The sequence below is a fragment of the Tasmannia lanceolata genome, unplaced genomic scaffold (assembly GCF_043159265.1).
Source record: "Tasmannia lanceolata isolate RefF3 unplaced genomic scaffold, GAP_Taslan_0.1 ptg000003l, whole genome shotgun sequence".
Taxonomy (NCBI): domain Eukaryota; kingdom Viridiplantae; phylum Streptophyta; class Magnoliopsida; order Canellales; family Winteraceae; genus Tasmannia; species Tasmannia lanceolata.
Genome location: NW_027518680.1, coordinates 7,973,858 through 8,026,096, shown reverse-complemented (window position 1 = coordinate 8,026,096; position 52,239 = coordinate 7,973,858). Strand labels below are relative to the sequence as shown.

Here is a 52,239-nt window from a genome sequence, read left to right as displayed (position 1 = left end):
AGGATCAACCCTCTAATATTCAGTCTTTTTCCCACCCGTTTTTGAAAAATCACCCGTGTTTGATGATTGTTTTAAAAATACCCAAAATCCGTAATTCCTCTAAACTACTACCTCCATTATGTACTTTTCTCCATTTTTTGAAGAATCACCCATGTTTGATGATTGTTTTAAAAAGTACACAAAATCCATAATTTCTCGAAACTAGAACACAATTCCGTACTTTTCTCTTTCTCGTTCTTTTGCTCATTTCCCTCTTTATATGTTGTAGGTTGAACTCTATGTTAATGAGGGAGGCAACTTGGCCATGGTTTGTACGAGCTTACTCTCCCTGTACTCTCCCTGTTCTATCTTTGGGCTTTGAGTTGTCTGCCCTCGTTTCCTCCAGAAGAGACGAGACAGGCCACTATATTGTTTTTAGGAAATTTGGTCAAAGGGCCCCACAAAATATCTGAAATAGTGAGATGGACCCCTTCAATTTCAAACTTGTGAAAGGGTACCATTTTGCTTTTTCTGACAAGATTTTTTACTGAAATACCCTCCACCCTCAAAATATACACGTTAAGCTATAAAAACAGGGAGAAAAAGTGTTGCCTTCTTTTTCTACCTACCCTATACCTTCGCCAATCCCATTAACGCCTGCAACAAAAAGGAGAAAAAGTTGATTTTTATTTTTGTCCTCTTAGGGTTTGTGGTTTTAACCCATAACATCTCATTTAATGTGTTTGATTACTCTCTTATTATGATGGTGTATAAGGGTGTATTAAGGGTTTATAAGGATTTATAAGGGTTCATAAGTGTCATAAGTGTAATACCCCCATTTCATATCTTGGTCACCCCATTTTCATATGTGGTACTCCCATTTTCCTTGTGCTGATAACCCCTTCCAGGCCCAACAGACATCAACCAAAATTTTTCCAGGTGTGATACCCCCATTTCATATCTTGGTCACCCCATTTTCATATGTGGTACCCCTATTTTCCTTGTGCTGGTAACCCCTTTCAGGCCCAACAGACATCAACCAAAATTTTTCAAGGTGTGATACCCCCATTTCATATTTTGGTCATCCCATTTCATATGTGGTACCCCCATTTTCCTTGTGCTGGTAACCTTCCAGGCCCAACAGACATCAACCCAAAATTTTCCAGGTGTGATACCCCCATTTCATCTCTTGGTCACCCCATTTTCATATGCGGTACCCCCATTTTTCTTGTGCTGGTAACCCCTTCAAGGCCCAACAGACATCAACCCAAAAATTTTCAGGTGTGATACCCCCATTTCATCTCTTGGTCACCCAATTTTCATATGTGGTACCCCCATTTTCCTTGTGCTGGTAACCCCTTCCAGGCCCAACAGACATCAACCCAAAATTTTTCAGGTGTGATACCCCCATTTCATCTTTTGGTCACCCCATTTTCATATGTGGTACTCTCATTTTCCTTGTGCTGGTAACCCTTTCCAGGCCCAACAGACATCAACCGGAAAATTTTCAGGTGTGATACCCCCATTTCATCTTTTGGTCACCCCATTTTCATATATGATACCCCCATTTTCCTTGTGCTGGTAACCCCTTCCAGGCCCAACAGACATCAATCCAAAATTTTCTAGGTATGATACCGCCATTTCATCTCTTGGTCACCCCATTTTCATATGTGCTCACCCCCATTTTCATATGTGATACCCCCATTTTCCTTGAGCTGGGGGTATTACACCTGGAAGGGGTTCCCAGCACAAGGAAGATGAGAGTACCATATATGAAAATGGGGTGACCAAGAGATGAAATTGGGGTATCACACTTGAAAAAATTTTGGTTGATGTCTGTTGGGTCTGGAAGGGGTTACCAGCACAAGGAAAATGGGGGTATCACACCTAGAAAATTTTGGGTTGATATCTGTTGGACCTTGAAGGGGTTACCAGCACAAGGAAAATGGGGTGACCAAAGATGAAATGGGGCTATCACACCTGGAAAATTTTGGGTTGATGTCTGTTGGGCCTTGAAGCAGCACAAGGAAAATGGGGGTACCACATACGAAAATGGGGTGACCGAGAGATGAAATTGGGGTATCACACCTGGAAAATTTTCGTATTTTGTATCCAAAACTCAAATCCAAATCCAAATGAGGTATCCAAACGTGGCCTAAAGGTACATGAAGATCTTATTGTTGTTTCCATACTCTTGGAATTCACTTTCTGACATCCAATCCAAAAACCTTTTCCACATGAATTATGTTTTTCATGTTTTTGACTTCCTAGATTTGTTTCTCTACCCCCATTATGGATTGCAATGGCCCAAAAATCTTTATGAGCAGTCCTAACCATTAGATCCATTGCTTGCAACTGAAGAGTTAAAACAAATAAATATTATTTTTTCCTAACCATTGGATCCATTGAGATTTCACATGGTGCAAGTCCCTACAGTTCAATATTTTGCCAAAAGGAATGCATGGCCTAGACCATAGATAGTCAAAGCCGTCCATTTGATGGGCGACAATGTAAATCGGTTGTGCCCATAAAATCACTTCCATAGGATGATCCCAACCCTCCAATCTATATAGGTTTCCATAATATACAGTTCCTCTATAGATTGGAGGAATCAGATCATCCTATGGAAATGATATCTCGTGAGTGTGCGCGCGTGTGGGGGGTGTTCTTGGTTCTGATTTATTATTATAACAACCATTGTTTGTGTGACATCCCCGATGTCATTACAAGTACATTAACCAACTTTGCAAATTTAAAGTAATCAAATACACTTTAAGATAACATAAAATGAGCAAACTTAAAAACATTTCACATGTTATATAAGAACTTGTCTAGGATAATATAAGAACTATACGAGTCAAGCTTTTACATCCCACATAAGTATCGTTCTTTTACTTTATACAATAGTCCTTCAACATAAGGACTTTACAAACCAAAAGAAAACTACAAATACTAAGAAAATACAAACAACCTGACTCGTCCCTGCAATCCCCAAAAATGGCTCTCACGTGCAATGCCCCTCAGTATCACTGATCTGTAAAATAGTCATAAGACATGGGATGAGCAACATAGCTCAATAGATAATCAACTTACTCAAAGAGTGAAGCACACCTTTGAGGTTGAGTGAAAAATCAGTATTGCACGGTCAAAAGCATGAATTCAATGAATCAATAGCAATTTAAAGGTTCAATAATAAGATACTAAGAAGTAAGATCATAAGACAATAGTACCACTCAAGAGTTTAAACACTTTCATATTTAACCTGACAATAATTCAGTATTGTATCCTCCTACACACCCTCCAGCCAACAATCCAAGCAATTGAGCAAAGCCCTTTTTCATACATAACCCTGCAACACTTCATAATAAGCACTTCAATATTTCTATCCTCCACACACCCGCCAGCCAACACTCCAGTAAACACTTCAATAATATTATCCTCCTACACACCCGCCAGCCAACACTCCAAGCAATCAAAATTCCACAACTAGGATCCCCACTATCAAGTTCAAATAACCCCGGGATCAAGGAAGGGAAAAACTCATCTATGACCCTCACTATCAAGTTCAAATGAACCCTGGGATCAAGAAGAGGCCAACACTTCAATAAATACTTCAATATATAACTATTAGACCAATACACATGTCAATATTTATACAATAAAATTCCAACACTTCAACTCCAGTCACTTTAATTTGATACATGCAAATTTCAAGAGAGAATAACGAAACATAAATATAGCAAATGACATTCAAAATCTATGAAACCAGGTCCATCTTAAGGATAATTGAGTGCACATTAAAATATATGAAGACATCATTCTCGGATAATAACTACATAAGTAGAAATGTTTCAGAAACATATAGAAGTCAAAATGACCTCAAATATTAACCACAAGTATATTACATATTGATAATACATACATAAAAATTTGGGATTCAAATTCACTGTACAAAGATACCAGAAATTCAATGAATACGGACCAAATTTTAGCAATGTACAATAAAACAGATTCTGTCTTTAAACTTGAGTTGAGTCAAAACTATAGCAAATAGTGTCCAAAAGTTATACAATTGGTGCAATTTCAAAGATATTTTTGTGTACTAAAAATGTTGTGAAGACATTATTTTCATTTAACAATCATAGAATTTACTATAATAGAAATACTACATAGATATCAGATTTCAACGAATTCTGAGGATCAATCATAACAAAATTTCTACAGAAAAATCCTATTATCCAAATACTCTGAAATTTTTACCACATGTCTAAATCTCATGTATTAAATTCTGTTAAAAGTTTCAGAGTAAAATTCATACGAAAACTATTTTTCCAATATTTAAGAAAAATGGGTAAAAATAGGAATCTTTGTAAAGTAGATTTGGAGTAAGGGAAACCATAGGACTTTAAGATTAAAATCATACCAAATTTTTATTTCTATTAAAAAATATACTCAAATCTAAGAGGAAGTTAAGAACCTACCTTAATCCCAGAGATTCCCTCTCCCTTTTCTTATCATTTATTTATTTTCTTCTCTTTTTCTCTTGTTTTTTTTTTTTTCTTTCATTCACTTGATGGCATGTGCCAAAGAACCCTTTTAAGTGGAATTTGACCCCAAATTTCCTCACTTCCAAATGAAAAAATGGTCACAATCTGCCCATTGGTCTAGACTTTCACTACTCCAGAGCAAGGATCTCCAAAAATGATCGCCTAAAACCCTAAAGAGAAAGAAGGATAAAGAGAGAATGGACATGAATAGAAACTAAGTTCTAATTATGAAAGTATCCAGACCTCAACCAAAATATTCAATCATGTCTCTATGCTACCGAAATGCACAACATGAAGATTTGAAAAATGATCATGTATGGTTTTCTCTTAGTGACATTTGGGACTTAGAAAAATTAGGCTTACTAAAGTCTTACCATGGGTTTGGTATCCGAAGGAACAAGGAATCAGAATCAATAACTATCAATTCTTACCTTTTTTTTAATGAAAGAACTAAAGAAATATTAAACCTGAATAAGAGTCACTTCGTCCAGCTGATGAATATGAAACATTATACACATGCCAATTTGCCTTTTCTCATTCAAATACTCATACCTTGTTCACACACTTATGCTAAGAGCTGGATTCTCAAAATCATCTCAAAATAAAGAACATGTCACTTGCATAAGATGGAAAAATTATTTGATTCACATATCTTTTACACAGTAGACGTATAGCATTCAAGAAGAGCGGAATGTATACAAAGGAGGAATTATGAACTCATAAATGATGTAGAATCTGACAATCAAAATGTTTCCTCAAAATGAGGGCATCTGTTCAAATGAATAAGAATGCATTAATTTGACCCAACCATTCAGACACAATGAAGCATTTATCTCTACTTACGTATACAAAATCAGTTAGGTTAGCACCAAGATCAATCTATGCAATTCTCAGAATTTACCGATACAAACATCATTGCTAATTGCGTAAACACAAATTACCCTGTTTTGATAAACCAGTTCTCTCAAAGAACATTACCTGACATCATTTGGAAATTAACATTTGAGCCTATTCGCAGAATTGAATGAAGTTAATCACTATCAATTTAATATCTTACGCATAGAGACAACATGCTATGAATAAGATGAATTGAGTAAATGACATCTCAAATATCCTTATCAGAATATGCCCACCAAATTTAAAGGAAATCGTTCAAAGCTTTAATCTACAGAGCATAATTCTGTTCCAACATGAATATTATTTGCAACATGAGAATCAATCAAAGCTTATTAAAGCTTATCAAAGCTTTGCAACATGAATATTATTCACAACATGTATGTACTCCTTTGAATCCCTTTGATTACTACGAATAAGATGAATTCTCTCAACAACAGTGATCTACACCTTTGAAAATTCAGCCCAGAAATCAGAAATTACTACAAGTCCCACAAAAGAACTAAAAGAAACTATACTAGGCAAAAGTGCAAGCTATGCTCATGCAATGAAGAAAAGAGTAATAAAATGAAGGCATCTAACATGGAAATTGAGAAAGACAGAAGAGATTACCTAGTCGAGATGGTTGCGAACTTCCTTGGCTGAAATTCCGAGGTGAAGACAAATATATGAAGCGAGAATATGGTTGATGGCCAGTGGCGACGAGGTGCTTCAGATCTTGAAGGTGAGTATTACAATTTGCATAGGGATGGTTTGCGATGACGAGGCCAGCAAAATGATTAAGTTCTCCTTTTCTCTTCTTCTTCATCAACTAATTATCAAAATCACATCAGCGACATCCCTTTGTAAACCCCAAATAAATCCAATTCAAAGGATGTAGATCGAATCGGAGAAAAAGAAAACCCGAAAAACGGCGAGGTTGCCCGAATTTGATGAATATCTATTAGATCTGGGAACAAGGAGGGTGAAAATAGTGGTGATGGGGTTTCAGAGAGTGGTGGTGCTGATTTGGGTTTTCAGATCTTGAAAGAGGATTTGCAGAAATGGGGCCAAAGATGGGGCGACGGATGGGCAGAGGAAGACGACCGTCTCTCTCTCTCTCTCTCTCTCTCTCTCTCTCTCTCTCTCTCTCTCTCCTGCTGTAAAAAGAGCAAGTAAAAAAGGCTTGTAAAAACCTGTAAAAAAGAACTAAATACCCCTGAGCCTCGGATTTTTGTTTCTCTAAAAATCTTACAGTATAAACCTGTAAAGGGGTTTTTTTTCCATAGAGACTTTCCTACAAAAATCCGAGCAAAGGATATGAGTGAAACCCATACCAGTTTCTTCGCAGACGATGGGAGGGAAAATGCCCTGATTTCTCGCGATGGAGGCGAGGAAGACGACCTCTCTCTCTCTCTCTCTCTCTCTCTCTCTCTCTCTCTCTCTCTCTCTCTCTCTCTCTCTTCTCGCTGTAAACGGTGAAAAAGGGCTGTAATTTTTAAATTTTGAAGATAACAACCTGAGGGGTATTTCTGTCAAAAACAGTATCAGGAAAAGCAAAATGGCCCCCTTTTACAAGTTTCAAATTCGGTGGTACCGTCTCACTATTTCAGATATTTTTTGGGACCGTTTCACCAAATACCCTTGTTTTTAGGGTTCCCTGTGTTCGAATATACGAATCTCCTTTTTTTGTTCTTAAATTAATACAGTGTTATCAATGCAGTGTTATCTTTTAAACCAATAGAATTGTTATCAATGCAGTGTTATCAACTGTTAGCCTGTTAAGCAATTTCTTAGAAATTTTAATACACTTTTTGACTTTTTTCTCCCTTGAATCTTTGGTTGGGTGCAAGCATGGTTTTAAATTTCGACCGAAATCCGAAATGTGGAGACTGACACCGAAATCAATAAAAACCGATACGGTATTTTATTTCGGCCGAAATTTCGGTTTTTCCGAAATTTGACCCAAAAAATCTGTTTTTTTTTTTTAATTAATTTAATATTTCGCCGAAATTTCGGTAATTTCAGCCGAAATTTCGGTAATTTCAGCCGAAATTTAATATTGAATAAAATTTTGGTTTCTGTTTTTGTAGCAGATTTCAACCGAAATTTCAAAATTTCAGGGTCCGAAACCGAAATTTTAAACCTTGGGTGCAAGGTTTTAAATTTCGGTTTGGGGGTGATTTCGGTCCTCATCGGCACCGAAATTTCGTGCCAAATCCATGAAATCAAATAAAACAATATTTTATTACATAGAAAATTTCAACCAAACTTGCTGAAATTTTTCGGCTGAAATTTCTGAAAAGTATTATTTAAGGGAAACAAACCTACTTTTTGGGTGAAATGGCCAAAATTTTATACTGATTCGTGTGTACCCAAATTCGGTTTCATTCTCAACCAAAACCCGAAATTTCAGATTTGGGTCGAAATTTAAAACCTTTGGTTGGGTCTTTTGTTTTTGTGTAGTTTTTCTTCTACCTTTCCCCTACAAAAGAAACGAATAATTCTTGAAAATGGGTAATACATGAATGAACAAGACCTAATTAGTTTCTTGCAGGTACTGTTTGGAAGAGTAATTAATTTTCTACTATCAGAACATTAGAAATACAATGATTTTTGTGCAAAGGAATGCAGTGATATGCCAGAGACACAACATGTATCATTGAACTTTCCTTTATTTTTTATAAAATTCTAAAAAACTCTAAAAATGTTCAATATCGAAATATTGGTAATGCATTTTGGTGGCTTTTGAATTTGCAACATCATATGCTGTCTCCAATCCCTTTTTTACTACTGGGTTCCAGAGTTTTGGTCATGAGAATATTATAAGATCAGGCAACTTATATTTTGTTGATGATTGTTTCTTAATCGTGAAAAAGAGAACCTAGGTACTAATATTCTACATCGAGCCCTCCCCAGAGTCCCAGACCCCGCAATGGCTGGAGCCTCGTGCATTGGGCCGCCCTTTTTTTTTATGTGCATCTACACACTCAACTATAGTATATAAATATATGTTTATTGTTCAGGAACAATTGTGGGAGACGAACTAATAGCTCTCAAGGTTTTAATCACCATTAGCTTGAGGACTTTGTGTGAGAAGACACAGATAAAAGGAGCTAGTATCTCATGTGATTAAGGATACATTTTGATGTACATCCAGATTGCATTTATAGTACAATGCCCATACTTATACACAAATTAAACAATTATGCCACATGCAAATATATTTATATTGTTCATCATATTTATATTGTCCATATTCAACAATATTACTTCACATCTCAAGAGTTTAACACATACCTAAATGCTAAATGACTTCATGAAACTCGTGAATGCAATTGAACCAGAGATAAGATCCTGCTACTAAGAGGCATCAGCTTTAAGGGAGTCAATCAACTGATCTCCAACATGTTTCTGATAATAGAATCTGTGGAAATAATCCGCATGGCTGACCGTTTTGTAGAGAACTGGATTTTCTTGAGTGATTAGGCCTCGGGCTGGCCCGATTTCGCCATTTTCATTAGGATAACAAAAAGTAACAATTGATAACCTCTCCTTTAGTTTGTTTACAATTGCTCTATGCTCTGCACTGTGGTATTCCCCATTACTTATAATCTGTGTAACCAAAAAAATTAGGAGGTAATCAAGCAACTCTGAGAAAATTAAAGTACATGCGTAATAATGTATAATTCAAGTTTTTTTTTTTTTTTTTTGGAATGGTAACTATGTATGTGTTCGACGATATATGATTCAAGTTCTTGTTCGCTATGATACCTATTAGCAATCACGCTCTGCATAACTATCATCTGTCCGAAATAACCAAATAGACTATAATCTCAAGGAACATATATTTCCAAAATGCTTCCAACCATTAGTTTGCAATTTTTGCATCGTTACCTTAGGTACTTACATCATGGGAAATGATATCCACTCTCCCTTTTTTGGATGATGTAACTCCTCTCTATTTTATGCAGCTAAAGTGAAATTAAAGAATCACTTGGAGGATAGCACCTAAGAAATGGTAATTGAGGTAGAGAAGACAGAAGAAGAAAAGGAAGAGAAGAAGATTAGATGGAAGATGTAGTTGGCAGCTTGTAACTAACCCACTGACACAGGTCTTTCTCATGAATAACATAAAAAACATAAAATGGCAAAACAATAGATACTTATACTACGCTATCGCTTACCACTTCTCTGCAAGTTAGAGCATAGATATCATGCATGGCTAGCTTCATGCAATTAATTCCGATATGCCTTCCAATTGATCTTTAGACCCCGCAAACAGGGCATATTTTGTTTTTAGTAAACTTTTTTCATGAAAAAATGACAATCTACTTTAATGTGCTTACTTCTCTCATAGAATACTAGATTACTAGTAATATAAGTAGTTGCATAGTTGTCACAGAACATCTTTATCGGATTGCCAACCTCAAATCATTAAGAGTCTTCAACCAGATCAACTCAAATGCACCTTGCACGAAACTATAACTCGCACTTTAGTGCGCAACTACATTATGCTTCCTGCTTTTTCAAGTAACTAGATTTGATCCAACAAAGGTACAATACCCAATAATCGAACGTTTTTCAGAAAACGGTATTGCCAATTGCCAATCTACGTAAGAAAGAATTTTTTTTATGAGATATGCTTAATTGGGCCCGGATGAGAATCTTGTAAGTGATCAGATATGTTGATCTAAACAGCTAACTTAAGTCCGGCCCTTTGATCAGATGATTTTAGGCCCTTGATGAATATGTAAGGTTCCTCCGAGAAAACCTAAACCGTTGATTTTTATGGTTTCATTGTCTTCGACCGACATTTATGATTTCCCATACGTGTGCCCTGTGGGACCCCAAAAATTGTTTTTTACCATGGATCATGAAAGTGACTTTCCACTTTAGTCTTTCTCAAGGAGGCACAAAAACGTAGGGCGTGAATGTCTCCGTACAACCGTTGAATGCTACCGTATGTATAACTCCTGAGTCCTGAGGTACCTAAGGTACCTAACGGTCCTAACCCCAAACCGGGGGCGTTCTTAGCAAAAAGAGGGGATGAGTTTATCATTTCCAAAACAAATGTGGCATTGTGGCCAACCCAGTCAACGACCCGCACTCAACACCGTCGCCCGTCCTTTGGACATTTATATATTACGAAATATTCGCCCCCTTGTTTTTACTTGGGACAGTCCTCTCGTGTGACTACTCTTTTTCACAATATGGGCTGTCCCAAGTAAACAAAGTGGTGAATATATAACTTCTCTCATATATTTTGTATGCGAAGTGATATTTTGGCCCCCTTTTCTTCTCTGGGCAGTGTATTTATAAATTATAAGTGGGGCGATTATATCATTCCTGCTTTGTAATTTACATCAGTCGTCACCGGTGGGTCCATTGGTGAAGACCCAAAAACAAAATGCCCAACCACTCCACCTGCGGTCCCATTGGTGAAGATCCAAAAACAAAATGCCCAACCACCCCATATTGCCGTGACGAGCCGCACTTCCCAGGCCAGCTAAAGAATGTCAAGGAGTTCTTCTTCTGATACACTCTCGTCGTTGATGGTCGACGACATCAACAACAATGATGTTGATATTGACATCAACGATGAAGAAACTGAAAATGCAAGTGTCGCTGCTACTACTTCGACAAAGAGAAGCAGAAAATCGCAGCAGCCGAGATCTGCTATTTGGACTCATTTTCACCGAAAACTGAAGCTCAACGTAGATGATGTTGCTAGTGGTGGTGAATCTTCATTTTATAGTTTGGATATATGCAAGTGTAATTATTGTGAAAAGGAGTATAAGTACAGCAGTGGCGTTAACGGGACTTCATCTTTGTGGAAGCACTTGAAGGTTTGTAAAAAGAAGCCGCAAGCTTTAGCTTCTAGTGGTCAATCACAATTGACCTTTTCCATGGATAAATCTGGTGAATCTTCACTAACGACATGGAAGTTTGATCGCGCAGCTATTAAGAGGGAAATGGCTTTGATGATTATGGAAGGTTAGTATCCATTCAATTCAAGGTTATTTTTTAATTTAATTATGTTGATTGAATATTGACAATTGGTTGTTTGCTTTATTATGGATAGGTGAACTTCCATTCAAGTTTGTCGAACAACCGCGCTTCCGGAGCTTATGCAAATTACTACAACCGCGCTTCATCCCAATATCGAGGCAAACATGCAGGAGGGAGGTGGTAAATTTATACGAGGGTGGGAAATGCAAGTTGAAAAGCTACTTGAGGAGTAGTAGCCAAGGCATTTGCATTACCACGGATACATGGACTAGTAATCGAGGTACGAGTTTCATGTCTATCACGGCGCATTTTGTTGATGATCAATGGAAGTTGAATAAAAAAATTCTCAACTTTTGTCCTATAATCGATCACAAGGGTGAAGCTATGGGGAGAGTCATAGAAAAGTGTTTGAAAGAATGGGGGATCCGAAAAATTTTGACTTGTACCTTGGATAATGCTAGTGCTAACGATAACCTTGTGAGGTGGTTGAAAAGTTCATTTTCTAGCATATTAGGAAGAGAGTTTATGCAAATGAGATGTGTTGCGCATATTGTAAATCTTATTGTTTGTGATGGTTTGAAAGAATATAATGTCTCAATTGCTAGAATTCGTGAGGCGATTAAATTTGTGAGAGGTTCATCTAGTAGGACACACAAATTCCGGGAATGTGTCCAAATGGAAGGAATACAAAGTAAGAATCTATTGTGTCTGGATGTGTGTACTAGGTGGAACTCCACTTATTTTATGTTGGATGCTGCATAAAAGTTTGAACGTGCATTTGCTAGATTTGAGTGTATAGAGCCTCAGATTAAGACTGATTTAGAGGCGAATAATGGAGTAGGCACGCCTACTTCATCTGATTGGGTTGCAGTGAGAAGATTAATGGTTTTTCTACGCATTTTTATGAGCTCACAAACAAGGTTTCGGGCACTAGTTTTGTCACTCCATCCAATTTCTTTCAGGAGTTGATTGTGTTGTATGATGTGTTGTTTGATTGGAAGAATGGAAATGACCGTGATATTTCTTCGATGGCAAGCAAAATGATAGAAAAATGTGACAAGTATTGGGGTGGGTATTCGACTAAGATGAGCAAGCTACTTTTTGTAGCTGTTGTAATTGATCCACGATACAAGTTGAAATATGTTGAGGTTGCGATCAAAGAAATGTACCAAGGAGCAGCTGGAGAGGTAGTTGCGGAGGTAGTGAAGGGTTTGACATATAAATTGTTTGATGAATACAAAAATACTATCTCACCAGGTAGCAGTGTGGGTCAAAGTTCTAGTTTGCTTGAAAGAGTGGTTTCGGATGAACTTTCAGTGAAAGATAGATCAAGAGCCAAGTTTAGAAGATTACAATCTCAGGTTGGAGGTGGTGCAAATTTAACTGACCTAGATAAATATTTATCAAAAGGAATTGAAGAGCCGGATGAGAACTTTGATATACTGAGATGGTGGAGTTTTCACAGTGCTCGATTTCCTGTTTTATCGGTGATGGCTCGAGATCTCCTATCTATACCAGTTTCCACAGTGGCTTCTGAATCTGCTTTTAGCACTGGTGGACGAGTGCTAAACCCCTTTAGGAGTTCTCTAACTCCTAAGATAGCTGAGGCACTCATCTGTGGATCGGATTGGGTTCGACCTTCCTCTAGTTCGACCATGAACATGGAAGAGGAAGAGTTAGAAGAACAAGAAGTGTTCGAAAAATGTGAGATGATATGGACCTTGCTTTACTGCTTTGTTAATATATCTATCAATTGCTTGCTGTTGTCACTAGTGCTAACTAACAATTGCGTTATTAATTTCAGAAATTGCAAAGAATAACAAATTGTGATCATTCTATATTGATGCCTACCTGGAATAGGTACTTAATCATGTTTCTATCTATTAATAACTCTTTATGATTTAACTTCTATTGTTCGATGTTGCTGCCTGCTTGAAACCTTACTTAGGAACTTTTTTTCTGCAGGAGGAGGAGCTTGCTGTTTTGTGGTTTGGAACTTGGTTTGGAAGTTTGAATTTGATATCATGACTGTAATATTTTGGTTTGAGATGATTATTATGGATGCAATCATGCAATGCAATGAAGTAATTATAGATATATTAATGAAATTTTTTAGGATTAATTATATATGCAGGTACATGATCAGATCTTCTCTTTTATTTTTTTGTTGTTGTAATATTGAAGATATATGGTGTTGTATTATTGTTGGTGTTGTATTATTGAAGATATATGGTGTTGTATTATTGTTGGTGTTGTATTATTAATAATTTCACAAACCCTGCTTGTCTTTCATTATTTAAACAGCTGTCAAAGGTTACTAGTCTACTACGGTTCCCAAAAAGCTCTCATAAGCAATTTAAAGATAAAAGATAAGCAGAGTTAGTGCAATTTTCAAAATATAGTAGTGCCAACATTAGTAGCCTTTTTAAAACATTATTCCAAGTTTTAAAGGGATTTGCTAGGGACCATCGAACAAGGCATTTTTTGCAGACAAGCTTTCTCTTTTTTAAACCACTAATTAAGATAGTTAATCGGATAGAACCGGAGAACCGGACCAAACTGAACCGATTATGTTCGGTCCGGTTCGGTTCGGTCTTACGGTTCACAGAACGGGAACCGAGAACCGAACCGGTTGGCCACCCCTACAAATCAATGTAGCCATGGAGGTATGCCACGTGTAGGGTGGATATTGGTGCCAACAACTGACTTGGGTCGGGTAAAACCGACTCGAAAATAACATGGGTTGGGTTTAGAAATCATGGGTCTTGGGTAGGTTCAGGTTTTAAATTGGAAAACCCGACTAAATCTTGGGTAGGGCCGGGTTTAAAGAAAAAACACCCGACCCGACTCATATGAGTGTGCTGTAACTTTCTTAAATATCTCTTGAATAACATAGCAAATTATTTTCTAATATATTGACCTAATTGTTTTCATTGAGGTGTTCATGTCTGTTATGTGAGAATATAGTGTCCTCCTTAAATTTATAAACTTATGACATAAATTTAGAGATTTTTGGTGTGAAGATTTGTTTTTTTTCCCTCCAATCTTTAAAATTAGCCACGATCCTATGCTAAAAAATGAAAACCCGACCCGAGTTGCACCCCTAATGTTTTGTTTTAGGGATGCGGTGACAATTAATTTCCAAAAGCATGACTTTTGCGTAAATATGAAACTATAAGGATTATTTAGCAATTTTATCACCTTGGAACCATTTGGTTTGGGGAAAAAAAAAGAAAATAATTTCCATGGTGGTGTCACACCCCCAAGCCTCACACATATGACCTAGGAACACAACAAGCAAAAACAAAAATCATTCATATCATAGCATCCATAAAGGTCCACATTAGCATAAATATTCCAAATAATCAAACATTTAACTTTTTCTCTTACTCTCCCCAATAATCAATAATGAAATAAGATAACAAGTCTCAATAATGCCTAAACAATACTCACTGTCTAATGAAACTAAAAGAGTCAACTAAAGCTGTAAATTGAAAAGGCATGCCTGCGCTCCCTCGTCCGCTCCACGAGGGTCAAAATCTGAAAATGATAAACCACAGTCAGCTGAAAAGTTCAGTACATAATGACGCACTACAAAAGTGGGGTCAAAAGCATGCTATATAGAGAGGGTCAATAGATAAGCAAAGATGGCATGATGTACACACGAAGTGGCTAATACAAATACAATAATTGATAAACAAAGTCCATAAAGTCAAATTTCAAAGAGTTACATCAAAGAGCATCCCAATGAAGGGAAACCACAAAGTCTTAAGAGATTACTGAAAGCAATCAAAAAGTACAAAACCACCCAAAGGTCATCAGCTTAGCCCAAAAAGCATGTTAATTTATCTGATTGCTCGCGGTTCGAAACTAGTTTCTAAGTTCATATACCTATCGACAAGGTCAGCAAATAGCACCTACTAACGGGACCCAAAGCCAACATATAACCCCCATTGCCGCGGGCCCTTATAGTTCACATATAAACCTACGCCTCCACAAAAGGTGTAGGTCTCACCGTTGAATCCAACGGTTGGATTGTGTTAAGATCTCACCGTTGGATCATCTTGGGGGTAGATTAGGTATGTTGGCTAAATAAGGAGACTAGATAAATTAGGCAAGTGGATTAGAAGAGGCAAGCAAGAAATATTAGCAAAGTAGATTTAATTAGGTAGATTTGATTAGGTAGATTTGATTAGGATTCTTTCTTCCATTGTTATCTTGATTTCCCTTCTATCCTTATCATGTAAGTGCTCTATATAAGCACCATTGACTCTCTTTGTAATTCATTCAAAAATTATTGAAATCTCATAATTTTACATGGTATCAGAGCGGCCGATCCGGCCTTGATTACAATTTCTGCTATTTTGATTTCCGGCGGACGGCTGAGATCGATCATCCACCGGGCATTACAACCAGCATTCTAGCACACCCGGCTTCTAGTCCAACAAATTGCCCTCATCCTCCACCCGGCTTCACCTTGTTTCCGCAGCAACTACACTCTGTTTGCAACTCTGCCTCACCTAAATACCAATCATGCCACCCTAGATATTGATAAGAACACTCCTTTGCTTCTTTGTCGATTACTATTCCACTTTCCAAGTTACTTTTATTCAGTAATGATGATACTTCTAAATCATATCATACAATTGCTATTAGAGGGAGGAGGTATTAAGGGAATTTGCACTCCACCCTTTTTTATTACCCAATAGACCATTCTCTTGTCTTTTATAAAATCTCCACCCTAATGATTGTCAATTTCTCTAGTATGGTTTGTTGCAAGCAAAAACACCCTCATATTTGATATTTTCACCCCATTATTCTCTTGGAAGCCACCACCTCGCCTTATCTGAAACCCCTAGATTTGATGCTTACACCCGCACTCTCTAAATCCGTAATATTGCCAGGCTTGTTAGAATGCTACTAATTTTTGCCGCAATCATCTATCCTTCATTTTCGCTCATCTTATTTTCTTTTTCTTTCATACCCTTATCTCTCAAATCTTCTCCTATTTCAATTGAGGTACCTTTCTTAAGGTGCGTGCCTGAAATATTGACCTATTTCAGTTGAGGTGCTTCATTCATTTGAAGTACGTGCCTGAAGGAGGATTTTCAATTCCATGAGGTTCGGTATTCAAAGCTGACCCATGCTGTCTCGCCCATCGAGGTTCATTCTTGCCCATGATACTCGTCCATCGAGGCTTTAGTTCAATTTAGCTCACTGAGGCTCTTCACGACACATCAATAAAGTGGCACCTTTTTCGACAATCAACACAAGTCATCATCATCAGCAACATCAGTCATCATCATCAAGGGATCTTCATTATCAACTTTCAACATTGTGCATTGAATTTGGAGAATTCTATTGTATTGGAGGATTTTATTGTAATCAAACGTATATCAATTTTCAATCCATATAAGTTTGAGGGGGCATGTTAGAATATGTGGGATCCAACGGCTGGATTGTGTTAAGATCTCACCGTTGGATCATCTTGGAGGTAGATTAGGTATGTTGGCTAAATGAGGAGACTAGATAAATTAGGCAAGTGGATTAGAAGAGGTAATCACTAAATATTAGCAAAGTAGATTTAATTAGGTAGATTTGATTAGGATTATTTCTTCCATTATTATCTTGATTTCCCTTCTAACCTTATCATGTAAGTGCTCTATATAAGCACTAACCTACTCTTTGTAATTCATCCAAGAATAATAGAAAATCTTCTCTTCAAAATTTATCAGGTGTCCACATATACACATGGTCCAAAGGTACGTACAAATTTCCAAAGATTGTGATTTATATTGGTTCCACAAGATTTCCAGAATAGTTGGATATACAATTATCAAAAGGTTCTTATATTAAGAAGAGTCACATATTCAATACAAAATCATAGGTTATCAATTAGTACACAATTTAATAGATTGTAAGTAATGAAGGGTAAGCATGCAAGACCCAAATCAAAGGCTAAAGCTATCAGAGGTTTCATATATTCAAATAGAATAGAGAGTTACAAATCAAAAGGGTATATCGAATCATATCACTAACGTAGTATGAAATTACATAACTCGAATGACGAATATATTTCCCTTCAACAACTTCTAGGACACAATACGTATCCCAAACAATGTCATACGTATCAACAAACAGGCCTAGAGTGGTGGCCAAAACAATGGTTAAAGCCTCCCAAAGTTAAAGAAACACTTCCAAATTTTCACTCAGTTCGGACGTCCGACACTATTCATTCGGACGTCTTTGAGACTTCTGAAGGAAAAACACTCTCGGATTCTCGGTTCATGTTCGTTCGGACGTCCAATACTATTCATTCAGACGTTCGACAGACCGACATTATTCATTTGACTGGTTTTTGCGAAAATTCCAGATTCATCCCGATTTTACCAAAACTTCAACAAGCCATAACTTTCTAGTTTGATCTCCGATTCGTGCGTGATTGGATCCGTTGGACTCGTATCGACGAGAGGAAACCAATAAACCCAACTTCACGTTCTGAATCGGTACGCACAATTTCTATAAATTAATGTAATATTTAGGTTATATCTCTCCAAAACCTAGCTTCCATGGATATAACCGCTCGATCTTGAGTTCTTTGGGGGTTCCGAACAATTACGAACCCTAGGGAATCCAAGATGAAACACGGAGTTCATCCTTGGACAAAAATAAGCCTATAACACATCTCCTCTCTCTAATTCTTTTTTTAGGGTTCTTTAATTCATCTAACACATCATAGATCATAGATCTTACCTCGATCCGCGTTTTCCACTTCATCCTCCACTTCCTCACGCAATCCTCTCTTAGGGCTGAACAAAACGAGTTTAGGATTTGATTAAACTCCCAAAAAATGTATTTATAGGCTCTCTCTTAAGAAGTCCTAATTAAATAAATCAATATGGATAAAAACGCTCCTTCCTAAAAGGAAGAAACAAATTTTCGCTTAGGGGTATTTTGGGGTATTTACAGGTCGTGAGCCCAAATGCCTGTCAAACGGATTAATGTCTTGATATTCATTTATTTCCTACGAATTCCACGCGGAGGAATTAATGCCCAAATGGGATTAGATTCCACGCAGAGGGGTGAAAGTCGAGTCAAGTAAAAAAAACCGTGATATTTATTTTTCATTTTTGGGTATGCCGAAGAGAAAGCAGTTTCAATTGCACAGAGGTGGGAAAGTGTTGTGTGGGCCCACAAGATGTGATCACAATAAGGATCCCAATTTTCTCATTACTATTCTAATTTCAATTGCCAAGGATCTAATCCTTCTCTTGGGGTCAGTATACCGATGGAGCATGATAAGTACCGTAAAATACAAAGTATATCTTGGTGGCTCACAAGATGAACGGTTAATCTGCTGATCAGCACATCCATGCCACTTGTATTTCTTACTTGGATTACCTCTCGAAATTGTCCAATTGCCGGATACTTATTTCCGACCGTTAGATTTAATCCCAATCAAAGAATCCAAACAAAGACATGTAGACTGGGCCCCACCATATATGTTGATGGGTCCCAGCGTAAAATAAAGGTTGAAAAGAACAACCCGTCAAGAACGTACATGCAATGACTTGGTAGCGATTTCCAGCTGTGAATTAAAGAAGGGTTGATAGCGATCGGGGTTACGAAATGATAAACTATATAGTGTATAATCCGTCTTAACACTCGAACCGGGCATAAAACGGTGTCTCCTCTTTGGTAAGTAAAAATTGAATAGGGTTGGTTTAGGTTATCTTTTTGTGTGTAAAAAAGGGAAAATTTTAGAAATATCTTTTCTTGCCTGAGTGAGAAAAAAGAATAACCCATCTTGTAAACATTTGGTTTCCTAATTGTGCTATAAAAGAAAAAAGAAAAAAGAAAAAAAAGAATCTAGAGTTCTTTGGCTGTATAGGAAGTCACCACTGTTAAACTTCCTTGATTTTAAATGTCATTTATGTGCCCATGTGGAAATGTTGGGGATCTAGGGCTCATGGAGTCAATGACATCCCTTTCTTGTTCAAGGACCGAGAAGAGATGATGTGTTACATGAAGGATCACATATTATATGGTTTGGTTGATTTAATATACACTAGTGGGTCTCCTTGTTCATAATTGTAGAGTGGGGGGACAACATATTTTGGTCCCAAACTCCCAATGTCATTCTATTGGCCTAAAATCACGCGATAATCGTATGGTCCATATCACATATCAAGAGCTTCTTCTAGTATATAATGTAAACCATCTATAAACCAGCTCATCAGCAATTCCTTCTCTTGTTATCAAAATTTATACTATCCTTAATCTCAAATGGCATCTGCTCTTGATAATCCTTTGTTGTTCTTGCTTGTTATTATTCTTTTTCCACTTTCTGTCATGGCTCAAACTAATGGTAGCATAAGTTTGGGCTCTAGTCTCTCTACCAGTGACAATTCTTCATGGGTTTTGCCTTCTGGGGATTTCGCATTTGGGTTCACTCCTGTTGCAGACAAAAATCTCTTCTTACTTGCAATCTGGTTCGACAAAGTACCAGAAAAAACTATAGTTTGGTCTGCAAACAGAGATAATCTTGTGCTTGATGGATCGAAAGTCGAGTTGACGAGCAGTGGACAACTTGTGCTGAGCAATAATCAAGGACAAGAGATATGGACGGCTCAAGTCACTAGCGGTAGTGCCACCTCTGCTGACATTCTCGACACTGGGAATTTGGTGCTCTTGAATTCGAATTCTGGTATCACTTGGCAGAGTTTTGATCACTCCACAGACACCATCTTTTTTTTTGAAATGGCAATAATAATATATAGCAAATTTAGGAGGCCGAGATGGACCACCCATATCTACAATAGGAAGCAAGAAAGACACAGGAACGAAGAAAAAACAAAATACAGAGAAAACCCTTATCAGGGAGGAAGGTGGTCGAACCACAGAATAGAACCACCGGAGACACCACGCTTAGCTAGCGCATCCGCTTTTTCATTTGCTGATCTTCTAACATGTTGAAAGCCGATAGCGGACCCCGCAGTTAAGTCCTCAATCTCATCAAAAATGGAAAGAAATCTCCACGGAGGAGCCACCTCACCTTTCAGCCAACGAATCACATTTAGCGAATCACCCTCAACAATGGTCTGATCCATCAACCTTCTATCAATATTCAAAATGCCACAATGTGCCGCCCTTACTTCCGCATCTGAGGAATCAGACACACCAATAGAGCCGTAGTATGCCCACATAACATCCCCCTTATCATTGTGACAAACCCCTCCCACTCCTGCCGGACCCGGATTGCCGGAACTTGCACCATCGAAATTAACCTTATACATGTTTTGAGCAGGGGGCTTCCACCTATGCAAAATAAGATCTCTGCGCTCAACACTAAAGCACACCTCCCGCCAACCTTCCCAAAGATCAAAAGCCGATACAAACCGAAAGGATGGGAGGCATCTCACCCAAGATATAACCAAGGTGATGATCTTCAAGTAAATCCAATGAGGATTCATGGCTTTCCCCTCAAAGACTCTAGAGTTCCTCTCCTTCCATATAGACCACCACGTAGCAAGTAAACAAAAATTCCACAAGGTTTTTCCTTTTTCCTTCCAAGGAACCCCTCCCCATTGGTGCAATAGCGACAGAATAGATTTTGGAAAAACCCAACAAATCCCAAATCGCATGAAGATGAAATGCCATATGAGCCTAGTGAACGAACAATGCATAAACAAGTGATCCACAGATTCCCCATCATGCAGACATAGTGGGCAATGATCAATAAGCCACATACCACGGTTTCTCAGAAAATTGATAGTTTGTATTCTATCACGACAAACCGCCCAACCAAAGATACAAACTCTAGGTGGGCAATGAAATTTCCATACCTTTGCCGAACATGAAGGGTTAGAAATGGGCATAATACTTTTATAGAAAGATTTAACTGAGAAAGTCCCAGAAGGTTCCTCAATCCAAAGCCTTTTATCCTCCCCATTCCTTTTAATGTAACAACCCGCAAGAAGGGCCCGCAGGCTAGAGACCAATTCCACCTCCCACTCAAAAAATGATCTTCTAAACCCAGGGTTCCACACAAGAACACCCTCATTCCACTCAAAGCAATCGCTAACAAAGGCCTCCCTATTTGAAGCCATATTGAATAATCTCGGAAATCGACACTTAAAGGACACATCCCCACACCACACATCCTGCCAGAAAGATATTCTATCACCCCTATACACTCTAAATCTAACCTTCAACTTGAAAAGAGAAGAGATTTTTAGAATGTCTCTCCAAACCGACAACCCTTTTTTTTCAAACAAGTCCAAGGATTCCCATCTCCCCATATCACATCCATACTTACTTCTAATGACCTTGACCCACCAACGATCATGCTCATCCCCAAATCTCCATAACCATTTACCCAAGAGCGCATGATTAAAATCTCTAATTCTCCTGATACCCAAACCACCTAACTTGATGGGGATACAAACCTCCTCCCATTTGACCAAAGGAATTCCTCTCTTATCCTCATTCCCACCCCACAAAAATCTCCTCTGAATCTGTTCAATCCTGAGGGAGACACTAACAGGGCATTTAAATAAAGACATGAAGTATATAGGTATATTGGACAATACTGCCTTAACCAGCACAAGCCTACCACCACGAGAAACAAGATTCCTTTTCCATGAACCTAATCTTCTCTCGATCCTCTCAACTATAGGAACCCACATGTCTTTATTCGGTCTACCAACCCCTAAAGGAAGGCCCAAATATGAGGAAGGCAACGTGTCCAGCTGACATCCCAGAATCACAGCAATTTCCAGAGCCCTCTCCTCAGGAATATTCAAAGCAAAAATTTTAGACTTGTGGAAATTAGATTTTTGGCCTGAAATAAGCTCATAGCATCTCAAAATGGCTTTTAAGTTTCTCACTTGCCCAATCTCCGGCTCACAAAATAATAATGTATCATCAGCAAATTGCAAGTGGGAGACCTCCACCTCCTCCAAGCCGATCCTGAATCCTCTAAAAAGATCAAGACCGCTTCCCTTCGCCAGTAACCTACTAAGGGTTTCCGCCACAATGATAAACAAGAAAGGGGATAAAGGATCCCCTTGTCTAAGCCCTCTAGACGACTTGAAGAAACCCTTTGGAGATCCATTAATGAGAATAGAAAACCAAGCAGATGACACACAATTCTTCATCCACGAACGCCATAGACATCCGAATCCCATACGCTGAAGAGAGTAATCCATACATCCCCAATCCACTCTATCATAAGCTTTCTCCATGTCCAACTTACACAAGATGCCTTGCTTACGAAGTTTGCGATATGAGTCAATAGCCTCATTTGCAATCAAGGAGCAATCTAAAATTTGTCTTTTTTCTACGAAAGCACATTGATAATCCGATATGATTGATGGAAGTACCCTTTTTAAGCGATCCGCTAAAACTTTAGCCAAAACCTTATAAAGGCATCCCACAAGACTGATAGGCCTAAACTCTGATATCCTGCTAGCACCTTCCACCTTAGGAATTAGAGTAATGAAAGTAGCCCCCGAACCTCTATCCAACTCCATTCCTTGATGGAACTCATGAAAAAATACCACTAGGTCACCCTTGACATATTCCCAACAAGATTGGAAAAATGCCAAACAAAAGCCATCCGGCCCTGGAGCCTTATCTCTACTCAAAGAGAAAACAGCCCTCTCAATCTCGTCAACCTCAAACGGATCCTCCAATTTCCTACTCTGATCACATTCTAAATGATTAAAATCCACCCCCTCCGGAATAGGCTTCAATATACCATCTGATGTATATAAGGCATTATAAAAGCTCAATATAGCACTCGAAATATCTTCCTTTCCGGAAACCACCGCCCCGTCCACCATCAATGAGACAATCCTATTACCCCTTCTTCTAGCACTAGCCATAGCATGAAAGTAAGCTGTATTTTTATCACCTTCCTTCAGCCACTTGACCCTCGACTTTTGCCTCCAGGATATCTCTTCATGTAGAAGAATACTTTTATGTTCTTCACGAAGACGCCCCAATTCCTCCCTAGAAACAATGTTCCCCAATCCCTCTTCCTCTAAATCTCCTAGTTCTACAATCCTACTTTCCAACCAATTCTTTCTGCAAGAGTCAGACCCTCTTTTCTTCTTAATCCATTCCTTCAACATCTTCTTAACAAATCTCAATTTTCTCCCTATTCTAACGTCTGCAGGCCCCTCAAAATTTTCAGAGGCCCACCATTTTCCCATCCTTTCTTCCATATTCGGATCCTGGAGCCATGCAATCTCAAATCGAAAAGGTGGGGGCCCCCAAGATTCTAACCTCGGATCCAGAAGAATAGGACAGTGATCTGAGACCGAATGAACCAGGGATTTTTGTATCACCTCAGGAGTCAGGCACATCCACAGTGGACATACAAGGAAGCGATCAATCCTACTATGACTCTCCCCTCTATTCCACGTGAAACGAGCCCCAGATAATGGAAGATCGATTAACTCATGCTTAGAAATGAAATCAGCGAACAAGACCATATTTCTATTAGACCTCGTGCAATCCACCCTTTCACACGCAAATCTAATTTCATTAAAGTCTCCACCTAAACACCAAGGATGGGACCATCGCGCCCTAATCCCATCTAACTCCCCCCATAACAACCTTTTCTCCACCCTTTGAGAAGGCCCATAGATCCCAGAGAAAACAACCCTCACCGTGTCTTCCACCCTTTCCAGAACAACAGACAAGGAGAACCTACCCTTCCATTCCTCGACCACATTCCAATAAGACTCCTCCCAAGCAACCAAAATCCCCCCAGAAAGGCCAATTGAACCCACAAAAGAGAAGCTCCACTGACCTGTGAGACCAATACTCTGAACAGTAACCTTATCAATAACCTCTAATTTGGTTTCTTGTAGACATACAAGACTCGGTTTACATCTTTTAACCATTTCCTTCACTTGAGCTCTCTTCGCCAAAGAACCCAATCCATTTACATTCCATGATAACGTCTTCATAAGGAAACAATTTTCACGTACTTTCTCCCCTTTCTCCCTGACTTGACACTCCTCAATGGAGAACTCTTTTCACCTCCCTCACTCTTCTTACCTCCCTCACTCTTCTTATCCCCATAATTAACACCCGATTTCAATCTAGCCAACTCTCGGAGTGACTTCTTCGAAGAATCACCCCTGTGAGACTCGTTAACCTCTCCCCCAACCATATCCCTTAATTCAATCGACCGAATCATACCACGAAACTCCGGTAATGGTCCGAGGTATCTTAACCCCACCTTCCCACTAACATCTATCACCTTATCCACTGCCCTATCCAGTAGCTCCATGTTACCCTCAGACCCCTCAACCCCCTCTATCTCCTCGGGACTATTGGAATTTTCCCGGCCCAACAAAGCCCTCTTATCAAGATGCGCATAACAAGAAGGAATAGGAGAGGATAGCAAGCAATGGTTTGGGGCATCCATACCCAAAGACTCACTGTTTTCGTCCTCTACATAGAAACCCATTTTTGTGCCCTGCATATTTGGATAAGAAAAAGACACCTCATTGCCACGAAATGAAAACAAAGAGTTGATACCTTTGGGGGAGTTGAAGCCAAGACTACAACCATCGCATTCCAGTTGTGATTGATTGACTTGAAATATTTTCATTAACCCACCAATACCTGGTAAGATAGGATCTTCTACAGCACTTGTGGTGCTTTTCTCTCCCGCTCGGTCCAGGCTGAACTGTACAGAGTGCTCTGAGTTACCCAACCCATCATTAATTCTCCGGAAAACCAATTCTGAAGGGATAATCCTCCGAGAGTATTCCTCACACCCTCCCCTCAAAGCAATGTTAGAATCTTCCCTACGACTCACCGATGTTCGCCTTAATTCAGCGTCACTTGAAGAGACACTATCCACTGCTCTTGAATCAGCCCTCCATTCTTCCAGGCTAATTTCATTGCCAGCAACACCATGCAAATCTGCCCCAAAGTTTATGCTCCCTTGATCTGGTGACATGTCAATCAAGGGCGGGCCATCAGCAATGTTGCAAAATTTCCTAGTAATTGGCATTTGTCTTAAAGGTGTAACAGGCCCACAACCTCTCCCTGAGTTGTTCTCCACCAGTCCAATAATATTCTCCACCAGCAGGTTCAAATGTCTTCTAAGCCCATTAATATGTCCACTGATTTGATCATCTGGCAAGCCCACCATCCTAGCGTCAATCAAGTCAACCCCCCTACCTCTGTCAACACCAGACGTCTGACCTTCCAGAAACTCCAGCCCACTCCCTTCCACTCTTTCCTCACCACAAATTTGGGAAATTTGATTTGCAAATTCTGCGCTATCGTGCGCCCCCTGCTATCGTGTGCCTCCCCGCTATCGTGCACCACCCTATTCCTTCCAGCCCAATCCATGCTAACCTGCTCCTCCTCCCCACTACCAGACTGTTTTTCCGAACATCCATCAGCCCCAAACCCATCCTCATCATCATCCGAGCTGAATTGGGTGGAATATGTCTTCCCCCCATCCACCTTTTTGCGCGCCGACTCCATTTCGCATTTCACCCACATTGTTGCTCCGTCGATGCCTACCGGAAAAGCCACCACGACTGGGCAGCCAGAGCTTGTGGCAATCCGAACTTTGGCCCACTGATATCCTCTAGCAGCTTTGCAGGAATCATCCATCTCAATTACCCTACCAATCCTCTTCCCGATGTTTCTGAAATTCTCCACACACCAAGCTTGAGGTGGAATTCCAGAAATGAACCACCACTCCACCCTTGTCAGATTCTCAAACTTCTTCGACCAAGAGCTCAATTCAACAAATGGCGAATTTCTAGCAGTAAACCAGGCTATCTTCGATTGCTCAAGAGCAGATTCTGCCTTTAAAACAATCATAACTTCCCTTTCATCTATTTTGTAAACTTTAACAGCCCCTTCTGCAACTTTCCTTTCAAACAACCAAGCTTCCAAAGCCTGAACATTGCCAGACCATCCTTCCCCGATTTTGCCCCACAAACTACGTTCTGTTCCTTTCAAAGAGACCAATGGAAGAACCGCTCCATTGTCCGGCTCGCCAAAGACAATATTCAAAGGAGTTTTCCTACTGCCAGACTCAGGCTTATCAATCCCTTCGATACTCCCACTACTTGATGCATTCAATGCGTTGGTCTTTGGTTTTGTCGGACTCGTATCGACATTGCAGTCATACGACGACCAGATCTTCCCGCATTGCCAACACTCAACCCTTCTCTTGAAATTGTAGAACCCGCACTTGCAGCACTGCCAGTCTCCCCTCAGCTGTTCCACTCTCTTCTTTCCTATTCTATCTATTCTCTTCTCCCTGCGATTCTTCTGCTTCGCCCAAGGAACCACCATTCTCTTCTCCCCCCTTTTTTCTTCCGCAGCACAATGGAGGGAATGGGTTTTATGGCTGGGTTCTAGAATAGAGGGAAACAATGAAGGTTGAAAAAGATGATGGTAGGAGGTGGAACGGCTGAGAAAGGGAAGAAGGAAATCTGCAGAGGTGGCTGAGGGTGGAGGTAGGTGGTGAAATGGGTTTATAAAAGATCAAAAATGGGAGAGGTTAAAATGAAATGGGTTTTGTGGTGGTAAGGGTGGTTGATTTGGGTAGGGAGGTCGGATTTAATGGTGGCTGCAAAAAGGAGGGGAAGAAGAGGTAAGATGATGGTGATGATGAGGTGGCCGGTCGGTGGAGGTAGAGATGAAGATGAGGCGGTGGAGGTGGTCGACGGATCGAGGCGCAGAAATTGCAGTGGTGGTGGTGATCAGTGGTGGTGAAAAAAAGTGGCGGTGGTAGTGATGGTGGCTCAAGGTGGGTGGGGATCAAGCTCTGCCACCAACAAGAAATTCATGAGGCAGGATGGCTCAAGATGGGTGTCCGATCCTCAGATCCACATCTTGTGCTCACCAAGATATGTAATTTCTTTTGATGTACCCACGGAAAACCCTAATACATCATTTTCCCCCTTTTGAGCTCTAAACCCTCTTCTCAAAGACAAGAATATTTTGGATGAGGGAGGAGGAAAACAGAGCGGTGGAGAGGCGGCGGAGCCGGAGATGAGGCGGACTAGTGGAGGCCGCGGAGCCACGCAATCGGAGATGAGGCGGAGGGCCGGAAGTGTTACGAACCCGATCTATTTGCAGCGGTGGTCATCTCCCCCATTTCCCCTACGCAGATATTGCATAAGGGCGCCATGCTCTATTCTCGTGAAACAGAGACCAACTATTCGAGCGGAAAGTTTGAGCTTCTTTTCCAGAATGATGGAAATCTCGTGCTTTTTACAATAAATCACCCTACAAAATTCATTTACAGGGCTTACTGGAGTACCTACACTCCAAACACAATTTCTCAGATGATCTTCAACCAGTCAGGCTACATTTACCTCAAGCAAACAAATGGGAGCATAACCAACCTCACTTCGGGAAACATAGTTCCAACAAGAAACTTCTACCTCAGAGCAACACACCGATTTTGATGGGGTTTTCAGGCAATATGTCTACCCAAAGAATGGCTCGAGCAGTAGAAACTGGCCTGCTGGGTCCTGGTCTGTTGTATGGTCTGTGCCTGACGACATTTGTATGGAAATTGGGGATCGTGTTGGCAGCGGTGCTTGTGGGTTCAACAGCTACTGCAGACTAGATGATAATCAAAGGCCTAGTTGCCTTTGTCCACAGAATTATTCGTACTTGGATCCCAATAACACGTTCAATGGATGCAAACCGGACTTCGTTTCACAAAGTTGTGAGCCCCATGGACCGGGAAAAGAGCCTGGACCTCAATTCCAACTGATGGAAATGATAAACATGGATTGGCCAATGTCCGACTCTGAACACTATAATCCGTTCAACGAGGACCAGTGCAGAGAAGCTTGCATGGTTGATTGTTTCTGTGCGGTCGCCATTTTCAGAGGCACAGACTGTTGGAAGAAGAAGCTCCCACTCTCAAATGGGAGGATTAATTCAGGTGTTGGAGGAAAGGCTCTCATCAAAGTACCCACAGGTAATTCCAGTTCACAGTTTCCTTTTCGTCCGGGTCCAAACGGAGGAAAGAGTGATCAAGGTACTCTGATCATCATCATGTCGACGCTTTTAGGCAGCTCTGTGTTTCTCAACTTCCTCTTTTTGGGAGCCATTTTATTGGCTATGTTCTTCCCATACCATAAGAAACTGCTGAAACATCAGCCAGAACAAATTGCCATAGGAATGAATCTGCGCTCTTTTACTTACAAAGAGCTTGAAGAAGTTACAGATGGGTTCAAACAAGAATTGGGCAGCGGTGCTTTCGGCACAGTCTACAAAGGCATCTTAACATCAAGTACTGGAAATTTCGTCGCAGTCAAGAAGTTGGAGAAGTTGGTGGAGGAAAGAGACAAGGAATTCAAAGCTGAAATAACGGCAATCGGCCGAACCCATCATAAGAATCTAGTCCAATTATTGGGATTCTGCTACGAGGGGTCACAACGGCTTTTGGTATATGAGTTCATGAGCAACGGCTCCTTAGCAAGCTTCCTATTTGGAAGTTCGAGGCCCAGCTGGAACCAGCGGACACAGATTGCCTTTGGAGTTGCAAGAGGGCTTACTTACTTGCATGATGAGTGTGGCAACCAAATCATCCATTGTGATATAAAGCCCCAAAACATACTTTTAGATTGCAATTTTACAGCAAGGATTTCGGATTTTGGCCTGGCCAAGCTTTTGCAAGCGGACCAGACTCGAACAAATACAGGATTAAGAGGAACCAGAGGATATGTAGCACCCGAATGGTTCAGAAACATGTCAATCACTACAAAGGTGGATGTTTACAGCTTTGGCGTCTTGTTGCTGGAGATAATTTGTTGTAGGAAGAACGTGGAAGTGGGGCTGGATGATATAGAGAATGCAATACTGACTTATTGGGCTTATGATTGCTATAGAGAAAGGAAACTAAATTTGTTAGTGGAGAATGACGAAGAGGCACAAAGCAACGCTAGGAGGCTGGAGAGGTTTGTGATGATAGCAATTTGGTGTATTCAAGAGGAACCATCACTAAGGCCTTCCATGAAGAAGGTGACACAGATGCTTGACGGAGCAGCTGAAGTCGCTGTTCCCCCAGACCCATCCTCCTTCATTAGTTCAATTTGTTGAATCTAGACGTCCTCCCATACCGCGTACGAGGGTACAGGGTGCATGTATGTGTGTACACGTGCAATTATATACTCGTTCACTATTTAGAGTATTTCTATGACATATTACTTTGTATTTGATCTTTAATCAAGGTGTACTTTGGTCATTGAGAAGTTGTTCACTATTTGGAGTATTTTTATTACATATTACTTTGTATTTTATCTTTAATCAAGTTGTACTTTGGTCATTGAGAAGTTGAGAATTCATTGTCAGAAGTCCCAAAGTGTATGTTAGATTGATGAAATTCTTTGTGGGGTTAATTCTTCATAGGACACAATTTAGGGACTTCATCTGCAATGAAAGTGCGGCCAATATTTTAGCTGGGGAGGCACCATATGAAAAGAAATTACTGAAATTTCAGCCGAAATATTTTTTTTTTTTTCTTTTATGGAATTTCAGCCGAAGTTACCGAAAGTTCGGGTGAAAAATCCGCTATTTCAATAAGTCTTACCGAAATTTCGGGATTTCGGCTAAAATTTCAGTTTCAGTAAAGCCCAAAATTATAGCCGAAACCAAAATTTAAAACCTTGTCTGCAACTGTGTTGGGTATAATGAGTCTGCTACGCTATGATTGGGCCCACTGTGCAAAATCATATGACTTGAAAATAGTCGCTGTGCAATCTTAACCGTGGAAACCGAGGAAATGATGATAAAATGTTGATCAATATTTTAAATCCCATCAATTGATCAAATACCTTTTAGATATAAGATAAGATCTAGATCAAGTGGAGGTCATTAAGATATTTAAAGAATGCATTATTAGAAGATAAAGGAAGGAAAAATATATTAAACCCAAAGAAAGATGAGAAAATACATGAATGTGGAGAAACATAAATGTACAATTACAATGTCATAAATAAGAAAGAGGGGTACTTTGGGAATAACATGAGAAGGGATGTTTTCGTAGCTTTTCCCAAAGGAGGTGGTAGCTTTACGTAAGAATCGGTATCTAGGGAAAAGGTGTGTTGGACAAACGATATACACTTGACAGGGCTTGGCTCCTTAGGACCAAAAAAAAAAGCTGCAACATGAAATGGGTGTTACCTTCCAATATGAAACATTGAACAAAATAAATAGAATAAAAAAGCAACCAGATATACACAGATCATAGGCTTCTACTCTTGAATCTATAGGGTGAGAGAGGGTAGTAATAAAATTTTCTTCATATAAATTTACCAATTGTTACAAACCAATTTAGGTTTTTAAATATTCCATAAACAACAAAAACCATACAAAATACAACACCCAATCAAAGAGAGAGAAAGTCATAGACTTCCAACTTTGCACTTGAAGTCCCGTCCTTAGCTAGACGGCCAGTCTCACAATTTGCCGTTTTTCTCACATGATGGAATGCAATGGACGTTCTGGACACGTAGTCGAATGTCTCATCAATCCACCGAGCAAATTGCCGTGACGAGCCGCACTTTCTTTCAACCATCTAATCACATTCAAAGAGTTAACCTAAGTATTAAGGGAAAGCTACAACTGTATTTTTCCTTATCACCTTTAAATATATTTATTATTGGGTTATAAACTGAAAAGAATGGTCATTTGTGCAAGAGAGAGAGAGAGAGAGACTAAGAACGATGATAATATGAGGGGATTTGCTAGGGAGCATCGCAGAAGGCATTTTGAGGAGCGGCTGTTGCATATGTAGCTGTTCAATCATGCAACAGCCGGTCAGTGAAATGCCTTCTACGATGGTCCTTGGCAAATCAAAACCCTGTTAGAAGTGTGAAGTCATTTGTGTGTGTGCGAGTGAGAGGGGGGGGGGGGGGGGGGGGGGGGGGGGGGAGGGAGACCTGTAGCTCTATTTCAATATCATTCTTGGACTTCCTATCAAAAAACAATTGATCAGCTCATAGATATGGAATAGCAGTAACAAGCATAATCATTTTATTTTATTATAAGGTAAAAAGATCCAGACCGATTTCTATTAGGCTAACGTTTTTTCACCTAAGAAACCGGAGAGAGAGAGAGAGAGAGAGAGAGGCATGCTTGGCTCCTAGCACGCCACCCACATTAGCCAATCAGTTAAGAGAATTGTCCATACGTGTGGCATACAGGGAGCCAGGCACAACCCTTTTCACCTTTTCTTTTCCTCCATCTGCCCCTCCTCTCTAACTGCATAAAATCACCACCTCCTTCATCATATATGTCTCTCTTCTTTCTCTCATTTGCTAGAGAGAGAGAGAGAGAGAGTACACAATATGAACTGATGGTGGTAGATTTATAGGCCTGAAGGAGCCACATTTTTTCTTTTATTACAAAAAGGTGTTTCAAAAAGTGTGACTCCCACCACGCACCACCTTTCCTAAACAATCTTCGCAAAACCCTAATTTTCGCAAAACCCCATACAGGTTACCATAATATGCAGTTCGACTATGATCGGAGGGTCAGGATCATCCTATAGAAATGAGTTTTTGGGGACAACTTATTTATGTTGTGGCCCATCATATGGACGGTTTGGATCAACCCATTTATGTCACAATCATGTTAAACAGTGGGGCGAATGGGTACTGGAGCGGGGTGAAAATATCATCGCTCTATTTTACAAGAAGGACAAAAGCCTAGTTAAGTTATAGCGTAGAGGTGGAAGAGGAAACTAGGAAAGAGCAGAACGAAACTTGGCTGCGCAGCGCCTTCAAATAAAGAGGGAACAGGGGTATAAAAATACCAGACCATGGAATTGATATTGCCACACCCCCTACTTTTAGTGTATTTTAATGAGTTGCGCAGAACCTCCTGCGCAACGTTGCGTAGCCAATTTTTTTTCGAAAAAAGTAGAAAGAAGAAGAGTAGAAAGGAAAAAACTCTCCTCTCTCTCTCTCTCTCTCTCTCTCTCTCTCTCTCTCTCTCTCTCTGCAGCAGAGTCGAATCCTAATGTGTTCTCTTTCTACGGCTTTTCTATAAATACACAAAAATCTGCTTCTTTTTTCTGCTCTCGGAAAGCTCTCTCTTTCTCTCTCTCTACGAATATGAACTCTCTCTCTCTCTACGGATTTTCTATAAATACACAGAAATCTCTCTTCTTCTTCTCAAAAAACAAAAAACATACCTCTCTAAGTCTATTCCTCTACTCTCTGACTCAACTCCTAGGTTTCTGATTTACTAAGAGAATAAGACAAATGGATGCTTATGCTCTTCATCTAGCCATCGCAGCCTTGTTCGGAGCCTCATTCGTGGCGGTATCAGCTTACTACATGCATAGAAAAAACCCACCCTAAATCAGCTTCTAGAGTTCGCACTCTCAGTAGAAAGTGGAGAGGAAGAAGAAGAGAAAGAGGAAGGGGGATTATTGAATCAGCATTTCAATAATAAGAAATCCGATAAGAAGAGGAATCAACAAAATCTCCGGCGAAAAGGCGGCGGACGTCCGCTTCTTTGCCGGATGTTTCTACGGCCACGGTGGAAAGACTCGAACAAATACAGGATTAAGAGGAACCAGAGTGTTAGGTCTAAAATTGGTAACAGGTTATGGTAGGGCCGGAAAGGCTGATTTGGCACGCCACAGAGGAAGGGCTGATGGAGTCCTGCGCTGCACAAGGGCACAGACAAGGAAACAAAGGGTCAGAAGACCAACCCGGAGTGGTGCTCCGGACGGGCGCTTCGACACTCAAGTCAGTATGAGCAGGAGTGCAGAGCAATGTCAGAGCAGAAATCTAAGGGTTTTAGATCTCAGATCCCTCACTTTAGCACAAATGAGGGCTATTTATAGTGGTTTCTGAGCCACCTGTCCAGGACAGGTGGTGGCCTCTGTATGGGCCAGGTGGTCGCCTCTGTATGGACCAGGTCTCAGGACAGGTGGTTGCCTCTGTATGGACCAGATCTCAGGACAGGTGTGGGCTTTGCAGTGGTCCCTATGAGGGCCACGTGTCAACAGCCCATTGGTTGCAGATTTTGGACCCCATCAGTTGCCCCCTGGTTCTCCTAGTCGTGAGAGCGGCAAGGAGAAGCAAAAAGCAAAAAGAAGGTCAAAACAGCATCTGGCCGGCCTAAAGCCTCTAGGCAACTGGGGCTGGCCTCAAACTGGGGCAAAAGAAACCGCGGCCGGACAGGGGCCTCTGGGTGGCCTGGCCGGGCAGTGGAGTGTGGCCTGAAGTAGCACAACCGGGCAGAAGTCTGTGGGCGACCCAGTCCGGTCGAAATTGGGGCCAGAAGTCTGGCCGGCCAAACCTCCTGGGCGTCATGTCCGGGCAGATCTCCTGGGCGTCGATAGCACCATATCCTGTCCGGCTTAGGCTGTGGACGGCCAGGCCGGGCAGAATTTTGTCGTGTATTGAACACGCCATATCCTGTCCGGCTGAGGCTGTGGACGGCCAGGCCGGGCAGAATTTTGTCGTGTAGCGAACGCGCCATATCCTGTCCGGCTGTGGACGGCCAGGCCGGGCAGGTATTTTGTCGTCTAGCGAACGCGCCATATCCTGTCCGGCTGAGGCTGTGGACGGCCAGGCCAGGCAGGTATTTTGTCGTCTAGCGAACGCGCCATATTCTGTCCGGCTGAGGCTGTGGATGGCCAGGCCGGGCAGGTCTTTTGTCGTCTAGCGAACGCGCCATATCCTGTCCGGCTGAGGCTGTGGACGGACAGGCCGGGCAGGTCTTTTGTCGTCTAGCGAACGCGCCATATCCTGTCCGGCGTAGGCTGTGGACGGCCAGGCCGGGCAGGTATTTGTCGTCTAGCGAACGCGCCATATCCTGTCCGGCTGTGGACGGCCAGGCTGAGCAGGTCTTTTGTCGTCTAGCGAACGCGCCATATCCTGTCCGGCGTAGGCTGTGGACGGCCAGGCCGGGCAGGTATTTTGTCGTCTAGACGCTTAGGAACTTGTGCCTCGCATTTAATGCGGACGGCATGACCGGCGCATTTAATGCGGTAGGTGACGTGGCGCACTCCGGCTGGTGGGAAAAGGGCGGGATTTTTCCCGCTCTTCCCAGCCTATATAAGCCGAAGTTTTACTCCTCATTTTTCACTTTTCACTTTCTACTCTCCTCCTCTTCTGCGCGGCTATTCAACTCTCTGCCCGCTTCGGATCAGCGAGCCCGGAGACCTTCGACCAACACTTCAGTTCGGTAATTTCTTCTAGCTCTTCCTTTCTTCCCTTTTAATGTCTAGCACTAGTTCGGAGACGGACTCTGACTCAAGGGAGTCCGGTTCGACCAGTAGTATAGGATCTGGGGCGCCGGAGAGGACGAGGCCGGCCTCTCCTAAGGAGGCCGGTGTTGAGGACGAGGAAATAGTAATCACAGTAGACGAGGAGAGCGGGGAGGAAGTGATTGTGGACTTAGACACAATCCCGGTCCGTGGAGACGGACCGTACCGGGCAGAAACTAGTGGGGACGAAGAAGAAGTTGAGGCGGTAGCTCCTCGCTCGCCGCGCGCACCCGTCGAGGTGATAGCGGAGGCACAGATGGAGGCCGATCCGCAGTACAACATCGGGGCCCTGTACGAGGTAAATCATCTGGGGCCGGGCAAACTTCAGGCCGTCAGGGAGAAATACTGTATCCCTGATCGGTACCTTCTGAGGGCGGCCATTGAAGGGGACCGGGCCAGCAACGATAGTGCAGATCCCTGCCTATACGAAGAAGCCTTACGGGCCGGGCTCAGGTTTCCCTTACATCCGTTTTTTATCGAGGTGCTGAATTACTACGGGCTGGCGATTACACAGGTCGTGCCGAACTCTTGGAGGACGTTGGTCGGCTTCCTGTACCTTTTGGGAGTTCGTCTCCAAAGGAACCCCACCCTGCCCGTCTTCAGGATGTGTGCGCACCTGAAGAGGCACAAGGAAGGCGGTTGGATCTACGTGAGCCAACGGCCCGAAGTGAAAATGATCACTGGCATACCTACTTCCATTCATACATGGAAGAACAGGTTTTTCTACATTAGGGACACCGAGCCGGGCTCCCATTGGCCGTTCTCATTGGAATGGAGAACGCCGGACACCCAGGGCCTTAGTCAGAAGCCAGCCCTTAAGGGTTATGACTTCATGACCTTCGCTTTGATCAAAGAAGAGCTGAAGCGCGGTCAAATAAACTGTTCGGAGTTCTCCGAGGAGCCTGTCCTGGTAGAGCTCGGCATCAGTCGTGCGACGCCGGCACGTACGTAGGCTCTTTAGGCCAGCTCTTATTTTTTGAACAGTTTTTTTTTTTTTAACTGTGCTCTGTTGTCACGTCCAGAAATGGTGAAGCAGATGTCCATGCTGGACAGGATCAAGCAGGGCTCCCAAGCGTCCCCAACACAGCAGCAGCCCCTACCCAAGGGCAAGAAGAGAAAGGCGCCGGAGTCAACACTGGTAATGGCCGCAATGGCCGAGCCCCTCAAAAGCAGCCGGGCGACGCATAAAATTTCAGTCAAGCCGAGCCGGACAAATCTCGCCGGACAGAGCTCCGGCTCTGCAAGGCTGACAGAGCCCCAACGCAGTGGGGCAGTCCTGGGCATCCCTGCCGCCACGGCGGGAGGCGACAACGTCTTCCGCCCAAACTGGGCGGTGCAGAAAATGGACACCGGCCTGGGGGATAGCCGAGTGGCCGCGGAACTGATGTACCAGGGCGTCCTTCCACGCGATCGGTGGGACGTCGAGAAAGAGGCGCCGGAGACCTGCGAAGCGGCGATCACCTCGGCCCTCTATCAGCTCCAGGTCTACTCAAGAGATATGGCCAAGAAGCGTTATCTCTTCTCGAAGACGCTCACAAAGATAGAGTCCGAGAAGGGCCAGCTCCAGAAGGAAAAGGACGAGCTTACCGAAGCCGTCCGCATCAAAGAGGCCGAATACAACAGCTTGAAGGACGAGCTGCAGAGGATGAAGAATGAGGCCGTGCAGAATCTCCTTACTGCGAGGGAGAGAGCCGACCAGAGGGAAAAGGCGGCCATTGAGGCGGCCTTGAAAGCGGCAGTGAAGGAGGCCGTGCAGGACACCGAAAAGAGGAAGGACACAGAGTTCTTCAACCTGGGCCTCCAGGGCTACAAGGCGGGGTTCCTTTTCTGCACCGAGCAGGTGAAGGAGACGCACCCTGACCTTTCCCTCGACGGACTGGCCGTCCCGTATGCACCTCCAGAGGACGAGGAGGAAGAAGACGAGCCGGACTCCTCTCAACCCATCGACTTGGATCAGGAAGTCGCTCTGGTTTCCGAGGTCGCCGCCCCAACCACAGATGCCGGCCAAACTGCAGCCCCTACTTCGGGGACCGTTACCGAAGAGGTGGTCGACGAGGAGGCCTGAGTGGCAGCCCTCTGGCTCTTATCCATTTTTTATTGCGTACTTTTGTAATGGCCCTCGAGGCTCATTTTTTTGTAAGCCAGCTCGGCAAAAAGAGCACTTTTTGGAATATAAATACAAATTTATTTTTCGCCCAACTGTCTGTACGGCTGCCTTGCTCTTTGTACTTATGACTTCTGTGCTGCTCCGTTATCTTTATGCCGAGCCGGAGTGGTGGTCCGGATGTCATTGGCCGAGCTGGTCTGTAAGCCAATTATGACGAGCCGGAGTGAACCATTCCCGCCCTCTAAGTTTGCAAACACTTAGAGTCTTTTGAGGCGCCTAACGATTGCGCCATATCCTGTCCGGCTTAGGCTTTGGGCGGCCGGGCCGGGCAGGTCTTTTAAGTGGTTTTCAACTAGGGCGGGTCCGCGGTTGGAACTGATCTCCACACCAAATTGGACGCGCCGGAGTGCACCACTGCCGCTCTCTAAGTCTGCAAACACTTAGGTTGAGAGCTAAGTCTGCAAACACTTATAGTTTTTTGGGGCGCCTAACGATTGCGCCATATCCTGTCCGGCTTAGGCTTTGGGCGGCCAGGCCAGGCAGGTCTTTTGGCGTTTAGTGATTGCGCCATATCCTGTCCGGCTTAGGCTTCGGGCGCCGGGCCGGGCAGGTCTTTTAGGTGGTTTTTCACTAGGGCAGGTCCACGGTTGGAACTGATCTCCACACCAAATTGGACGCGCCGGAGTGCACCATTGCCGCTCTCTAAGTCTGCAAACACTTAGGCTGAGAGCTAAGCCTGCAAACACTTAGAGTTTTTTGAGGCGCCTAACGATTGCGCCATATCCTGTCCGGCTTAGGCTTTGGGCGGCCAGGCCGGGCAGGTCTTTTGGCGTTTAGTGATTGCGCCATATCCTGTCTGGCTTAGGCTTTGGGCGCCGAGCCGGGCAGGTCTTTTAGGTGGTTTTTCACTAGGGCAGGTCTACGGTTGGAACTGATCTCCACACCAAATTGGACGCGCCGGAGTGCACCACTGCCGTTCTCTAAGTCTGCAAACACTTAGGCTGAGAGCTAAGTCTGCAAACACTTAGAGTTTTTTGAGGCGCCTAATGATTGCGCCATATCCTGTCCGGCTTAGGCTTTGGGCGGCCAGGCCGGGCAGGTCTTTTAGGTGGTTTTTCACTAGGGCAGGTCCACGGTTGGAACTGATCTCCACACCAAATTGGACGCGCCGGAGTGCACCACTGCCGCTCTCTAAGTCTGCAAACACTTAGGCTAAGAGCTAAGTCTGCAACCACTTAGAGTTTTTTGGATGGAGGAGCTAGACTAGTGACTCAAAGTGAGGGACACAGTTTAATTACAACTCCGCTTTATTTCTCTACAAAGATTCTTTACAGGCCTTCAAAGGCAAGAAAAAGGACTATTGAAAATATATTCGGAGATTTCTGGAGTTCCAGGCGTGAGGCAGCAGCTGTTCGTCAAGTGTCTCTAGGCGGTAGCTTCCTGGACGGATGACCTCTTTGATTCGGTACGGCCCTTCCCAGGTGGGAGAGAGTTTGTCCACCCTTCTTGGCTGGGAAACGGCCGCCTTCCTCAAAACCAGGTCGCCTGTGCGGAACTCCCTTGGCCGGATCTTCGTATCATGGTATCTGGACACCTTCTGCTTGTACGCTACGGCTCTGATCTGAGACTCCTCACGGCGTTCCTCAAGCAAGTCGAGGTTGACGCGGAGCCCGTCCCCATTGAGCTGTTCATTGAAGTCCACAGTTCTTGGGGAGGGAACGCCGATGTCAACCGGAATCACAGCCTCTGTCCCGAAGGAGAGGTTGAAAGGCGACTCACCCGTTGCGGTGCGTGGGGTGGTCCGATACGCCCAGAGCACATGGTACAGTTCGTCAGCCCAGCGTCCGGTCTTATCATCCAGTCTCTTCTTTATCCCCTGCAGCAGAGTCCTGTTCGTCACTTCCGTCTGTCCATTCGTCTGCGGATGTGCCACGGAAGTGAACCTCTGCTCAATCTTCAGATCTGAACAAAACTTTCTGAAGTTCCTTGAATCGAACTGCTTGCCATTGTCTGTTATGAGGACCCGGGGAATCCCGAATCTGCACACCACTGATTTCCAGAAGAAGTTCTGGACGTTCTGCTCGGTGATCTTGGCCAGAGGTTCAGCTTCTACCCACTTAGTAAAGTAGTCAATGGCGACAACGACGAACTCGTGGCCTCCGGAGGCCGGCTGAAAAGGACCTAAAATGTCCATTCCCCATACAGCAAAAGGGAGAGGGCTGATGATCGGAGCCATTGGCACGGCGGGCTGGTGAACGGCAGGGGAGAATTTCTGACATCTCTCACACTTCTTCACAAGGCTCAGAGCGACTGGTCTTAGTGTAGGACAGTACAGGCCTCTTAGAAGAACTTTGATAGCGAGGGCCTTGCCCCCAAGATGCTCTCCACAAATCCCTTCATGGGTCTCTCGCAGGGCGTACAGGGCGTCACTTGGCCGGAGACATTTTAAGTACGGGAGGGTGTAAGATCTCTTGTACAGAGCTTCGCCGTCGAGTGAAAACCTTGATGCCCGCTGTACGACCTTACGTGCTTCTTTTTTCTCTCCGGGGAGCTCTCCACTGCGCAGATATCTGATGATCTCATCCATCCAACACGGCTCGTCCTCGACCTCCATAACTGCGACGGGCTGACCATCAATACTGGAGGTTTTTAGGAACTCCATACGAATTTCTCTGAGAGCGGTGTAGCCCGATGCCGCTAACTTTGAGAGCACATCAGCCTTGGTATTTTCAGTCCGGAGGACTCTGACGACCTCGAAACTTCCGAACTCACTGGCCAGGCTACGCACCCTTTGCAGATACTTGACCATTTGCTCTTCTCGGGCCTCATATTCTCCTTGGATCTGGCATACAACCAACTGTGAATCGCAGTACGCCTTCAGTCTCTGAGCGCGGGCCTGAATGGTGAGGTTCATTCCAGCGATGAGCGCTTCGTACTCTGCCTCATTGTTTGACGCACGGAAACCAAACCTCAGAGCATAATTCAGGACAAAATCATCTGGTCTTGTGAGCACTAGTCCGGCACCGCTGCCACTTCTGTTTGAAGACCCGTCAACATATACCTCCCAGAGCGGCTCTTCAGAACACGGAAGCGGGCTGACTTGCGGGGCTGCTCCCTCAAGCCCGGGAAGCGGAACCGCTTCGGCTTCAATCTGCTGCTCGGGAATAACCGGTTCTGCTTCCGAAGGAGGCGCTGCTTCCGACCCGGGGTCTGAATCTGGCATCGTACATTCAGCTATGAAATCTGCAAAAACCTGAGCTTTGATCGCTGGCCTGGGCAGATACTTGATGTCAAACTCGCTGAGCTCGACGGCCCACTTCACAAGTCGGCCTGAAGTGTCTGGACGGTGGAGGATCTGTCTGAGGGGCTGTCCCGTCAAGAACTTGATCGTATGCGCCTGGAAATACGGCCTTAACTTTCTGGCCGCCATAATGAGGGCGTATACGAGCTTCTCGACTCGCTGATATCTGGTCTCTTCATCATGGAGAACCTTACTGACATAGTAGATCGGCTTCTGCTGGTGGTACTCCTCTCTGACCAGTACTGCTGCAACTGCCAAATGTCCCGCTGAGAGATACAGAATCAGCTCTTCTCCTGGCTCTAGCTTGGACAGCAATGGCAGAGAGGACAAGTACTGCTTCAGCTCTTCGAATGCCGCTTGACACTCCGGAGTCCAGGGCGCAGTTTTTATACCTTTAACCGCGTTGAAGAACGGAAGGCATTTTTCCGCGGACTTAGAGATGAACCGCCCCAGGGCAGCTACCAACCCGGTCAGTCGTTGTACCTCTCTGATAGTTCTGGGCGGAGTTAGCTCCATCACCGCCTTGATTTTCTCTGGATTTGCCTCTATCCCTCTCTGGCTTACCATGAAGCCCAGAAACTTGCCTGCTCCGACGCCGAACGTACACTTGGTCGGATTGAGCTTCATGTTGTGCTCCCTCAAGACTTGAAACGCTTCTTCGAGGTCGGCAACATGATTGCAAGCAGCTCTGCTCTTGACCAGCATATCGTCCACATATACTTCCATATTCCGGCCGATCTGCTCCTTGAATAGCCTGTTGACGAGCCGTTGGTAGGTGGCCCCTGCGTTCTTCAATCCAAAAGGCATAACCCGATAGCAATAAGTCCCCTGATCGGTTACAAAGGATGTCTTCGGAATGTCGGACTCATGCATTCTGATCTGATTATATCCTGAGAAGGCGTCCATGAAGCTTAGCAGCTCGTGACCTGCGGTAGCGTCGATGAGCTGATCGATCTTTGGGAGCGGGTAGCTGTCCTTCGGGCAGGCCTTATTCAGGTCTGTGAAATCTATGCAGGTCCTCCACTTCCCATTAGACTTCTTCACCATCACCACATTCGCGAGCCAGTCCGGATACTGGATCTCGCGGATGAAGTCGGCTTTCAGAAGCCTTTCCACCTCTTCTCTGATGGCCCTTCGCCTCTCTGGTGCAAAGTGCCTCCTCTTCTGCTTTACGGGCTTGCAGGTCTGATCAACCCCGAGCTCATGGGTACTAATTGCAGGGTCAATGCCGGGCATGTCTGAAGGAGCCCAGGCAAAGACATCTGCATTGGCTCTGAGGAACTGAGCAAGATCCTGCTGCGCGGCCTCTGGCAGGGCAGAGCCAATCTGGACAACCCTCTGGTCGTCCTCGCTGTACAACGGGATAGATATAAGGTCCTCGGCCGGCTCGTTTATTATGATCTGGGCTTCATCCCTCATATCAAACAGCTCGATTGGTAGAGACTCGGACGCATTCTTCCCTCTTAGTGCTGCTGCGTAGCACTGCCTCGACTGGGGCTGATCCCCTCTGACTTCCCCTATACCCCCTGGTAGGGGTGCTTATTCGGTTTAAACCGAACCGAACCGACCGAATAGTTGGAACCGAACCAATTTCGGTTACAGTAATTCTGGAACCGAAACCGAACCGATTATGAGTGCAACCGAACCGAACCGAAAACCGAAAACCGAAAACCGAAATTGGTTTTTCAGTTAAAACCGAAAAACCGAATTCACTGAAAATCATCAGATTTCGGTTTTCGGTTTTGGTTTTGGTTCGGTTTTACTTGTAATCTATTTCGGTTTTTAGGTTTCAGAAAAAACGAATTCACTGCATTTTGGTCTTTCCAGGCTTCCAGCATAAAACAAAAAAAAGTCTGAATGGTACTTGGGCCTACTATTCAACAAAATCATAGTATTTCTCAAGATCAACTGAATCTTCACCATTTTCAAAACAAGGGTTTTATTGTGTATTACACTATACCTGAGATAGAGACATGAAACTATGCAAGACCCAAAGATTGAGAGAGAAAAACTCAGATTGGGAGGAAAAAACCCAAAACTAAAAAACCCAAATCGCTGGCCGTGGGAGCGGAGTTAGAGAACTTGGTGTGGCGGAGATGGGGTCACCGGTGAGGCGGAGATGGGGTTGCCGGAGTCGGAGAGGCGTCGGAACGAATCCAAAAGTGAAAACCCTAGAGAAGAGAAGCAGAGGCTAGAGAGTAGAGAGTAGAGAGGAGAAAAATAAAAACCCAGGTTACGGAAGGGTTTGTAAACTTTGTAAAATAACAATGTGTTTTTTACTTGGTACAACCCCTTGTCTAAGTAGTATTGTCTCTCTCTAGTCTAGGGCTGCCTAAGTAAAACAAGGGGGCTGGATATATCATTTTCCTTTAAAAATTAAAAGATGCAAGGGATTTTCTTAATTTCGGTTTACAAAACCGATACCAAAAACTGAATTTTTAAAGCCTTAAATACCATTTCGGTTTTTCGGTTAAACCGATTTTTTTTCGTTGGGAACCGAAACCGAAAGAGAAAAACCGATATATGGCAATTTCAAAACCGAAACCGAACCGTTACACCCAGAAACCGAACCGAATTAACCGAACCAATTCGGTTCGGTTGGTTAATTCGGTTTCAACCGATTAATGCACAGCCCTACCCCCTGGTGTAGCAAACTTCATCTTCTGATGGTAGGCGGAGGGAACAGCTCGGAGGAGATTCTGGCCGAGGCGGCCCAGGATAGCATTATAGGCCGACTTGGCCCTTACCACTAAGAAGTTCACCATGGCGAAGGACTGGCAGGGCGGCTCTCCTATAAGAACTGGAAGCTCGATCTGCCCTTCAACTTTGACAACTTCTCCAGAGAACCAGAACAGATCAGAGTTGGCCGGCTTCAGACGGTCAGTTCCGATCAGCATCCGCTCGAAGGCGTGATAATAGAGGATGTCTGCGGAGCTCCCGTTGTCGACCAAGATCTTCTTCATTTCCCAGTTCGCCACCATCATGGTGATGACCAAGGCATCATCATGCGGGAGGATCAAGCCGTCGAGATCTGCATCTGAAAAGGATATCTCGTTCTCCAGCCTAGCCTTCTTGCTGCAAGTATGGACGGCGTTGACCTGCCGGGCATAAGTCCTGCGGGCTGATGGAGAGGTTCCCCCTGCGGTCGGCCCTCCTGAAATGGTACCGATAACACCATGAGATTGAGGTTGAGGTACCTGAGGAGGAGGGGGGCTGGCCGGCGCAGGAGCTTGGATGCGGTCGCCCAGAGGTTGTGCGCTCTGGGGGCTTCTTCCTCTGGTCCTCGGCTTGTCCTTGCGCTCTTTTCTGTTGTCATCATTTTTTAAGTACCTTCCCAGGTACCCTCTGCTGATTAGCTGCTCGATCTCCTCCTTCAAATGAAGGCATGCATTGGTGTCATGGCCATGGGCCTTGTGGAACCTACAGTACTGGGACATGTTTCTTTTCCCCGACGAGGTCTACTTCTCCGGCCACCGAATGAAATCCTCTTCCCGAATAGCTGCCAGGATCTGTGCTCTGGACGCGATCAGCCGCGTATAGTGCTCTCTCGGTTGGGGGCTTCCCCCCTTTCGAGAAGGGCTTCTCTCCTTGCGGGAAGGACTTCTCTCCCTCTTCTGACACTTATCATCCCTATGCTGCTTGGTAGGGTTCTTCTCCTCAGGCCTTCTCCTGCTAACAGAGTCCAGGGCGGCGAGAGTTTCCTCCACCGAGATGTACTCCTCCGCCCCGGACATCAGGTCTGCGAGGGACTGCGGATTGCGCCGAGCCACTGCTTGTCTGAAGTCGATTGATCGGGCGCCGGCCAAAAGGGCATTCGTGGCCGCGGAGGGATCCAGGTTGGGAACCTGAAGAGCTTCCCTATTGAAGCGACCGACGAACACTTTTAAGGCCTCATCATCTCCCTGCCTAAGGGCCATCAGCGAAGCCGTCGTCTTCCTGGGTCTTCGGCTGCTCATAAAGTGACGGGCCAGGTCATCCCCAAAGTCACCAAAATTGTCCACGGACCTGGGTTTGAGTCGCGAGTACCAGTCCCTCGCGGCTCCAGTTAATGTGGTGGGGAATGCCCGGCAAAGGAATCCATCCGACGCCCCGTGGAGGAGCATTGTAGTCCTAAAAGTCTCCAAGTGGTCCACAGGGTCGGTGGTCCCGTCATACTGCGGAATCTGCGGCATCTTCTAGCCCGCGGGAGCTGCGGCACTGAGCACTCTGTCTGAAAATGGAGGAGCACTTGCGAAGAGCCGGGAGGCAGGCCGGCCCTGGTCTCTGGCGAGCTCTTCGATCCGGTGGTCGATCTGCTAGATCCTCAGTAACACCGGGTCGTCTCTCTCTGCCCGGTGGACGGACCTCTCTCTTCTCGCCGGCGGGCTCACTGCAGAGCCGGACTGACTGGCCAGGCTCCTTCTCCGATGCCGCGATCCTTCTCCGTGCGCGGGGTCTTGTAGACACCCCATTTTGACCTGACCTCCAATTTTGCCCAAATTCAAATAAATCCCCCTGGTTGAGTTCCCGAGTCCTGAGGCTTAATTGTACAACCTTATTTTGATATTTTCGCTAACCCATCTTGTTTGCTTGAGCACAGAGTGGTACCCAAAATATTGTCAGTGTTCTCCAAAATCCTCTCGAAAAATTACGCAAGAAATGGGCAAAAAATGGGCAAAAAGACAAGCCGAGTTTGTGCCATTATCAAATCTGGCTGTGCTCATATGTTTGATACAAAAAAAGAAGAAGAAAAGAAAGGTAAGATAAGATGAATGGAGGGTGGAGATCAAAGGAAGGAAGAGAAAACCCTAAAATCTAGCTATTTAGCTCAAGGAGGGGGGTCTCATTTTTGGGAAGAAAAAACCAAGAAGTAGGGAGAGGGAAGAAAAAACCAAGAAGTAGGGAGAGGGAAGAAAAAAAAAAACAAGAAGCAGAGGGAGGGAGCCGAGACACCCATCAGGAGCCGAGACACCCATCACCGCCACCATCTCACCTCCATCCAACCACCATCATCTACCCCCTCTCTTCATCTCCACCACTAGCCTTCACCCCATCCCCAACCCACTTTCTTCTCCGGCAAGCCTCCGGGACCCGACAACCGCCACCACCCACACCACCATTACTCCTCTGCCATTTTCTTTCCAAACCCACCCCCTTTAATCGAGCCACCACCATCAGCCACCGCACCCATTTTCTCCACCACCACCACCACCACCACCAAGCCTCTCCACAGCCACCTCCTCTATCGCCCAAAAACCCATAAAAAAAAAAGATCGAGAAAGCAGAGGAGAGAGAAAGAAAAAGAAGAAGAAGAAGAAGAAGAAGCTCCGGCCTCCTTCTCCGGCCGTGCCTCCCCCTTCGCCCCCACCGGCCGGAATCCGATCTTCACCCCAACCTCCATTTTTCTGCCATTCCCACCGACCGCCACCATCTTCACCCAATCCCACATCAAAACCCCTCTTCACCACCACCACTACCATCCCAAGCTCCACCTATCCGACCCATCTTCGCCACCTCCACCTTGGCTCCACCAGCCACCACCCTCTTCAAACCCAAATCAATCCCCATCCACCATCAACAGCCACCTCCACCATCTCCTTTGTTCATAAACCCATTTCACAAACCCCATTCACCTATTTCATCTACAATCCCCAAATACCAACATCCACCATTTTCTAATTCAAAACCCATTTTTCCCATCTCCGACCATCGTCCTCTTCATCCGCCACCGTCCGGCCTCCTCCTCCACCCATTTCATCAAAAACCACTCCGATTTTTATCTTCAAACCCTCTTCACTTCTCTCAGCCATCCCCTTGAAACCCATCTCCTCTCCTCTTAAACCCCATTTTCTGCAAACCCATTTCTAGCATTCACCTCTACAGCCATTGATTCCGGCGATCCTGCCGGAATCCGGTCACCAACACCTCGGCAACCCCACTCAATCCAGATGAAGAAGAGGGTCTGATCTATGTATCTCTCTCTCTCTCTCTCTCTCTCTCACACACAATTTTAAGAAAAAAGGAAAGAAGAAACGTGAGTCAAGGTTTGAAGAAGAAATTATAAAAGGAAGGGAAGGAGTGAAGGGTTCGGCCGGGATTCCTAAACCTGATCATTTATCCTTAAATCCAGCGGTTGCGATTGCATCTCCGGTTACCACTCTCAAAGCCCCGATCGTCATCGCTAGCTCCGGCAATAATTTCCATCAGGTACTCTGTGTGGCTTTGGGGTATAATTTCTTCTTCACTACTTTGAAGTGGTCTGAATTCCATTCCCATTTTATTCTACTTTTCTTCTTCTTCTTGGTATTTGGATCACAGAGATTTATTTAAAAGAATAGTCAGATTGGTTACATCAGTTTTACCCGTGGGAGTTGTTTCTTATGATTAACAGGGAACCAGAGAAAAGTCCCATTCTCCCCTGATTTCCTGTGCACTTTGCTACGGTTTTCATGTATCAAAGCATAGAGTATATAGTCTTGGCCTTGTGTTTAGTTTTCCATTTACATTTGTGATTGCTTTGTCTAAGATTAAAGGGTACAAGTCATACATAGCAGGTAATCATGGTTTAGGCAGTGCCCAGCTTTTTTTTCCTCAAATGATTCCAATGGCTAGTTGGTAGTTTGAGTTGGAATGGTTTCACTATTTTGTGAAGATTAGCCTAAAATATTTGGGGTAACACCCATGCTATGACGGAACGTATCTTGAGCCAACCCATTCCCTTCCTGCCTTAGAATTTTCGCAGGTTAAGGGATTTCTTCTTTTTTTAAAGTCTGTCATAGAGAGTTTAAGAGTCTGTCCTACCATCTTTCAGAGTCAGTCTTCAGCATAGGAGTCAGTCCTTCAGTCTTTCAGGAGTCAGTCCTCTCATCATAAGGGTTAGGATTCCATCCAACCTTTCATCAGATCATGTTCTTCTATCCGCTCTTGCAAGGTATAGGATGTTGTCCAACCCTTGCAGAGTCGTGTTTATGTCTTTTTCCCTTGCAAAGCATAGGATGTTGTCCGACCTTTGCGGGATTCCAGGAGTCTGTCCTCCCCTCATGATGATAGGATTTGTCTTCTTGTGTCAAAAACCTTTCAAAAACACTTGAAAAACATCTAAAAACCAAAAACATTTCAAAAAACGCTTGAAAATTCAAAAAAACATCTAAAAACAAAAAATCTCAAAAATCTCGAATCATTAGGAGTAGTCTGAGTCCGAACTACGGATGGCTTGATCCCTAGCTAAGGGGTACGTAGGCAGCTCAGGCGTGCAGCTGGCATCCTGAGTTCAGTCACCATTTTTGTAAATATTTCTCACAACTTTCACCACTTTTCATAACTTCAAAACCTTCCAAAACTACAAAAATTCTTCAAAATAATCTTGCAAGCAATTTTCAAAAGATCTTCCCATAGAGTTAGGAGGCTGTCCTAGGCGTTTGAGTGTCTGGTCGTGTGAGTGTCCCTAGAGTTAGGAGGCCTCGAGTCGTGGTCGGTTAGACACTTAGTCGATCCGATGGCTAGACTAGAATGCGCTTAGATAGCCCGTGGTTTTCCTTAGGACACACAGCCTAGTCACACTTAGGGTGTAGGTCCACTTGCATTAGTTAGGGCATACAGTGAGTCCTAAAAATTACCATTCACTTGAACTTAAGTAATGTTGCAAGAAGCTTTAAAAACTAGTCGAGTCTAGTTGATCGAGTCTAGGATAGCGATCCTAGAGGTTTAGGCATTGTAGTTTAGCATAGGTCGCCGAACTACGTTGACTCTGATTCTTCCCGAGGCCGGGATACGTAGTGCAGCTAGGATGGATGGCCATCCTGGTCCGAGTCAAGTATCGCATTAGAGTCTAGGGCTTGTCGTGTCGAGTCATGTGTGGAGTCGTGTTGTATTGTGTGTTTTGCTGTGTTTTCTTACTTTCATGTACAGATCCTATACCTTTAGCTGTAGCATGCATGTATTTGTCCATCAGAACTTAGACACCAATCAGGCATGACACTCATAACCTAGCTATTCTTAGGTGCCATATCTTTCGTTTCTTTTGTGTGTGTTTCTTATTCATCTCCGAGACATGCATGATCAGCTAGACGTTATCTCGGAGATATTCGTTCCCATTTCGCATGATTTTCGCCCAAAACTCTTCAAAGTTAATAATAAATGGCATAAGAGACCAGGTGCTTACACTTGGGCGAATTGGGGGCGCTTAACCCCTTCCCCATTCGTCATCAGGCACGGACCCTTTATATCTCTGGTTATCTGTTGCGACATAGCACAGCATGGGATCCAGGGCCCACTTCCTTGGATGGCGACTCTTTCTTTGTTTAAGGTGCGTCTCGAATCCGGGCTAGTCCCCGAATCGAGAGGTATCTCACTTTACATCGCCGCTCATGCTGTGAGGGGCACTCTTTCGAGAGTTCCTTGGTGGGGCTCTCCTTCACGTGGATGATCTAGAGACTCGCGTGGGGGCCCGTCCCCCCGCCTGTCTCGGATCGGGGTCCACAGGTCTCTCCTGTTGTCATGCCTTTGCACGGAGGGAGATCGTGACCGGTGATGTAGGCGAGGCTCGGGGCGCACATGCTTGTCCCGGGAGATGTGATCTCGTCTTGTGGAGTGATGAGTCTGTTCCCGGGGCAGGGGCGTGTGCTCTCTGCGGGAGCTTCCCCTCCTCTGGGCGGGCTGAGAAGCTTCGGCTGGGTACTGCTGGGGTGCGGGGGCCGGATTCCTGAACTGCGCAATCACAGCAGTCATTTCTTGAAAAAGGGCCCGCATCTCCCTTGGGGTCGGGGTAGGGTCGGAGCGGTCTGAACGGGTCGGACTTTGCTCCCCTCTCAGCCCGGCCTCTATCTGCGAGGCCAGTCGCTCGCTTCTTCCTTCGCGGGGGGCTGTAGCCCGGGTCGTCCGGGAGGTTGGCACATGCTTTCCATTTTTCCCTACCATTGCTTGAGTGAGGTTCCGAACAGCTTTTTGTTGCGGGGTCCCACGGATGGCGCCAAATCTGTTAGGTCTAAAATTGGTAACAGGTTATGGTAGGGCCGGAAAGGCTGATTTGGCACGCCACAGAGGAAGGGCTGATGGAGTCCTGCGCTGCACAAGGACACAGACAAGGAAACAAAGGGTCAGAAGACCAACCCGGAGTGGTGCTCCGGACGGGCGCTTCGACACTCAAGTCAGTATGAGCAGGAGTGCAGAGCAATGTCAGAGCAGAAATCTAAGGGTTTTAGATCTCAGATCCCTCACCTTAGCACAAATGAGGGCTATTTATAGTGGTTTCTGAGCCACCTGTCCAGGACAGGTGGTGGCCTCTGTATGGGCCAGGTGGTCGCCTCTGTATGGACCAGGTCTCAGGACAGGTGGTTGCCTCTGTATGGACCAGATCTCAGGACAGGTGTGGGCTTTGCAGTGGTCCCTGTGAGGGCCACGTGTCAACAGCCCATTGGTTGCAGATTTTGGACCCCATCACAGAGGATATGTCGCACCCGAATGGTTCAAAAACATGTCAATCACAGCAAAAGTGGATGTTTACAGCTTTGGCGTCTTGTTGCTGGAGATAATTTGTTGTAGGAAGGACGTGGAAGTGGGGGCTGGATGACATGGAGAATGCAATACTGACGGATTGGGCTTATGATTGCTATAGAGAAAGGGAACTGAATTTGTTAGTGGATGATGACGACGAGGCACAAAGCGACGCTAGGAGGCTGGAGAGGTTCGTGATGGTAGCAATTTGGTGTATTCAAGAGGAACCATCACTAAGGCCTTCCATGAAGAAGGTGACACAGATGCTTGAAGGAGCAGCTGAAGTCTCTGTTCCCCAGACCCATCCTCCTTCATTAGTGCAATTTGTTGAATCCAGATGTCCTCCCATACCGAGTACGAGGGTGGAGGGTGCATGTATGTGTGTACACATAGGGCTGCAACTCGAGCCGGGTTTTACCCGACCCGCATCGACCCGACCCGAAAATAGCCTGGGTTGGGTTCAGGTTTCATGGGTTTTGGGTCGAGCCGGGTTGAGCATTCAAAAGCCCGCATGAATCTCGGGTCGAGCCGGGTTTGAAGGGGCCCGACCCGACCCGAGTTACATAAGTTATAGTATGTACATGTTTTTCTATTGTTAGTTAAAAGTTAAAAGTGAAAACCCACGCACCCACTGTTATTGTATGTGAGTGTAATTTCTGCTTCTATGAGTTGAGTTGATTCAAGTGTTTGATTCAGCATTGTTTGATTGTAATTACAACATTGTTTGATTACAACATTGTTTGATTCAAGTGTAATATGAGTGTAATGACATCATTGTTTGATTCAAGTGTAATGTGAGTGTAATTTCTGCTTCTATGAGTTAAGTTGCCTTGCCAAATAAGAATTTCCCTTAAAAAATTGCGTCAACGTGAAAAAACCCGACCCGACCCGAACCGACCCGAGATTTATCATGGGTAGGGCCGGGTTTGGGAATCGTGGGTTTTCCGAAAAAAAACCCAACCCGGCCCGACCCGAGTTGCAGCCCTATGTACACATGTGCAATTATGTACTCTAGAGTATTGCTATTACATATTACTTTGTATTTGATCTTTAATCAAGGTGTACTTTGGTCATTGAGAAGTTGAGAATTCATTGTCAAAAGTCCCAAAATGTATGTTAGATTGATGAAATTCTTTGTGGGGTTAATTCTTCATAGAACACAATCGAGGGACTTCATCTGCAATAAAATTTTAAATTTTTGAGTCTAATATCTCAGAATGATTAAATCAACAAGAGAAATGAAACTATATCTCATAATGATTGAATCAAAAATATAAATGAAACTACATATGGTTTTGCAAATAGTAGGTTTCAATGGAGTGGAGAACGGTTTTTATCATAAGAAAACCAAGTATTGTCTTTCAATGCTTTATGGAAAAGTAGGTTTCACTATCGATCAAAGGATTCTTTAGATTATATAGTGAAGTTGTCGTGGTAAATTTCTTTTAAAAAACACTCAACTCAAGTGAAAAATAAAGAAAGAAGCACATGAGAGTGAGGATTATCCCTTTACAGAAGCCGCTGGCCACCAATGGGGGCTATCAAAATGAATTTTGGTTGCTTAAGTCGGCGGAATCTGAGCCAAGAAGGTGTAGGGGGTATCATGAGAGATGGTAGTGGTGAGGTGAGGCTCACCCTTGCTGGTTCGCAGGGAGAAAAAAAGACATCTGAAGTAGAAGCCTTTAGCCCTTAGGGAGTTTGTCTCCTCATTCCATCTATGGATGAGGAATCATTTGTTGAAGGAGATTTTCTAGATGTAATTAGTAGGGGTTTCAATAGATCTAGACGGTCCGATGGATCGTCCGAATCCGAACGTTAATAAACGGGATCTAAACATATGAATAGGATCCATGGGCATATTTCTGATCATCAAATCTGGGATTCGGAAAATTTTGGATTGTGTATGGGCATGCCACAGATGCCCATTGAATAGTCACGATCGAAAATGGTTTACAAAAATACCCTCCAAATTTTGTTAATGCTAACTGTTCTATGAAGGGTATTTTGGTCAAAACCTCTCCTATCACTATAATGAATAAGATGGGAATGCGATTTCACTCATTTCGGTCATTTCATTTCATACTTTCACGAAGGAAAAGAGAGAGGGGTTTTGTTCTTTATGCATCATATTTTTTATAATAGTTATACATTATATTTGTGTATGTAATTTTGATTAGTTTTATTGTTTACAAGCGTTATTATACACATAAATTAAACATAGATAAATTTTTAATTTAGTTGAAGAAAATGCATAGACACACACTAATAATGGACTGCCATTCTATCTCTTTTTTTTTTAAATAATTATTTACTTAGCTTAGTGGGACATAATTGGACACTCCAATGGACGGTCCGAATTAAATTGATCGTGATCTTTTCACGATTGTAATTGTGGATTTCTTTTTTACGGCGTTCTTTTAACACGCCTCTTTACTGTTGGAGTTCCATTTCTTCCATGACGTTTAATAGACCGCTTTGGAAATGATTAATGCGTGTTTAACGCAACGTTTTTGTGAGAAGCATGTCCTTTCTTTTCCTTAAGGTGGTTGTTGCGATTCATTACTTGGTCTCTTTGTTTTTCATTAACTGGGTTAGTTCGGGCTAAGGGAGTCAATGAGCTGGAGAGATGAAGAAAAGTCACCCCTCC

At 43.6% G+C, this 52,239-nt stretch overlaps 1 protein-coding gene, 1 long non-coding RNA gene and 1 pseudogene across 2 annotated transcripts; 1 reads left to right on the top strand and 2 right to left on the bottom strand.

Moving 5' to 3' along the window:
• Positions 1 to 8,504: 8,504 nt before the first annotated feature.
• On the bottom strand, positions 8,505 to 9,670 carry LOC143860727 (uncharacterized). The gene is made up of 2 exons (XR_013239790.1): positions 9,587 to 9,670; positions 8,505 to 9,410 (listed from the first exon to the last, which is right to left on the bottom strand). It is a non-coding gene; the product is annotated as an uncharacterized LOC143860727 (long non-coding RNA).
• Positions 9,671 to 19,697: 10,027 nt separating this feature from the next.
• Positions 19,698 to 29,686, top strand: LOC143850018 (G-type lectin S-receptor-like serine/threonine-protein kinase LECRK3; annotated as a pseudogene).
• Positions 29,687 to 38,177: 8,491 nt separating this feature from the next.
• On the bottom strand, positions 38,178 to 40,250 carry LOC143864659 (uncharacterized). The gene is made up of 2 exons (XM_077375417.1): positions 39,002 to 40,250; positions 38,178 to 38,830 (listed from the first exon to the last, which is right to left on the bottom strand). The coding sequence occupies exons 1-2, from the start codon at positions 40,248 to 40,250 to the stop codon at positions 38,178 to 38,180; spliced, it is 1,902 nt and encodes a 633-aa protein (XP_077231532.1).
• Between the last annotated feature and the right edge of the window lie 11,989 nt (positions 40,251 to 52,239).

What these genes read in the sequence shown, in the direction of transcription:
- LOC143864659 (XM_077375417.1), bottom strand. Translation starts at nt 40,250, where the DNA reads ATGGCGGCCAGAAAGTTAAGGCCGTATTTCCAGGCGCATACGATCAAG. An exon ending in ATGGGGAATGGACATTTTAG is followed by an intron (nt 38,831 to 39,001) that starts GTCCTTTTCAGC and finishes TCCTCATAACAG; the next exon opens with ACAATGGCAAGCAGTTCGAT.